The following is a 72089-nucleotide window of genomic DNA, read 5'->3' on the forward strand; positions in this document are numbered from 1 at the left end:
TGTTCTGGCCTCAACTCGAGATGAGGCCCTAGGCCCCTGCAGCGACTGGAGAGGAATCCTGAGAGGCCCCTCACAACTCACATGGAGACTTGACTTTCCTGAGGCAACATGAGCTTTTCCCTGAGATCCCTGTCGCAACTTGAGACGAACCCCAAATTTCCTGCTTCAATTAGAGAAAAACCAGGAGATTCTCCCCTCAACGCAAAATGAAGCCTTTTTCCACTGCAGCATCTTGAGACAAATCATACCTTCCCTCTTGAGCCTCAAAAGGGTCCTTGACACATTTCATGCCACTCAAGAAATTCACTGACATGACCATCTCCACTCAAGAGGAACACCGAGTGTCCTGCCACAACTCAAAAATTGTCCCATTTTCCCCACCTCATCACAACATGAGGGTCCATCCATTCCCATGCTGCGTCGGGAATGGAATCCCGACGTTCCCTTCACAACTCAAGAGGAGGTCAGTCTCACCTTGAAACTCAAGAGGAACTCCAGGGGTAGTGGCACAATTTGAAAAAACCCCGGTGTCCACATCCACGCGAGATAAGGCCTTATTCCCCTGCCACAACTTGAATGGAACACCGAATATCAACTCACAACACGAAGGGGGCACTGAGAGCCCTGTGGCACCTTTAGAAATATCCCTGGATCCCTACCTCAACTCGACAGGAGGCCTGACACCCCTTGGACACCTCGAGAGGGAAGCGGAGTTCCATGCCTCAACACAAGACAATGGCTGACTCCCCAGGGGTATCTCCATAGGAACCCCAAGATCCATCTCAGAACTTGAACTGAGTTTCCCACCTCAACTCAAGATGAGGCCCTAGTCCAGTGCACCCACTCAAGAGGAATCCCAAGAGCCCCCTCACAATTCAAAAGGATTCCTGACTTCCCAAGGACAAGATGAGATGATCCCGCAACTCTCCGTGGCAGCTCCAGTGAACTCAAACTTCCTACCACAACTCGGAAATACCTTGAGATTTACCCTTCCATGTGAAATGAGGCCTGATTCCCCTGTCATGGCTCTAGAGCTATCTTGTGCTCCTCCTCGCTAATCAAATGGAGACTTGACTTCCCTGAGGCAACAGGAGAGGCTCTCTGAGCTCCCCGCCATACCTGGAGAGGAATCCCAAGCCTCCAGCTGCAACTTGAGAAAAACCAGGAGATTCCCCCATCCACGTGACATGAGCCCTTTTGTTTCTGCAGCGCCTAGAGAGCAATCCCAAGTGCCCTCTCCAAATCTCGAGAGGAGGCTTGACTCCCTTCATGCAGCTCAAGGGGGCCCATAGATTCCCGTCACTCCTCAAGTGGAAACCCGAGTTTCCAGCCACAACTCGAGAAGAGCCCTGGGTTTCCCACCTCATCTAGAGATGAGGGCCCATTCCCTGCTTCAACTCAAGACGAATCCCAACTTTCCCTCGCACCACCAGGGGAGGCCTATCTCACCTATTGAATCTCGAGTGGAACCCAGCGGATTCTGGTGTAAGAAAAAAGGACACTGTGTTCCCCCTCAACTCGAGGTAAGTCCTGATTCCCCTGCACTGGCTGCAAGGATCCTTTCACAACATGATGGGAGGCCTGACTCCCCTGCTGATCCTGTTGAAGAAGCCCCGATTCGCCACATGAACTAGACAGGAGGCCTGACACCCCTTCTACACCTCGAGAGGGAAGTGGAGTTTCGTGCCTCAACACAAGTTGAAGGCTGACTCTCCAGGGCAATCTCCATAGGAACCCCAAGATCCATGTCGAACTGTAGAGGAACCCTAAGTTTCCCGCCTCAACTGGAGATGAGGCCCTAAAACCCTGCACCAACTCGAGAGGAATCCTGAGACGCTCCTCACAACTCGAAAGGATTCCTGATTTCCCAGAGACAAGATGAGAGGCTTCCTCAGGTCCCCGTCGCAACTCAGACTGATTTTCACAATAAACTGCTTCTAGGTTTCACATGAAAAATAAGCAAGAGCAGCTAGGAATGCCTGAGGGATTAAAGCCAGGTCCAGTGATGAATTGTGATAAGGCCTACTAGGAGATAAGACTGATTTTATAGCCAATAATATTATGATTGTTTTTTTAAGAATCTAGGACACTACTGTTATAAGTTTCATTATTGTCTCAGATACCACTATTTCAAAGCCTTTTTACTTGTTAGGTGCCTCCCAATTCAGATCTCCGCTCTTATTTTATTTCTGGTTTCTCACTCAGATCATTTATTAACAGTGAAAGTTGTGTTACCCCATTCACGCTTGTGCAACACAAAAAGCCATATACATACGCAGAGTGTTAATACCCTCTGTAGGCAGGTGAGGTGCCCAAGTGGCAGAAGAAAATAAAACTGCAGTTGGTGGACTTTTTTTTATTCCTTTTTTCTTTTATAATTGTGTGTTGTCATGACAATACCTGGTTCTGCCTGAACTTAACTTAATCTCAAATCTTGCGATTATCAAGGCAGTTTTCTCATGGAAATGTCTTCCTTAAACTATGTTAATGTGTCAGAAGACTATGTATTTGCTTGCAAATCTGCCTTTCTTTAAGTTTCTTGTCAATTGTTTTATGGCCAGGCATGACTCACCTTGTTCCATGCTATCTCAAAATGCATGTTGTGGGTGAAGTGCCTGGTGCAACTCTCTCAGCTTTGAGGTGTTTCTTTTCTCTAATTAGCAGCTTGCTAATACGTATATAACTCCTTGTTAGAAGCTAGCAAGGGGCAGACTTTCTGTCCCCTTCTGATGTCTATATCAGACTCTTTCTCTCTTTTATACTTTAATAAAACTATTACATAAAAAGCTCTTAGTGATCAAGCCTCGTCACTGGCCCCAGATCAAATTACTTTCCTCCAGAGACCAAGAATCCTGGCATCTGTCACATATCATCCAGAAACATTTCAATACTGAAGAGATCCTCCAAGAACTAATAGTCTTTGAATAGTACAGAGCCATAGATTTAAAAATGCAAATATATATGACCCCCCTAAATTGTGCAGCTTCACAGGTGCCACTATGTGTGTCAGGAAGATCCCCTGGAGGAGGGCATGGACATCCACTCTGCGGTTTTTGCCTGGAGAATACCATGGACAGAGGAGCCTGGCAGGCTACAGCACATAGGGTCGCACAGAGTGGGACACAAATGAAGTGACTTTGCACTCACGCACTTTAATTTGTCAAGAAATAACTGGAGTAACAGGCAGATTTTGCCTTGGAGTACAGAATGAAACAGGGCAAAGACTAATAAAGTTTTGCCAGGAGAATGCACTGGTCATAACAGACACCTTCTTCCAACAACACAAGAGAAGACTTTACACATGGACATCACCAGATGATCAATACCATAGTCATATAGATTATACTCTTTGCAGCCAAAGATGGAGAAGCTCTATACAGTCAACAAAAACAAGACCAGGAGCTGAGTATGGCTCAGATCATGGACTCCTTATTGTCAAATTCAGACTTAAATTGAAGAAAGTATGGAAAAACACTAGACCATTCAGGTATGACCTAAATTAGATCCCTTATGATTATTTAGTGGAAATGATCAATAGATTCAAGGGAATAGATGTGATAGAGTACCTGAAGAACTATAGATGGGAGTTGGTGACATTATACAAGAAGCGGTAATCAAGACCACCCCCCCCCCAAAAAAAAAAAAGAAAGAAAGAAAGAAAGAAATTCAAAAATCTAAAATGGTTTTCTGAGGAGGCTACACAAATAGCTATGAAAAGAAGAGAAGTGAAAGACAAAGGAGAAAAGGAAAGATATATCCATTTAAATACAGAGTTCCAAAGAATAGCAAGGAGAGATAGGAAAGCCTTCTTCAGCGATCAATGCAAAGAAATAGAGGAAAACAATAGAATGGAAAAGACTAGAGATCTCTCCAAGAAAATTGAAGATACCAAGGGAACTTTTCCTGCAAAAATAAGCACAATAAAGGACAGAAATTGTAGGGACATAACAGAAGCAGAAAATATTAAGAAGAGGTGACAAGAAAACACAGAAGAACTATGCAAAAAAGATCTTCATGACCCAGATAATCATGACGGTGGGATCACTCACACAGAGTGAGACATCCTGGAATGTGAAGTCAGAAGGGCCTTAGGAAACATCACTACGAACAAAACTATTGGATATAATGGAATTCCAGTTAAGCTATTTCAAATCCTAAAAGATGATGCTGTGAAAGTGCTTCACTCCTTATGCTAGCAAATTTGGAAAACTCAGCAGTGGCCAGACGACTGGAAAAGGTCAGTTTTCATTCCAATCCCAAAGAAAGGCAATTGCAAACAATGGTCAAACTACCAAACAATTTCACTCATCTCACATGCTAGTAAAGGAATGCTCAAAATTCTCCAAGGCAGGTTTCAATAGTATGTGAATTGTGAACTTACAGATATTCAAGCTGGATTTAGAAAAGGCAGAGCAACCAGAGATCAAATTGCCAACATCCCTCGGATCATTGAAAAAGCAAGATAGTTCCAGAAAAGCACCTACTTCTGCTTAATTGACTACACCAGAGCCTTTGTCTGTGTGTATCACCACAAACTTGTAAAATTAATTAAGAGATATGAATACCAGACCACCTGATCTACCTCCTGAGAAATCTATATGTAGGTCAAGAAGCAATAGTCCAGTTAGAACTGAACATGGAACAACAGACTGATTTAAAATCGGGAAAGGAGTAAGTCAATGCTATATATTATCATCCTCCTTATTTAATTTATATCCAGAGTACATCATGAGAAATGCTGGACTGGATGAAGCACAAGCTATAATCAGGATTATCAGAAGAAGTATCAATAACCTCAGATATGCAGATGACACCACCCTTATGTCAGAAAGGGATGAGGACCTTGATGAAGAGCCTCTTGATGAAGGGGGAAAAGGGTGAAAAAGCTGTAAGAATTGCCTCTAAAGCACTGTTTATATATTTTTCAGAATTCTCTCCTATGGGATGTTGAAAATGTGAAAAAGCAATTAGAAGAAATGCAAAAGAACAAGATACTTAAATCTCTAAATCGTTTAGAAATTTGTTAAGAGTTGAATTGAGCAATGTTCATTGTTACAGTCACTACAGATGCTTATTTGAAGTCGAGTTACATTTTCTTTATGGCTAATCCACTACTATAACACGTATAGCATTTCTGGTTCTGAACATTGAATATGTTTGCATTATAGGTGGAATTAGAATGCAGCTGTTGTGTGTGGCTCAGAATTCTGAGTAGTTCTTTCTGGGTTCACCTGAAACCTGAGACAAAGCATGAACCTTTCATGTGGAGAGTGCTGTCCATCAGAAAGATAATATGAGCCACATACGCAATCTAAATTTTCCTAAAAGCCAACAAGCTACTTGACGTCCTTTTTTCACCATGAGTCTTGAAATCTTCTGTGTGATTTCCACATCGAGCTTTGCACCGGCCTGTCTCACTTGCTCAGAGGCTGCATGAGGCAAGTGACTGCCATGGCCAACAGCACAGAGCTGACAGGTTGAGTTGACTGACTCAGAAACTTGGCCTGTTTGACTTGATTTACCCCGTGAGGAAGTGAAGTGGGCTGTAGAGGAATGAATGTGAGGAATGTCCAGGAATGCAGGTGAGCTTCATGGAGACAGTTTAAAGCAATGAGAGGAGCAAGGGCAATAGAATGAGTTCTGCCCTGCCTCCCTCCCACCCGAATCCCAACCCCAAGTCCAGCTTCTCTCTACAGACTTCATCATTGTTAATGACTTGCCATGTTTCCTCCAGAAGCTTTTCTACACTTAATATGGAATTTTTATTCATTATGGTTTATTCGGTTTAATATTGTTCCGAGTGTTTATATTTGCTATGGGACTCTTAGAGAACATTTTCTCAGAATTAAAATGTTCAGAGTTGATAACTACTAACATAACCTGTTATGCACATTTTGGTGCAAGTCATTTTACATCCAGAAAGCAAGCAGTGCAGGCTGTGTCATTTGCTGTTTGGTAGGACCAGCTGATTTTAAACCTGGAAGCCCTGAGATCAGAACTGGCCCACATGAGGCTGCGAGGGGCTCGCTCCCCTCAACCATCATTAGGTCACTCCCCCAGGCAGCTCCCCTCAGTGCTGTCGAGCGTGGCAAGAGCCTGTCTGATGTGTGGACAGTATGATTGGGTGCCGCTCATGGTCGCACCTCAAGGGGCCTCTATCTTCGTGACCAGTGAGAGGGAAGAGACAAGCATTTCTTAGGGTCGAACTTGGTACCAGGGAGAGTGGTGGTCACATTATTGACAAAACTCAAAACCATAGGCAGAGGTTTGAAAGTGAGGGGCTGACCAGTTGATATTTGGGTGTATTCATTTGAGGGGCCTGACAGACTGTGACACTGATGTTTCTGAAGGGTCGCAGAAGTTTAATGATCTGTAGTCTTTTTTACATGAATGGAGACTGAGACATGACTTGCCATTGACTTCGGTGGGAGGAAACACTTGGCTTGTGAGTGAGGCTAGCTGGTTACTGGGCATTTTGATTCTTCTCTTGCTCGTTGGTGTAGTGACAGCAATTCTTATTAAGTATTTAAATGTTTCTCTGGCTTCTTCATGGAAAATGGTCACAAATGAGAGATAAACTTTAGCAAAAGTTTTTAAAGTGCTTAACTGATGACATTCATACATCTATAGGAAATCGACTGCTGCTTAAATCCTGACTTAGGAGACAGTTTGGAGCCCATATGCATATTTCTGTGTTTGTGTGCTTAGGGGATCCTCATGGTTCAGGGTCCCTGCCCAGCCTTCTTCTAGAATGAGGGAATATCACTTGAGACAAAGGCAGAGCCAGAAACTTGCCCTGTGTCTGAAACCACGGTGGGTGGAATTCAAGAAGAGCACAGGCCCTGCAGAAAGAATAGGGGGCATGGCCCGATTTGCTGGCAGAGCTCCTCCAGGATGAGGGGCTGGTGTGGCCAGAGGTGGAGACACCTTACTACCGGGATGACGAGTTAAGTGTGAGGAAGACAGTGTAGACAGTGGAGGGAGAGGAGGTGGATATGGGCTCCCGCTCCTGGGGGGTTTGGGTAAGGAGGGAAGCACTGGTGCCTGGACCCAAAGGCCTGGCACCGTTGGGGTGTTCAGATGGAGAAGGCTGGGGCCTGGTGACCAGTCCCCTGTGTTTCAGTAAGAGTGAGAGATGAGAAGAGAAAGCAGCCACAGGGCAGGAGGGGCCACAGTGCTCTGAAGACAGTGGTTCACAGTGGCTGGTGTGAGGGAGGGGTTTCTCCAGGAGGCAGCTCTCAAGAGCAGCACAGGTGGGGCCTCAGAGCAGGGCTTGCAGGCAGTGTGGGTTGGGTGGGGGGCACTATGCTGGCTCAAGAGGGAGAGAGTGGGGACGGAAAATCTGCCTCACAGGCAGGTCAGGCTCAGTGTATTTAGCAGGACATCCCAGAGGAATTGGTCACCTTGTCTCTGAAAACTTCTTTCTGAGGAAATATCCTTGGGTGAGGAGCGAGAGAGAGATGGAGGGGGAGAGAGATGGAGGCTGCACTCGGCTATGGGACTGGAAGGTGATAGCTGTGGGGAAACCAACCCAGATGCCTCAGTGGCCCTCAAAAGACCCGCAAGGTTCAGCAGTCCACAGTGGGACTGTGTTGTACCCCCCACCCAATTCCCATGTGTGCTCTGGCCTCAGGCCTTTGGGTAGAAGTGTAGCAGAGAAAAGAGTGGTTCTGTCCAGAGGGACAGAAGACAGGAGGGAAGACAGGTGTAGTTCGGGGTGATTCCAGACTTCCATCTCCTGTGAAGCACAGTTTTCCTTGCAAAACCGTTGAGCAGAGCAGCGTGTGAACCCAAGCAGGCTGAGCTGGTGGTTGGCAATGGCCGCTCTGCAGACGTATGGGGTGTCCTGTCTTAGGAGGAGAGCTCTGTGTCCTGGGTTTAGGGACTCCTGTACTTGAAGGTTCCACCTTCTTCCCAGAGACAAGACTGAGCAGAGCCTGGGCCGTCCTGAAGTGCAGGCGGCTCACAGTCAATGTGGGGCACCCTCCCTCTCAGCAGGCCTCTCCTGAGTGAGCTCCTGGAGCCAGCAGGCCCAGGCTTTAGTGCTCAGGGCCTGAGCATCTGTGCTGAGCTCCAGAATTCAGTCCAGAGTCTGGTGACACACTCGTCTCTGCATTTGATGGGTGACACCAACGTGGCTCAGCTCCGAGCTGTGGGTCCAAGGGCTTTCTGCTGCGAATTGTCTTAGGCACTGTTAGAGGCGCTGAGAACGATGCAGACAGTGTTCCAGGCAGAAGGGTGATTGTGATCCATGGACTTCACGTGTTAGTGGGACGTCAAAGCAGGAGTGGGTGGGAGGGGAGCTGTGGGTGCCAAGAAGAAAGCAGAGCAGGTGCAGGTAAGAATAAAAAATTATTCAATTATGTTAGATTTTAAATAAAATGGCATCTTTCTATCTCTCCAAACCCCACAGAATTTCATACTTTGGAAATTCTGCTGAGAACAAATCACTTAATTCTGAAAACTGAATTTCCATGGAGAGTCTCCTCTGACTGTGTCCAACATAAGATCAGGGTGGATCAGAATCAGTTCTCAACATCTGCTTGATAATCTCTAAGGGAGACAAGAATACTCAGACTGTGTTCTAGAGGATTTTATTGTTTGTTTGTTTGTTTTGACTAAAAGATTTTTTTAATTTTTATTTTTACTTTATTTTACTTTACAATACTGTATTGGTTTTGCCTACATTGACATGAATCCACCACGAATGTACATGAGTTCCCAAACATGAAACCCCCCTCCCACCTCCCACCCCATATCATCTCTCTGGATCATCCCTGTGCACCAGCCCCAAGCATCCTGTATCCTGCATCGAACATAGACTGGCGATTCATTTCTTACCTGATAGTATACATGTTTCAATGCCATTCTCCCAAATCATCCCACACTCTCCCTCTCCCTCAGAGTCCAAAAGTCCACTCTACACATCTGCATCTCTTTTGCTGTCTCGCATACAGGATCATCATTACCATCTTTCTAAATTCCATATGTTGTGGAGAAAAGGGAACCCTCTTGCACTGTTGGTGGGAATTCAAACTAGTACAGCCACTATGGAGAACAGTGTGAAGATTCCTTAAAAAATTGCAAATAGAACTGCCTTATGACTCAGCAATCCCACTGCTAGGCATACACACTGAGGAAACCAGAACTGAAAGAGACACATGTACCCCAATGTTCATTGCAGCACTGTTTATAATAGCCAGGACATGGAAACAACCTAGATGTCCATCAGCAGATGAATGGATAAGAAAGCTGTGGTACATATACACAATGGAGTGTTACTCAGCCATGAAAAAGAACACATTTGAATCAGTTCTAATGAGATGGATGAAACTGGAGCCAATTATACAGAGTGAAGTAAGCCAGAAAGTAAAACACCAGTACAGTATACTAACACATATATATGGAATTTAGAAAGATGGTAATGATGACCCTGTATGCGAGACAGCAGAAGAGACGCAGTTGTGTAGAGCAGACTTTTGTATTTTATTGTTAAAAAAGCAATTAAATATCTGCTACGGCAAAAACAATTACTCTGCAGTGTCTGAGTTTATCCTCTTGTGACTCACAGATAATCCAGAACTTCAATCCATTCTCTTTGGTGTAGTTCTAATAATCTATTTAGCAAGTGTCCTGGGTAATCTTGGTTTGATTCTCTAATGCATGTCAACCTACAGCTTCACATATCCATTTTTTTTTTCCCTCAGCCATCTGGCTTTTGATTTTTCTTATACTTTGTCTGTCACCCCAAACACCTTGGTGAATTTTCTGTGTGAAGTTAAAAGTATAACATTTTATGCACGTGCCTTTCAGCTGTGCTGCTTCATCACATTTGTAGTTTGTGAGCAGTGTTCACTCTCAGTCATGGTCTATGACAGGTATGTTGCCATTTGCAACCCTTTACTGTATGCCACCGTCATGCCTAAAAACTCTTCAATCAGATCATTGCTTGCACATATATTTATGGATTCATTGTGGGTTTTGCACAGACAGTCGCAACATTCCTCTTGTCTTTCTGTGGCTCCAATAGGGTCAACCACTTCTACTGTGATGACGTTCCCTTGGTCACACTGGCTTGCTCTGACACATCAAAGAGCTGATGCTGTTAATCATTGCTGGGTTCAACACCCTTTGCTCTCTACTGATCATGATCATTTTTATGTCTTCATGTTCTTTGCCATTCTGAGGCTCCGCTCTGCTGAAGGAAGGCAAAAAGCCTTTTCTACCTGTGTTTCCCATCTCACCTTCATCACCATAGTTTATGCAACAGTCATTTTTATGTAGCTCTTGTCAAATTCAAGCCATTCTCTGAACATACGTAAATTTGCTTTAGTATTCTGTGTGGTAGTGATTCCCGTGTTAAACCCATTGATCTATAGCTAGGGGGAATCAGGAAGTAAAGAATGCCCTGAAGAGAATTAAAGAAAAGTTCCATTTTGCTTTCAAATAACTGAAAAAAAATCAAGGGCAGGGAGGAATCAGAGTACTTGGAATTATGGCTTATCTAGAGTCCATGGTGGAGAAGGAAATGCCAACCCACTCCAGTGTTTTTGCCTGGAGAATCCCAGGGATGGGGGAGTCCGATGGGCTGCCTTCTATGGGGTCACACAGAGTCGGACATGATTGAAGAGACTTAGCAGCAGCAGAAGAAGCAGAATCCATGGGGTCACTAAGAGTCGGACATGACTGAGCAACTTCACTTTCACTTTTCACTTTCATGCACTGGAGAAGGAAATGGCAACCTACTCCAGTGTTCCTGCCTTGAGAATCCCAGGGATGGGGGAGCCTGATGGGCTGCCGTCTTTGGGGTCGCACAGAGTCGGACACGACTGAAGTGATTCAACCGCAGCAACAGAGTCAAAATGCTGGTAAATGATAGTGTCAAATTCCTCACTTCCAGTGTTCACATTTATTCAGTATGTCTTACCCACTGTTTCATTCTTGGTGATTTACACATGAAAGGCATTTTTTTTTCAATTTGGAGGTGTTCAATTTTAAAAGGAGAAACAGACAGACAAACAAGGAAAGACAGAGAGAGAATTAGAGATACCTTAACCTGTTTGAACAGACATCTTTAAATTAAAGAAATGGAACATCAGGCATAATGACTTTAAATTCTGTATCATATGGGTCATACTAAGATAGATCAGCATTTGGTATCTTATATTTGAAGTTTGTGGCATAGATAATCTGGAAAATAAGGCAAAGTTTAATAGCAAGATTTTTTTAACAGTCTGAATAATCTTCCTAACATTCCTCTTGCATTCAGCTCAAAGAGTAGCACCAGCAGAACATCCTTGACATTGAACCCTTGATGACAACTGATACTGACACTGTATCAGTTTAGTTCCCTGGAGCTCTTTCCTGCCATTATCATTCCTTGCCTTTTCTATATCAGTTGTGATTAGAAAGATAGACTCTTCCTTCACACAGTTTAGCTAACAATTTTAGTCTTCCCAAGTAATAGTTGTTATCTTGGGTAAATTATTATATTCCACATCTCTTTTCCTTGGTTTCCTCATCTACAATGGTAATAGTTCCTTTGTCTTGGACTGATTGTGAAGATTAAATAAGATGATGACTATGAACGGCTTATATAATTCATAGTACGTGCCAAGTGCTTCATGAGCGTTGACTATTACACCTAATTAGTAAAATTATTTTCAGCATTGTTATAGCATGCAGAGCCTTTTTAGAAAGAGTTGGCAACATGATATGCTTTATTTTAAAATCAACAGAATAAAAACATAAAAGCTAACAAATTATTGTATTGTCATCATTAAAGCAATTTCATTCCTCTTCATTTTTGTTTCAAATGATTTTTTAAAAGTGTACATATTTAATGTACTCAATTTGATAAGGTTTGAAACATCACCACAGTGTAAATGCTGAATGAGTTTGTCCCTTTCCCCAAGGTTCCTCCTCCACTGACCCTGGGCAACCACCAGTCTGGTTCCTGTCACTAGGGATTGCTTTGTGATTCTTACGTGCATGCTGTGTGTTAAGTTGCTTCAGTCGTATCTGATTGCTTATTTCCTACAGTTTTATATAAATGGAATTATCAATATGAACTCTTTAAGAGAGAGAAATTGTATATCTCAGAATTGCAAACAGCTTCATGTTCAACATTTGGCATAATTATTATCTAAAAGTGCATTGTCCACACCACTGAGTTATTCTAAGGCCATTCTACCTCCCATGCATGAGTGCATGCTGTCACTTCAGTCATGTCTTTGTGACCCCATGGACTGTAGCCTACCAAACTCCTCTGTCCATAGGATTCTCCAGGAAACAATACTGGAGTGGGGTGCCTTGCTCTCCTCCAGGGGATCTTCCTGATCCAGGGATGGAAAAGTGACCCTGGCTTCTCCTGCATTGGTAGGCAGGTTGTTTACAACCAGCACAAACTGGGAAGCCTATCCTACCTCCCTCTGCCCTAAATTTCATCACAATTGCTTTTATTAATTTTGTTGGGGTATAGTTACTTTACAATATTGCATTAGTTTCCTGCCATCAGTTCAGTTCAGTCGCTCAGTCATGTCCGACTCTGCAACCCCATGAATCACAGCACGCCAGGCCTCTGTGTCCGTCACCAACTCCCGGAGTTCATTCAAACTCATGTCCATTGAGTTGATGATGCCATCCAGCCATCTCATACTCTATCGTCCCCTTCTCCTCCTGCTCCCAATCCCTCCGAGTATCAGAGTCTTTTCCGATGAGAACTCTTCGCATGACGTGGCAAAAGTTTTGGAGTTTCAGCTTTAGCATCAGTCCTTCCAAAGAACACCCAGGACTGATCACCTTTGGAATGGACTGGTTGGATCTCCTTGCAGTCCAAGGGACTCTCAAAAGTCTTCTCCAACATGACAGTTCAAAAGCATCAATTCTTCAGCGTTCAGCTTTCTTCACAGTCCAACTCTCACATCCATACATAACCGCTGGAAAAACCATAGCCTTGGCTAGATGGACATTTGTTGGCAAAATAATGTCTCTGCTTTTTAATATGCTATCTAGGTTGGTCATAACTTCCCTTCCAAGGAGTAAGCATCTTTTAATATCATGGCTGCAGTCACCATCTGCAATGATTTTTGAGCCCCCCAAAATAAAGTATGACATTGTTTCCACTGTTTCCCCATCTATTTGCCTTGAAGTGATGGGATCGGACACCATGATCTTCGTTTTCTGAATGTTGAGCTTTAAGCCAACTTTTTCACTCTCCTCTTTCACTTTCGTCAAGAGGTTTTTAGTTCCTCTTCACTTTCTGCAATAAGGGTGGAGTCATCTGCATATCTGGGGTTATTGATATTTCTCCCATCAATCTTATTCCAGCTTGTGCTTCTTCCAGCCTAGCGTTTCTCATGGTGTACTCTGCATATAAGTTAAATAAGCAGGGTGACAATATACAGCTTTGCCGTACTCCTTTTCCTATTTGGAACCAGTCTGTTGTTCCATGTCCAGTTCTAACTGTTGCTTCCTGACTTGCATATAGATTTCTCAAGATCAGGCCAGGTGGTCTGTTATTCCCATCTCTTTCAGAATTTTCCAGTTTATTGTGATCCACACAGTCAAAGGCTTTGGCATAGTCAATTGGGAGAGGGTGGGATGATTTGGGAGAATGACATTCTAACATTTATACTATCATGTAAGAATTGAATCGCCAGTCTATGTCTGACGCAGGATGCAGCATGCTTGGGGCTGGTGCATGGGGATGACCCAGAGAGATGTTATGGGGAGGGAGATGGGAGGGGGGTTCATGTTTGGGAACGCATGTAAGAATTAAAGATATTAAAATTTAAAAAAATAAAAAAACTAAAAAAAATATAAAAAAATAAAGCAGAAATAGATGTTTTTCTGGAATTTTCTTGCTTTTTCGATGATCCAGCGGATTTTGGCAATTGGATCTCTGGTTCATCTCTCTTTTTTTAGAATCAGCTTGAACATCTGGAAGTTCACAGTTCACGTATCGCTGAAGCCTGACTTGGAGAATTTTGAGCATTACTTTACTAGCATGTGAGATGAGTGCAAAGTGAATTAGTTATTCATATACATATATCCACTGTTTTTTAGATTCACTTCCCATTTAGGTCACTACAGAGCACTGAATAAAGATCCCTGTGCTATACAGCAGGTTCTCATCAGTTATCTGTTTTATACATAACAGTGTATATATGTCAATCCCAATCTCCCAATTCACTCATCTGTCTTTCCCCCCTTGGCAATCCTAAATTTCTTTTCTATATCTGTAATTCTATTTCTATTTTGCAAACAAGTTTATCTGTACCATTTTTGTAGATTCCAGATAAGGGAGATAATATATTTGCCTTTCTCTTTCTGATTTACTTGACTCACTTTAACAGTTTCTAGGTCCATCCCTGTTGGTGTTAATAACATTGTTTCATTCTTTTTTTATGGCTGAGTAATAATCCATTGTACATATGTACCACATCTTCTTTATCCTCTTTTGATGGACATTTAAATTGCTTCCATGCCCAGAATATTGCAAATTGTGCCGCAATGCACATTGGGGTGCATGTATTCTTAGAAATTATGGTTTTTTTCAGTCCAGGTGGGCTTCCCCAGTAACTCTGCTGGAAAAGTTGCCCAGCAGGTCTGGTTTTGATCCCTAGGTGGGGAAGATCCCTCGAAAGAGGGCATGACAACCCACCCAGGTATACTTGACTGGAGAATCCCCATGGACACAGGAGCCTGTGGGTGACATACCATAGGATTGAAAAGAATCAGACATGAATGAGCAACTAAGTACACACACGGCAGCTGTAGTTTTATTTATTTTAAGGAACTTCCATAATGTTCTCCAAAGCGATAATACCAATCTACATCATCACCAACAGTATAGGAGGGCTCATTTTTCCCCATACCCTCTCTAGCATGGATTGTCTGTAGATATTTTGAAGATGGACAGACATTTCCCTGAAGAAGACATACAGATAGTTAAAAAAAATTAAAATATGCTCAATATCACTAATTCTTAGTGAAATGCAAACCAAAACTACAGTTGGGTAGCAATGACAACCCACTCAAGTATGCTTGCCTGGAGAATTCCATGGACAGAGGAGTCTGGTAGGTTACAGTCCATGTGGTCTCAAAGAGTTGGACATGACTGAGCGGCTGTCACTCACCCACCCACTTAACCTAATTGGCCATTTTAAATTTATTTTTTTCTGTGTTTGTGATTATATTTGAAACTGAATTTTTTTTTTTGGTTCTTCCATTCCTGCTATTAAAATAAGCATATATTTTCTTGAAACAAAATTTAAGCTCTTTTTGTTTCATTTAGTAAGAATTGCATTAATAAAATGTTAATTATTTTGTTCCAAACTTTTCAAAGTAAAACTGGAGATAAAATCAGTTGAATCTTATTCTGTGTGCCTGGTGCTGGATAAAACTCTTTAAATGGATGGTATCCACTAATTTTTATAATACTCTACTGAGACGGGTATTTAAAAAATAAAGTAATCCAAAACAATTTGTGTAGATCTTTAATAAGCATGTAGCTAATAACTAAAGAAAAAATGAGTTTAATTTTGTTAAAACAGATTTTTAGTGACTATTTTAAATATTTTTAACTATGGCATCAGAGAAGACTCTTAAGAGTCCCTTGGACTGCAGGGCAATCAAGACAGTCAATCCGAAAGGACATACCAGTCCTTCCATATCATTGGAAGGACTGGTGCTGAAGATGAAGTTCCAATACTTTGTCTACCTAATGCAAAGAGACGACTCATTGGAAAAGACCCTGATGCCAGGAAATTTGAGGGCAGGAGGAGAAGCGGATGAGAGAGGATTAGATGGTTGGATGGCATCACTGACTTGATAGCCATGAGTTTGAGTAAGCTCCAGGAGTTGGTGATGGGCAGGGAAGCCTGACATGCTGCAGTCCATGGGGTCATAAAGTGTTGGACACGACTGAGTGACTGAACTGGTTTTTAACACTGATACAAATTCATTTAAAAACTAAATTTAAATTATGTGTTTAATTAAAAAAATAATTTGAAATATAGATGAGCCTTAATCTGGCACAATGAATGAATCTTTCCTGGGGTTCACATATTCTGGAAAAGAAAATGAAGGGAAAATTCACCACACTTGGGGAAAAGCTATTCGGGAAAAGCTATTCAGGAGAAATGAACTCTAATGGTCCTCAGCCTGGGTTATTACTTATATAATAAAATATCAACATTTATGCTTATTAATTATCTAAAAACTAAATTAAGTAACAAAAAGAAGGTCTGAGGGGAAAAATATCTGTCTATAAATATATAACGACTAGTGGTTTTTCTTAACACTGCACTGTTACTATGAAGCAGTCAAACTATATTAAAATATGTACTTCTCTGAACTAATATGTAAATAAGAAATATAATTGAGGGAATATGAGGTACTTATATGTAAGCAACAAAAAAGTAAACTCAGCAGAATATTTACATTCTAAGCATATTCTTGAAAATCTAGTATTTCTACAATTTATTTTGTTAAATTAAAAGTCGTACTTTCAAGAAAATTTAATTCTTTTAAAGACTATTTTAGATACATTATATAAGTGGAATAATGAGCATTTTATCCAACTCTAACTGGTTTATTTTACTTATAATGTCCTCCAGGCTCATTTATGTTGTCACATATGGCAGAATTTCTTTCTTTGTAAGTCTGATATTCCTATGTATATATATGCTACATTTTCTTTTTAATTTTTTTATTAAAGGATAGTTGACATTTCTGCAAAGTGATTCATATCTCTGTGTATACATATATATCTTATTGTTATATTGTATTTATTATTAATAATATTGTATATTATTATATATTATATAAAATTTATTATGGCATATATTGTATATAATTATACTATATTATAATATGCTTATACATTTTATATAATTTTTATATATTATATATTAATTTATATATAATACAATATATTATATTATATAACCCACTTCAGTATTCTTGCCTGAAGAATCCCAGGGACAGGGAAGCCTGGTAGACTGCCATCTATGGGATCGCACAGAGTCAGACATGACTGAAGCGACTTAGCAGTAGCAGCAGCATTATATTACATTATAATATAATATATCAATATAATATTTCTAATATTTAATAATTATAATCATGATTTTAATATAATGATAATAATATTTTTAAAAAATGGGCTTCCCTGGTGGCTCAGAGGTTAAGCATTTGCCTAGAACGTGGGAGATCCGTGTTTAATCCCTGGGTCAGGAAGATCCCCTGGAGAAGGAAATGGCAACCCACTCCAGTACTCTTGCCAGGAAAATCCCATGGAGGGAGAATCCCTTGGAGGGAGGAGCCTGGTAGGCTGCAGTCCATGGGGTCAGAAAGAATCGGACACGACTGAGCAAGTTCACTTCACTTCAAAATATAAAATACTATTAATATGATAATTAATATTATAATAAATAATATGTAATATTAATCTATAATTTAATACATAATACATAATATATAATATATATGTATAATATATCCCTATTATATGTGTATATAATTATATTATGTGTATATTATATAGATAATATATATGTATAATATATAATATAATATATATTATAATTATAGATTAATTATGTATAATTATAATATAAAATATGCAAAATATATACAAATATATTAACATATACTATTATATAGTATATTATAATTAATAATATATTAATATATAAAATTATTATATTTTATATTATTGCGTTTTATATTATATTTTAAAATATTATATATATATATATATATATATATATATATATATATATATATATATATATATATACTGTGCCTATAAGCCTCAGTCCATGGGGTGCAATGAGTTGGATGTGACTGAGTGACTGAGCATGAATTTTACATATATACATATATATTATTCATTTTCATTTCTATTATGGTTTATCATAGAATATTGAATATAGTTCCTTGTGCTCTACAGTGGGACCTTGTTATTTATCCATCCTATATGTCCTTACAATTAAAATACATACAATAAAATACTACTACTGATCCATAAAGAAAAAACTAAATAATGTCATTGGCAGCAACATGAATGGACCTAGAAGTAAACTGAGCCACTGAACAACAAGAGGTATGGATGGAACATATCTGACAATTAACAGACATTTTAAAGCTGGCAGGTTTTATGGAGGAAATTATTGTATCAAATCTTGTAATTTTTCATGTTTGAATATGTCCATAGTAAAAATCCTGATTACATGATAATTATTTTTTTAGTAAAAAGATAAAAATAGTCGAAAGTCTGTATGTAGTTGTTTCAGCTTGTCATTTGAAATACTAATATATCTTTATTAAAACTATTATCATACATGTCAGCAAATCTTTACACTAGGGAAAAAAATACATATATACCTTCAAAGTGTCCTTTATAGTTGCTACCTCTGAATGTGATATAAAAACGGAATTCAAAATGTCAAAAAAAATATGTTATAAATGAAGTGTGTGTACTTCAAAAACAAGAGAATTTAGAGATTCACTTTCATAGTTTATTGCTCTTTGGTTTATGTTGGTATGATAAGGGGTTCTATAGTGGGATTCTTATTTGAGGAAAGAAAAATAACTTATTTGGTTGAGATATTTAAAACAATTTAATGAGATACATATGTATATATGTATGTATGTAAGTATTTGTCTATTTATCATCTATCTATTATACTACTACTACAAATGACAAAAGTATCCAAGAATTGTGTTAGACATTCTGAAAGGGACACAATTACAGTACTTTCTTGAGAATTTTAGATTGCATTAATTTTGAAATATATAGCCCTTCTGCAGTTAGAACTTGACTCTTGATACCAGCTAATGATTTAATCAGCTGTGACTTGAGACACACTAGTTAAATTATCTGAATTTCTCTTATATTAAAGATGGGAGTATTTTTCCTGGACTATTGTGTTTTGTAAGGAGTAACAATATAAAGTATGTAGATCTTTTTAGTACCTTGCTTGACAAGTAATTCAGGTCAGTTTAGTTAGATCGCTCAGTTTTGGCCAACTCTTTGTGACCCCGTGAATCGCAGCATGCCAGGCCTCCCTGTCCATCACCAACTCCCAGACTTCACCCAAATCCCTGTGCATTGAGTCGGTGATGCCATCCGGGCATTTTATCCTCTGTCGTCCCCTTCTCCTCCTGCCCCCAATCCCTCCCAGCATCAGAGTCTTTGCCAATGAGTTAACTCTTCACATGAGGTGGCCAAATTATTGGAGTTTCAGCTTTAGCATCAGTCCTGCTAAAGAACACTCAGGATTGATCTCTTTAGAATGGACTGGTTGGATCTCCTTGCAGTCCAAGGGACTCTCAAGAGTCTTCTCTAACACCACAGTTCAAACGCATCAATTCTTTGGGGCTCAGCTTTCTTCACAGTCCAACTCTCACATCCATACATGACCACTGGAAAAACCATAGCCTTGACTAGATGGACCTTTGTTGGCAATGTAATGTCTCTGCTTTTGCATATGTTATGTAGGTTGGCCATAACTTTTCCTTCCAAGGAGTAAGAGTCTTTCAATTTCATGGCTGAAATTACCATCTGCAGTGATTTTGGAGCCCCCTTCCCAAAATAAAGTCTGGCACTGTTTCCACTGTTTCCCCCTCTATTTCCCATGAAGTGATAGGACCAGATGCCAAGATCTTAGTTTTCTTAGGACATAATAAATCTTAGTCTCAGTAATCACCACTACTATCATTCTACTTGGAATTATTATAGCAGCATCAATTTGCAGTTTGCAAATTCACTTACTGTCCATTAAAGGTTTAGTCATCAAAAATGCCTGGTGTTATAAGCAGCATTTTTCTTTCTTGACTGGGACTCAGAGTTTATGACTTTCCCAACTGTGTGTGGGGAGGTAATTGATGAGCTTGAGTCAAACCTACATCCTGCTTCAAAACCTCTAATCTTCCCACTACAGTCTGCAGTTTGATCTCCCAAAAGATGATGCTTCAGGGCTGAGGACAGAGTCATCCTGAGGAATCAGATGATTACTTCAACACACTCCAACTGCATCCCACATTCATTAATCCTGAGTTTAAACTGTTTGCTGAAATTGGTTTCTAGTAATACATCCCCACAGAGAAGGCAATGGCACTCCACTCCAGTACTCTTGCCTGGAAAATCCCATGGATGGAGGAGCCTGGTGGGCTGCAGTCCATGGGGGTCACTAACAGTCGGACACTACTAAGCGACTTCACTTTCACTTTTCACTTTCATGCATTTGAGAAAGAAATGGTAACCCACTCCAGTTTTCTTGCCTGGAGAATCCCAGGGATGGGGGAGCCTGGCGGGCTGCCGTCTATGGGGTCGCACAGAGTCGGACATGACTGAAATGACTTAGCAGCAGCAGCAGCAATACATCCCCAAGAAAAAGCTGAGAAACATCATTTTAATAAGTCTCCTTGAAACTGATTAAAAGGTAAATCTACCCTTAGCAATTACAGTAAGGAATTCTGTTTGCAGGGAAGAGTTTTGTAATAAAACCCAGAGAGAGAGTTTCATTACTGACACTTAAGCACACTCTGACTTCAGTTTCTCTTTACTTAATGAACAGCAATTATTCAATTATAATAGACAAGTAAAGAATGGTAGCTACAAAATATATATATATTTTCTTAGTTTTCCCAGATATTCTGAATTTTTGCAACCTGACTAGAAATGGAAATATTAATCTAATTTATTTCATGTTATATATTATGAGCAAGCAATAAGCACTTGGGAACTTTTAAATTTTCTGAAGAGATACTTCATATTCACTAACACAAAATAATTTAATAATAGAATCACTGATTAATTGTTTCAGATTCAATGCTGCTACTATTTTTTTCCATAATTCAGATTTTTAACATATGAAGGAAGGTATTGCTAGAATGCATTAAAGGATACCAATGGGTTTAATACTTCCCTGAATTAAAAAAAATCCTAAAGAGTCAGCTAGGTAAAAGCTAACTCAGATGAAGATAGGATTAAAATAGCTAATGTAAAATATATGTACTACCAATGTGAGATGCCGTATACCATGTGTGCATAATTTGGACTAGGTGATAGTCTGTGAGCTGCAATAATTAGACAAAGTTTTGGCTTTTTCATGACACTAGAATTGAAATTATGAACCTAAATATAATTAAAATGCTCATATTTATGGTTTGATCATTTTCTAGAAATTAGATAGGGAACAAAAATCTCATCATGATGAAAACAAGATAATGAAGGTATCAAATGAAGTCCAGTCAACGCCAGTGCTCAGTGTCCAGTTGTGTCCAACTCTTTGTTACTGCATGAATTGTAACCTGCCATGCTCCTTTGTCCACAGACTTTTCCAAGCAAGAATACTGGAGTAGGTTACCATTTCCTAATCCAGGGAATCATCCCAGCTCAGGGATTGAACCTGTGTTGGTTGCTTCTTCTGCACTGGCAGACAGATTCCTTATCATTACTTGGGAAACCCTCAAATCAACTTACTCTGTGAAAACAAAAAAATTGTTTCAAGGAATAAGTCAGATTTTCAGCTGAAAAATATCAGAGAAACAATTGTGTATGTGTTTGTGTTTAACACCAGGGTCTCCTACACTGCAGGCAGATGCTTTACCATCTAAGCTACCAGGGAAGCCCAAATAAAAGCTAAAAGAATACAAATGAAGGTATATGTAGAGAATTAGTCATGAACAGTCGTATCCTCCTTCGTAGTTAAATAAGACAGATTGAAACTAGGTATATTAGAAATTAAGTACCAAAAACTGTGTAAAGAAAATTTAAAAAGACTTATGTAACTTGATTTAGGAATTAAAAACAAAAACAACCAAAAAGAAAACATAATTAAATGGAGTCATTTTTTAGACACTTTATCTGTAGTTCCTGACACAGCTGGGGACTTAATAAATTATTGTTAAGCAATAAATGAATTTCTCAAAAAGTTTTGGCAGTTTGACTCCCAAAAATACCAATCTCATTATTTTCAGAGGGTGTTTCCTCTTTTATGTTAATTTAGTTAATTATTCAGTCAGTTCAGTTCAGTTCAGTCCCTCAGTTGTGTCTGACTCTTTGCAACCCCATGAATTGCAGCACGCCAGGCCTCCCTGTCCGTCACTAACTCCTGAAGTACACCCAAACTCGTGTCCATTGAGTCGGTGATGCCATCCAGCCATCTCATCCTCTGTTGTCCCCTTCTCCTCCTGCCCTCAATCCTCCCAGCATCAGGGTCTTTTCCAAGAGTCAACTCTTCACATGAGGTGGCCAAATCATTGGAGTTTCAGCCTTAGCATCAGTCCTTCCAATGAACACCCAGGACTGATTTTCTTTAGGATGGACTAGTTGGATCTCCTTGCAGTCCATGGGACTCTTAAGAGTCTTCTCCAACACCACAGTTCAAAAGCCTCAATTCTTTGATGCTCAGCTTTTTTCACAGTCCATCTATCGTATCCATAATTTTACTAATGATTAACATGCAATTCACTGAAGGTTTAATGCTTCCCTGGTGGCTCAGTGATAAAGAATTTGCCTGCCAATGAAGGAGACACGAGTTCAACTCCTGGGTCAGGAAGACCTTCTGTGGAAGGAAATAGCAACCCACTCCATATTCCTATCTGGAAAATCCCATGAACACAGGAGCCTAGTGGGTTATAGTTCTTGGGGTTGCAAAAGAGTTGGAAATGACATAGCAACTAAACAACAACAATGATTTAATAGGCATAAAAGAGAAAATATCATTCTTAAAAAATGAGCTTGGCAAGTGAAAACTATATATATAATTATTAATATTAATGCAGATAAATGTAAACACAACTCTGTTGAGAATCTTTATTGAGTCTCCAGTTTGTGTCAACAAACACATACAAAGAGGCTAATAAGGGACCAAAACTTCTTCCCATATGATAAATAACAGAGAAGACAAAGGAACAAACCAACTAAAAGTTTGGTATAATGATGAATGATATTGGGGGAAAAAAAGTAAGTTAAGGAAGAGAAGCAGTGTACTAGTAATAAATGCTGATGTGGCATTTATAATAGTACAGACATGATTCCAGACCTTTTACACAATTTACATCCTTTATATTTGCATAGTTTACACATATATTTAATCCTCAAAGTCACACCAGAAGCAGTTACTATGTCCATTTTTGTTTCAAAGATGTTGAAAACAAAACACAGGGTGTTATGTGAATAAGTATTGTTATGGCTCATACCAACAAAGCCAGAATTTGGGCCTAGATAATCTAACTCTAGTGAAAGAGGAGAATTTTTCTAGAAAAAAATTCATATATTACTGCATACACACACACACACACACACACATATATATATACATATATATATATATATATATAATCTAGAAAAATGGTGCTGATTAACTTATCTGCAGGACAGGAATAGAGACACAGACATAGAGAAGGGACTTGTGGACACAGGAGGAGAAGGAGTTGTTGATCAGCCCCTAAGCATGTCCGGCTCTTTTCAAACCCATGGACTGCAGCATGTCAGGCTTCCCTGTCTTTCACCATCTCTTGGAGTTTTCTCAAACTCATGTCCATTGAGTCAGTAATGCCGCCAGCCATCTCATCCTCTGTCACCCCTTTCTCTTCCTGCCCTCAATCTTTCCCAGCATCAGGGTCTTTTCCAATGAGTCAGTTCTTCATATCAGGGGGCCAAATCATTGGAGCTTCTTCCTTAGTCCTTCCAATGAATACTCAGTATTGATTTCCTTTAGGATTGGCCAGTTTGATGTTCTTGCAGTCAAAGGGACTCTCAAGAGTCTTCTGCAGCCACCAAATTTGAAGGAATCAATTCTTCAGCACTCAGCCTTCTTTATGGTTCAACTGTCACATCCTTACATGACTACTGAAAAAAAAAATCATAACTTTGATTATACGGACCTTTGTCAGCAGAGTAACATCTCTGATTTTTAAGAAGTTGTCTAGATTTATTCTTTTCTTCCAAGGAGTAAATATAGTTTAATTTTGTGGCTGCAGTCACAGTCTGCAGAAATTTTCGTGCCCAAGAAAATAAAATCTAGCACTGTTTCCACTTTTTCCCCATCTGTTCGCCATGAAGTGATGGGATTGGATGCCATGACCTTAGTTTTTTGAATGTTGAGTATTAAGCCAGCTTTTTCATTCTCCTCTTTCACCTTCATCAGAATGTTCTTTAGTTTCTCTTTGCTTTCTGCCATTAGAACAGTGTCATCTGCATATCTGAGAGATTGGGGCACATTGAGAGTATAGCATTGACATGCATATAACACCACGTGTATAATAGATAGCCGGTGGAAAATTGCTGTAGAGGACAAGGAGCTCATTTGGTGTTCTGTGATGACTTAGACGGATGGAACGGAGTGGGGAACTGGGAGGGAAACTCAAGAGAAGGAGATACATGTCTACCTAAAGCTGATTCACATTTTCTATAGCAGAAATCGACAAAACATTGCAAAGCAATTATATTCCAATTCAAAATAAATTTGAAAAAAAAACATAAAAAAGAATCTGATTTCTATACTAGGTGAAATGGGCAACTATCAGAGGATTCTGTGCCAGGGAATGAGATAACCTAATTTACTCTTTAAACAAATTACTCTGCTTTACAACCAACTGAAGAGAGAAAGGATGGAAACAGGGAACCTAGCTGGAAGGATGATGGATAAAAACATGGAATAGCATTCTAGCTGGCAAAATAAGTTGGATGCCAGATAAGTTGGAAGAAAGTGCCAATCTGAATTCCTTCAGGTCAAGAGTGACTCGAGATATTTGCCTAGAGCAACCACAGGATTCAGAGGAGTTTGAGAGGAACAGACTTGAGAAAAGAAAGGGAATGGTATTACAAACTCAGTTTTGGACGCTAAATCTAAGATGTTTAGTGCACTACCAAGTAAAGACATCAATCTGATATTGAATATGAGAGTTAAAATTCAGAATGTGCTAAGGTGAAGAGTGACATTGGGAACAATTTGCATACGGACTCTGTTAAATGGATTAAGACTGAATGAAATTAACAAGTAAAGGAAAATGTGTAGATATAATCAGATGAAATTGACAAGGACTTGAACTTGTGTCTGTCCAACATTTAGAGGTCAAGGCAATGAAGTGAAACCAGCAACAAAACTGAGGATTAACATTTAGGAAGAAATTCAGGGGGGCATGAAAATTGAAATGTGAGAAAACTCATCATGAAAGGAAAAACTTTGGCAAATATGGTGGTAGATTAAATAGCATGATCTTGTTAAGTGGACTTTATATTGAATAGTGGGAATAAAAGGATGACTGGAATGATTTAATGAGGAGTGGGAGGATATACATTGGAGGCCTCATACAAACACAAACAATTTTGCAAAAAACAGTGCTGCAAAAAAAGATAATTTTTCAGTAAAGTAAGTACAAGGCTATGTTTTTTTTTTTTTTTCTAGTAGTCATGTACAGATGAAATGGTCGGACTATAAAGAAACTGAACATCAAATAATTTATTATTTCAAATTGTAATGCTGGAGAAGATTCTTGAGAGTCCTTGGACTGCAAGAGGATCAAACCAGTTAATCCTAAAGGAAATTAACCCTGAATATTCATTGGAAGAACTGATGCTGCAATACTTTGGCCACCTGATGTGAAGAGCCAACTCATTGGAAAAGACCTTGATGCTGAGAAAGTTTGAGAGCAGGAGAAGGAGGTGACAGAGGATGAGATTGTTGGATGGCATCACTGACTGAATGTTCATGAGCTTGAGCAAAATCTCGGAGATAGTGAAGGACAGAGAAGACTGGCATGCTACTAACCATGGGATTGAAAAGAGTTGGACACAACTTAGTGAGTGAACTACGACAGCAAAAAATGTTAAAGTAGACTTGTTGTCTTACTCAAAATTTCTATTTTTCAGTATTTAATCTTAAAAATGTTGGATCATTTTAGACCAATCTTGAGTAAGATAATTTATTATATGATTAGTATTTTCTAATTTGTTGTTTAGTCACTATGTCATGTCCGACTCTTTTTGTCACAAGTCATGTCCATGGACTGTAGTCAGCTAGCAACCTCTGTCCATGGAATTTTCCAGGCAAGAATACCGGAGTGGGTTGCCATTACCTTCTCCAGTGGATATTCATGCCATTTCCTTCTCCTTGGGATCTATCCCAGGGATAGAACTCGTGTCTCCTGTATTAGCAGGTGGAATATTTACTACTGAGCCACCAGAGAAGCATTTTACTAATTAGAAAAAGTGACAAAATATTGAAATTGGATATGTTACATAGTATTAAAAACATATTTTGGAAATAATTTTACGTAGTATATTAAATCCTGATATTGTAGTAACAGTATTGTTAGTCACTGGTGTCCAACTCTTTGCAACTCTGTGAATTATAGTCTGCCAGGTTACTCTGCCCATGGGATTCTCCAAGCAAGAATACTAGAATGGGTTGCTATTCCTTTCTCCATGGGATCTTTCCGACTCAGGGATTGAACCCAGTCTTCTGCATTACAGGCAGATTCTTTACCATCTGAGCCACCAGGGAAGCCCAGAATCTTTATATATCATTAGGCTTTTATATTTGTGGACCCTGAATTTGGCAATTCATCCAGGAGCCATGGTTGGTGAGTCCACTGATGCAGAACCTCTGAATTGGAGGAACAATTCTGCTTTGCTATGCTGTTTGGTGTAAGGGAATTCATCACCCCTGCATTTGGTGGGGAGGGAAGAGAGGTGTCCTAGAACCATCCCCCCTGCCAGATATTGATGAATTACTGACTTGTTGGGGAAAAAGGCGGGGGTGGGGGACAGTATAAGTAGTAAATCGTCATATACTCTAAGAGCATATTTTAATAAACTTAATAAAATATGAAGGAAAATGAATTGTCTTCAAATTTAAAGAGTAGTTACCTGTAGCGGATGATTTATACTGTATATTTTTCATATTTTCCTGTATATCAAATTGTATTATGACTCCTGAGTAATGTAGGATTAGGGACATAAACTCCACTGGTTGTAGAATTTGCCTTAACTTTGCATTAAATATGCAGTTCTTCATCTGAAGAGTCAACCAACTTTGGATCGAGTAAGACTGCAGTAGTATTTATTGAAAAGAAAATGGCATATGAGTGGATCCATGCAGTTCAAACCCGTGTTGTTCAGGTGTCAGTTCAGTTCAGTTCAGTCACTCAGTCGTGTCTGGCTCTTTGTGATCCCATGAATCGCAGCATGCCAGGCCTCCCTGTCCATCACCAACTCCCAGAGTACACAAACTCATGTCCATCAAGTTGGTGATGCCATCCAGCCATCTCATCTTCTGTTGTCTCTTTCTCCTCCTGCCCCCAATCCCTCTCAGCATCAAAGTCTTTTCTTTTTTTAATTCATTTTTTTAATTTTTACTTTATTTTACTTTACAATACTGTATTCGTTTTGCCATACATTGACATGAATCTGCCACGGGTTTACATGAGTTCCCAAACATGAAACCCCCTCCCACCTTCTACCCCATATCATCTCTCTGGATCATCCCCGTGCACCAGCACGAAGCATCCTGTATCCTGCATCGAACATAGACTGAGTCAACTCTTTGCATGAGGTGGCCAAAGTATTGGAGTTTCAGCTTTAGCATTAGTCCTTCCAAAGAACACCCAGGACTGATCTCTTTAGAATGGACTGGTTGGATCTCCTTGCAGTCCAAGGGACTCTCAAGAGTCTTCTCCAACACCACAGTTCAAAAGCATCAATTCTTCAGCGTTCAGCTTTCTTCACAGGCCAGCTTTTACATCCATACATGACCACTGGGAAAACCATAGCCTTGAAGAGATGGACCTTTGTTGGAAAGTAATGTCTCTGCTTTTCAATACGCTATCTAGGTTGATCATAACTTTCCTTCCAAGGAGTAAGCTTTTTATTTTTTTTTTTAATTTCATGGCTGCAGTCACCATCTGCAGTGATTTTTGAGACCCCCAAAATAAAGTCTGACACTGTTTCCACTGTTTCCCCATCTATTTCCCATGAAGTGATGGGACTGGATGCCATGATCTTCACTTTCTAAATCTTGAGCTTTAAGCCAACTTTTTCACTCTCCTCTTTCACTTTCATTAAAGGGCTTTTGAGTTCCTCTTCACTTTCTGCCATAAGGGTGGTGTCATCTGCATAACTGAGGTTATTGATATTTCTCCCAGCAATCTTGATTCCAGCTTGTGTTTCTTCCAGTCCAGTGTTTCTCATGATGTACTCTGCATATAAGTCAAATAAGCAGGGTGACAATATACAACCTTGACGTACTCCTTTTCCTATTTGGAACCAGTCTGTTGTTCCATGTTCAGTTTTAACTGTTTCTTCCTCACCTACATATAGGTTTCTCAAAAGGCAGGTCAGGTGCTCTGGTATTCCCACCTCTTTCAGAATTTCCCACAGTTTATTGTGATCCACGTAGTCAAAGTCTTTGGCATAGTCAATAAAGCAGAAATAGATGTGTTTTTTATGGAACTCTCTTGCTTTTTTGATGATCCAGCAGACGTTGGCAATTTGGAATCTGCTTTCTCTGCATTTTCTAAAACCAGCTAAACATCTGGAAGTTCACAGTTCATGTATTGCTGAAGACTGGTTTGGAGAATTTTGAGCATTACTTTACTAGCATTCAGGTGTCAACTATGCTTTATTTATGTTCCACACAATTATCTTTCTGTAAAGTAAAGCATATATAAAAATGCCCTATGCCTATCAAGTTTTCTAACACTCTAAACTCATGGATTTCATTGAGTTATTTTAGTAAATGAGGTGATATTTTACTAAAGTCTTGTTAATTATAAATTGGAGAAGGCAATGGCACCCCACTCCAGTACTGTTGCCTGGAAAATTCCGTGGATGGAGGAGCCTGGTAAGCTGCAGTTCACGGAGTCGCTAAGTCGGACATGACTGAACGACTTCACTTTCACCTTTCACTTTCATGCATTGGAGAAGGAAATGGCAACCCATTCCAGTGTTCTTCCTTGGAGGATCCTAGGGACAGGGGAACCTGGTGGGCTGCCATCTATGGGCGTCACACAGAGTCAGACACAACTGAAGTGACTTAGCAACTTAGCAAATTATAAATTAATATGAAAGGGATGGATTATTTAATTAATAATATTAAGGAAAAACAATAGCTTAGATTATTGCTGCAGGTCACACAAAAAATTAATGCTATGTAATTTTTAAAGTTGAACTTTAATGATATATGATGTAGACAGCGGGTATTTATTGTTCTTAGGTCTACATGTAGCAAAGAATAAAGAACATAACTTATGATTTACAACATCTAGGTGAAAAACACAGTTAGTAAATATAAAGCAAATAATTTGAATCAGAATCCTTTCAACTAGGAAGGTCACAGGGAATGGAAGAGACAGATGTAAACAAGTGATGACAATGCATTGGAAACAGTTGGGGTTTTTAAATAGTTTACCACTTTTTTTTTTTTTTTTTTTTGCTTTTGCTTGTTTTGTTTCAAGCAACTGAATTGGACATGCACAATCAAGGATAACCATTTCAGTATGCTTGCCTTTAGAACTGCATAAACAGTATGGAAAGGCAAACGGATAGGACACTGAAAGATTAACTCCCAGGTTAGAAGGTGCTCAATATGCTACTGGAGATTGGTAGAGAAATAACTCCAGAAAGAATGAAAATATGTAGCCAAAGCAAAACAACACCCAATTGTGTATATAACTGGTGATGGAACTAAAGTCCAATTCTGTAGAAAGCAATATTGCATAGGAACCTGGAATGTTAGGTCCATGATTTAAGGCAAATTGGAAGTGGTCAAACAGGAGATAGCAAGAGTGAACATCAACATTTTAGGAATCAGTGAACTAAAATGGACTGGATGGGTAAATTTAACTCAGATGACCGTTATATCTACTACTGTGGGCAAAAATCCCCTAGAAGAAATGGAGTAGGCATCATACTCCACAAGAGTCCAAAATGCAGTATTTGGTGCAATCTCAAAAAATGACAGAATGATCTCTGTTTGTTTCCAAGGCAAATAATTCAATATCACACACACACACACACACACACACACACCCCAAAACAAAAACAAAAACAAAAAAACAAGTCTATGCCCCAACCAGTCATGCTGAAGAAGCTGAAGTTGAATGGCTCTATGAAGGCTTAAAGTTCAACATTCAGAAAACTAAGATCATGGCATCTGGTCCCATTACTTCATGGAAATAGATGGGAAAATAGTGGATGACATTATTTTCCTGGGCTCAAAAATCACTGAAGATGGTGACTGCAGCTATGAAATTAAAAGATGCTTACTCCCTAGAAGGAAAGCTATGACCAACGTAGACAGCATTTTTAAAAGTAGAGACCATTCCTTAAAAAATTGCAAATAGAACTACCTTATGACCCAGCAATCCCACTTCTGGGCATACACACCGATGAAACCAGAATTGAAAGAGACACATGTACCCCAATGTTCATCGCAGCACTGTTTATAATAGCCAGGACATGGAAACAACCTAGATGTCCATCAGCAGATGAATGGATAAGAAAGCTGTGGTACATATACACAATGGAGTATTACTCAGCCGTAAAAAAGAATTCATTTGAATCAGTTCTGATGAGATGGATGAAACTGGAGCCGATTATACAGAGTGAAGTAAGCCAGAAAGAAAAACACCAATACAGTATACTAACACATATATATGGAATTTAGGAAGATGGCAATGATGACCCTGTATGCAAGACAGGGAAAGAGACACAGATGTGTATAACGGACTTTTGGACTCAGAGGGAGAGGGAGAGGGTGGGATGATTTGGGAGAATGCCATTCTAACATGTATACTATCATGTGAATTGAATCGCCAGTCTATGTCTGACGCAGGATGCAGCATGCTTGGGGCTGGTGCATGGGGATGACCCAGAAAGATGTTATGGGGAGGGAGGTGGGAGGGGGGGTTCATGTTTGGGAATGCATGTAAGAATTAAAGATTTTAAAATTTTAAAAATAAAAAAACTTAAAATTAAAAAAAATAAAAAAAAATAAATAAAAGTAGAGACCTTTGTCAACAAAGGTCAGTCTAGTCAAGGCTATGTTTTTTCGAGTGATCATGTATGAATGTGAGAGTTTGACTGTGAAAAAGCTAAGCACTGAAGAATCAATGTTTTTGAACTATGGTGTTGGAGAAGACTCTTGAGTCCCTTGGATTGCAAGGTGATCAAACCAATCCATCCTAAAGGAGATCAGTCCTGGGTGTTCATTGGAAGGACTGAAACAAACTCCAAATGCTTTGGCCACCTGATGTGAATAACTACCTCATTTGAAAATACCATGATGCTGAGAAAGATTGGGGGCAGGAGTAGAACGCGATGACAGAGGATGAGATGGTTGGATGGTGTCACCGACTCAACGGACTTGGCTTTGGGTGGACCCCAAGAGTTGTTGATGGACAGGGAGGCCTGGTGTGCTGCAGTTCATGGGGTCACAAAGAGCCGGACACCACTGAGTGACTAAACTGAACTGATAAAGACCTACAAGAACTTCTAGAACTAGCACCCAAAAAAGATGTTCTTTTCATTATAGAAGACTGGAATGCAAAAGTAGGAAGTCAACACAATGGAGTATTACTCAGCCATTAAAAAGAATACATTTGAATCAGTTCTAATGAGATGGATGAAACTGGAGCCGATTATACAGAAGGAAGTAAACCAGAAAGAAAAACACCAGTATAGTATACTAACACATATATATGGAATTTAGAAAGATGGTAATGATAACCCTGTATGTGAGACAGCAAAAGAGACACAGATGTATAGAACGGACTTTTGGACTCTGAGGGAGAGGGAGAGGGTGGGATGATTTGGGAGAATGGCACTGAAACATTTATACTATCATGTAAGAAAGGAATCACCAGTCTAGGTTTGATGCAGGATACAGGATGCTTGAGGCTGGTGCACGGGATGATCCAGAGAGATGATATGGGGTGAGAGGTGGGAGGGTGGGTTCAGGATTGGGAACTCATGTACACCCATGGAGGATTCATGTCAATATATGGCAAAATCAATACAATATTGTAAAGTAAAATAAAGTAAAAGTAAAAATTAAAAAAAAAGTAGGAAGTCAAGAGATACCTGGAGTAGCCGGTAAATTTGGCCTTGGACTACAGAATGAAGCTGGGCAAAGGCTAATAGTGTTTTGCCAAGAGAACACACTGGTCATAGCAAACACCCTCTTCCAACTACACAAGAGAAGACTCTACACAAGGACATCACCAGATGGTCAATACCAAAAATCAGATTGATTATATTCTTTGTAGTGGAAGATGGAGAAGCTCTATACAGTCAGCAAAAGAAAAAAAATAAATAAAAAGACTGGGAGCTGAATGAGGCTTAGATCGTGAACTCCTTATTGGCAAATTCAAACTTAAATAGAAGAAAGTAGGGAACCACCAGACCATTCAGGTATGACCTAAGTCAAATCCCTTACAATTATGCAGCGGAAGTGACAAATAGATTCAAGGGATTAGATCTGATAGAGAGAGTGCCTGAAGAACTGTCGGCAGAGGTTCATAACATTGTACAGGAGGCAGTGAACAAGACAACCCACAAAAAACGCAATGCTAAAGAGCAAAATGGCTGTCTGAGGAGGCCATACAAAGAGCTGAGAAAAGAAAAGAAGAGAGGCTAAAGGCAAAGGAGAAATGGAAAGATACATGGCTTTGAATGCAGAGTTCCCAAAGAATAGCAAGAAGAGATAAGAAAGACTTCCTCAGTGATCAGTGCAAAGAAATAGAGGAAAAGATTAGAATGGGAAAGACTAGAGCTCTCTTCAAAAAATTAGAGATGCCAAGGGAATGTTTCATGCAAAGATGGGCTCAATAAAGGACAGAAATGATATGGACCTGACAGAAGCAGAAGATACTAAGAAGAGGAGGCAAGAATACACAGAAGCACTATACCAAAAAAAAAAAAAAATGCTGTTCAAAATCATGGCATGATCACTCACCTAGAGCCAGACATCCTGGAAAGCAAAGTCAAGTGGGCCATAGAAAGTATCACTAAGAACAGAGCTAATGAAAGTGATGGAATCCCAGTTGATCTATTTCAAATCCTAAAAGATGGTGCTGTGAGAGTGCTGCAGTCAATATGCCAGAAAATTTGGAAAAGTCAGCAGTGGCCACAGGACTGGAAAAGGCCAGTTTTCATTCCAGTCCCAAGGAACACGTGCACAACCGTGGCAGATTCATGTTGATGTATGGCAAAACCAATAAACTATTGTAAAGTAAAATAAAGTTAAAGAAAGAAAGAAAGAAAGAAAGAAAGAAAGAAAGAAAGAAAGAAAGAAAGAAAGAAAGAAAGAAAGAAAGAAAGAAAGAAAGAAAGAAAGAAAGGCAATGTCAAAGAATGCTCAAACTACCGCACAATTGTACTCATCTCACACGCTAGTAAAGTAATGATCAAAATTGTCCTAGCAAGGTTTCAAATGTTTGTAAACTGTGAACTTCTAGATGTTCAAACTGGATTTAGAAACAGCAGAGGAACCTGAGATCAAACTGCCAACATCCATTGGATCATGGAAAAAGCAAGAGAGTTACAGAAATATGTGTACTTCTGTTTTGCTGACTATGCCAATGCCTATGACTGTGTGGATCACAGCAAACTGGAAACTCTTAAAGAAATGGAACTACCAGACCACCTAAACTGTGTCCTGAGAAATCTGTATGGTGGGAAATATTGACATGATTTCTTTAATCTGGTTGGATCCTCACCTTCACACAGCAATGTACATTTTTTTCTCAGTAATCTGGCTTTGGAGACTTTTGTTACTGCTCATCAATAGCCCCAGCGTTCCTGGAGAGCCTCCTGACCAAGCAAGGTCCATATCTCTCTATGTATGCATGCACAGCTGGGCTTTTCCTTGAACTTCTTGATTTTGGAGACGTTCCTTCTTGCAGTAATGACTTATGACCTCTATGTGGCCATCTGCAGTCCTCTTCTCTACATGGTGATCATGTCCCAAAAGGTGTGCATGCAACTGGTAGCAGGCCCTTAGCTTATACAGCTTTTCTGTTGCTTTCCTCCACACAGTTGTTACTTTTCGATTGATCTACTGTGGCACCAGTGTTATTAATCACTTCTATTGTGATGATGTCCCTTTGCTGGCTCTTGCCTGCTCAGACACCGGCCTCAAAGAGATCTTGATTTTTATCTTAGCTGGATTCAACATGATCAGCTCTTTGACCATGGTCCTTATTTATTACCTATACATTGTGGCTGCAATCCTGAGAATCCAATCTGCAGAAGGGAGGCACAAAGCATTCTCATCCTGTGGTTCTCATCTGAATGTTGTCACTATATTCTACAGGACTCTGATCTTCATGTATTTGCAGCCCAAATCAATCCATTCCCTCGACACAAAGAAAATGGCCTCTGTCTTCTATGCAATAGTCAATCCTATGTTGAATCCCATGATCTACAGCCTGAGGAACCAAGAGGTAAGAAATGACTTGAGGAAAGCCTTTGAAAAATGTTATTTCCTGTCTCTATTAAACATTAAAATGTAGCTTGTAACACTGACTGTCTTGGAACTATGCCTCATGCAGATATGTTGTTTTTATTATCTTTGATAGATTAATTTTATTTTCATCATTTTTATATGAGCAAAATGACTTTGCACATGTGTTCTATTTTTTACAAAATTTATAAATAAGATGAAAGGTTTTTAAAAAGAAAGATAAAAAAGGTTTTTAACAGTCACAGTAGGGTGTATTAAATATGGTAAAAGTATACATCATATTTGAGCAGGGGCACCTCAGATTGAGTGAAAAGCAAGAAGGAAAAATATCTTCTTAAAATTGATATTGTAATTAAGTTCACACGATAAGAAGTGGATGAGGTTATATTAATTGCTTTTGTCCAACTTGAAAGAAAATATATTTTAAAGTGTTTGTGCTTCACAAGAGGGGGATAATAAAACAAAACATAAAGTTTCTAAAAAAATTAAATGAAAATTATAATGCATATTAAAAAAGTTGCTACTATTTGCATATGTGACATTTGATGGTTTTGACCTGGATAGTTTCTATTTAACTGATAATAGGATTTAGCCACTGCTTTCAAAAATGTTTCTATTTTGTACATTGTGGAGACAGAAAAAGGGAAGTGATTAAGTTTTTTGTCCATCCCCACATCATTCCATGCAGTAGCCATTCCTCAACTGTACCCTGTCTGCTAAAAATCATTCCTCTCTGCTTGTGACCCCCACTAGATTCACTGTTGGTTACTTTCTGTAATTCCATTGTTCTCATGTTGTTCAAATTGATATCATTTTTCACCATGCAGATCTGGGAATCAGGGTCAGCTTTTGGAAAGTCATACAATAGTTTCTGAAGAGATTTAATCATTTTCAGGTAAAAATCATCCTAGTGAGTGATAAGATGCAGAGGTGAAGTGCCAAAGATATGTTTACTGAAAGTATTATAAGAGCAAATATATCATTATAGATAAGTGAACTCCTAAGATGCAGTGACTTAATAAAGTAATTTATTCCTTTCTCATGTAGCAGTATGAGTTAAGAGGTTTGGGAAAGGCAATTAGACCTTCAATATGGGGTTTCCATCTTTGTCTAAAAAGTGATCATTTCAGTGGCAACATTTTCAAGTGGGAAGGAAAAGAAAAAAGTCCGTATCTACTGGCTTTAACATAGAGAAGGTGATCTTTAGGTTTCAGGCACCACTTTCTACTGATGGCTCATTGCCAAGACTTGACAACTTTATGTATCCCACTGACAAGGGGAAATGGGAATGGTGGTTAACAGATGGATGACAAATGTTTTACTTATAAAATAAAATATAAAATAGTGGACACTGAGGAATATGTTTGCCATAAGGATCACAGAAAATTTGATCTTAAAGGTTCAAGTTATAATGATCTCTCTCAATATGATTATTTCTTGAGCAGCCTATTGTTTCATACTTGAAACCAACTTGTTAGAAGCAAACTTGGGTGATTTGGAAAAAAAACAAAAAACAAAAACAAAAAAAAACAAAACCTTTGTTAATGTAGTTTCCAATACTAATCAAATGGTACTCTTTCTTCCTGCTCAGAACCTAAAGTTATGAAAAAGAACTCTCCTCCCACCAGCTGCCTTTTCTCAAAACCAATCTGAGGGAATGTGGCTTGTGGGCAATTAGTAAATTAGACTGAATAACAATACTTTCTGTGCTTAAATGAATCCATCTTTCCAGTGATATTATCACAAGTAAATGTTACTTCTCAGAGTCTTTCTACACATGTTCAGTTGTGCACCCCTTTTAATTGGATTAGCCCTTAAACAAGAATAAACTCATTCATGAGAAATTACTTCTGCTTCTGACTTGTTTTATGCTGATATTATTAGCAAGAGTCAACAAAGACAAAAAATGTATTCCACTTATATTAAGAATGAAGGTTAGATTAAGTGGACACCAATCAACACAAGTTGAATAGTTAACTTGTAATCAGATCCCAATGGATACCAGTTTGAGCTGTGCTGATCACATTTTAACACATGTCGAGTGCAATGGCATTCGGTTTTGCAGAGATTCTTATCTGGTTGATCCACTCTAGTTATTAAAGCTTAACTTAAGCAGCTAAATACATACCTAAGAATGTAATGTTACTGACAAGAATTTGAAATCAAACAATAGCTCCATCACAGCAATCAAATGCTACAGGACGTTATTATGATCAAAAGTTAGATTTTAAATGACAAAAAATGCTTATTGCTTAATCTTTTTAAACTATGAGAAGGATATGATAGGCTTATTTGAAATTTTTAACCTATTAAAATTAATAAAGAGAAAAACAACTAGTCAAATCCAAATCAAAGAGTAGAATTAAGGTGAGTCAACAGATTGCTTGAAACACAAATAGTGTTAATTATAGAGCAATATATACTGAGAATTAACTCTATGATTGATTCATGTCACTAGTTGAAGATTCTGAATACATTTTTGTTTTCAAAAGCCCATGCATATATGAATGTTATTGAAAGCTTTTTTGGTAAATGAGGATCCACCAACTTTTATATTCATGAAAAAGTGATGAAGTCTTAATTTTTTCTCATGAAATTATATGTTACTTATAAAACAAGTGAAGAGCAATTGTATATACAAAATATCTTAAGAAATCATATTCAGCTCTTACAAAGATACCTCCAAATTAACATGTGCTTATCCAAATGTATTTATGAGTTATCCAATGACTACACTTAGCACAATTTTACATACACTGGGGCTAATAGTAATAGGTCAGGGTTAGTATGTTTGCATATGTAGTTAAAGGAGGCTTAGTCCTGAGAATCCATTCATGGGGTAAACCATCACTGTGTTAGACTGGACCTCTGAGTACATTTAAGTGTTGCCTGTATACAGTCTATTTTAAACAGAATTATTTATATACCTGGACATTTATGACAGGAAGTGGCATACACAGAATTATGTACTGCAGGTTTACTGCCTCAAGTTTGCCTTGATAATTACTTTGTTGACTGCCTCTTTCACGTCTTTGTTCCTCAAACTGTAGATCGTGGGATTCAGCATGGGAATCACTGTGGTGTAAAACACAGCCACCATATTCCCCTGCTCCACAGACTCTTCAGTGGGTCTCCTGAGATACATGAAGATGAGAGTCCCATAAAACATGGTAACAGCTGTCAGGTGGGACCCACAGGTGGAGAATGCCTTCCTTCTGTCATCAGCAGAGTGCATGCACAGCACAGCCACTACGATGAGAGTATAGGAAATAAGAACCACAGAGAGGGAATAAGTGAAATTAATCCCAGCAATAACAATCATGGTGTATTCTTTAATGTGGACCCCTCCACAGGCAATCTTGATAAGGGGAGCATCAGCACAATAGAAGTGGTTGATTTTAAAGTTTCCACAGAAGTACAGGCCATATGCTCACAGTGTGCAGATAAGGCTAACAGAGAATCCATGGATGTATGGCACAGAGATGAGACGAACACAGACAGTCCTGGACATTTTACTGCCATAATGGAGAGGGTTGCAGATGGCCATGTAGCAATCAAAGACCATCACAGCCAAGATATATACTTCCACATGGACAAGGGCTATGAAGAAGTAACACTGCACCAAACACCCCACATAGGAAATGGTTTTTGTCTCTGATGGTAAGTTTTCCAGCATCTTCGGAGTGATATTGGAAGAGAACCAGACATCCACAAAAGACAAATGACTCAAGAAAAAGTACATGGGGCTCTGAAGCTGGGGGCTGATGCTGATCAAAATAATCATACCAATGTTCCCTATCAAAGTGATCATGTAAACTACTAGAAACACCACAAAAAATAGAACTTGAAGCTCCTGATGACTGGTCAATCCCAGAAGAATAAATTCTGTCACATTTGTGAAATTTGGCATTGTCTTCACTTAGACCCAGTCTGCATTGCCTATGGACAAATTAAATAAATGAATTGATTTATTTTATTCTTTAAAATTTTGAGTCATGTTTATCAGTATTCTAGTTCAAATAATATAAAAATCAATGTAGATTTTGCACAGTCTAACATGAGACTATATAATAACATGTATTTTCTTTAATAGGCCTTATAGGTAATTATTGCAATATTAATTAATTTCTTAACTCTAAAACAGATGATTACATTCATGTACTACTAGTATCAGACACTTGTTTTTGCTAAATTATTACAATGATGTTAACATCATAGAGTGCTAATAGAAGTAAAGACAGACTGAGAGTCATCAGAGAATGACCAAATCCACTTCAACATATTGTCTTATAGGAAAATACTTGAGACTTATAAATATTCAGCCAAGGTCAGACAATCACTTTGTGCTGAATAGGGAAGTAATAAGAGGGAATCATTGAAATTCCACTGAATACTATTTTTGTGTATAATGGTTGCCTCTCATTGTCAATACTAATAAAAATACATGTAATATTAACTTACTGATTTCCCTATGATTTAGAAGATATCCTTTTTTTAAAATGTATTTGTTTATTTATTTTTGGCTGAGCTTGGGCTCCTCTTGGTTGGGGTGTGTGGGCTTCTCACTGCAGTGGCTTCTCTTATTGTGGAGCACTGACTCTAGGTGAGCAGGCTTAAATAGCTGTGGTTCACAGGTTCTAGAGTGCAGGCTCAGTGGTTGTGGCTCTCAGGCTTAGTTGCTCCATGGCATATGGAATCTTCCTTTAACTAGGGATCTAACTTGTGTCCCCTACATTGTTAGGCATATTCTTATCCACTGAGCCACCAGGGAAGTCCAGAAGATATCTTCTTATACACAATTTTACAGGATGATTGTCTTAAACCTTGGTCTTACAATCTAGTCATTGACATACTTTTCTACACTATGCCAGCATATGATATAAAAAGCTTTCAACTTATGAAAATCCTAGTCATGTTTTATTTTATTTAGCTATATATTACACTTGCTTGATTTCTGCTTCTTGCAGGATGAGGTAAGAGGTATTTAACGAAATAGACTGTATCAATTTAACAGCTATCTCAGAAAAGTAAACTGCAAGTGGTTCAATCACCATATCAAAATTATATCAACATATAAATTGTATTTACATATAAAATTCAGGTGCCATGTTTTTAAAATTGCTCTCTTATTTCAGATTCTACTGCTTTTCAGCAACAATCCATTATATGTCCAATTAATTTTCAAATTCAATGTCATTACAAGGAAAATGTCCACAAGGAATGTTTTTTCCATTTAATACACTTCCCCAGATAAGTCTTCTGAGAAGTAAACTGCTCTGAGTACTTAGGGATGCATCTGTAGGATTAACATCATCTCAGGAATTTAAGATCCTCATAATAATATTGCCTGAAGAGAATATTATGACATTAAATGGGCTGTAGTTATAATTGCTTATAATAATTCATTTACAGACATCAAAACCAATTTTATGTCAAATATATTTGCTATGTTATACTTATTATTTATTACATTATATTTAGAAGTAGCCTAAGTTTTATAATATGAGATTGAACAAGCTAAGTAAGATTCTTGTTTGTATCATAATTGATTATTTTTGAAAATGAGTGAATGAAAAATATACAAATGAGACAATTTAGGGAATGGAACTACTGTGAGACAAAAATGGAGCATGCTGATAAGCAGAGAAATAAGCAGAAGCAGGATGTCCACAGAGTAGTCAAAGATCTCTTTGAGTATTGACTTTTCAGTTATGGGAAAGTAACCAGTTATGTAAACATATTGAGGGAAACGAAAATACAAAAATTTAGAGAGGAACTATTTTTTAAAAAGTATAAACTCTATGATTGTATAATGGCTTCCTCCAATAAGTTCAGTTCAGTTAAGTTCACTCAGTCGTGTCAGACTATTTGTGACCCCATGAACCACAGCGCACCAGGACTCCCTGTCCGTCACCAATCCCGGAGTTTACCCAAACTCATATACATTGAATCTGTGATACCATCCAACCATCTCATCCTCTGTTGTCCCCTTCTCCTCCTGCCTTCAATTATTCCCAAAATCAGGGTCTTTTCAATTGAGTCAGCTCTTTGCATGAGGTGGCCAAAATACCAGAGTTTCAGCTTCAACATCAGTCCTTCCAATGAACACCCACACTAATCTCCTTTAGGATGGACTGGTTGGATCTCCTTGCAGTCCAGGGACTCTCAAGAGTCTTCTCCAACAACATAGTTAAAAATCATCAATTCCTTGGCTCTCAGCTTTCTTCATAGTTCAAGTCTCACATTGATACATGACCACTGGTAAAATCATAGCCTTGACTAGACAGACTTTGGTGGTAAAGTAATGTCTCTGCTTTTTAATATGCTGTCTAGGTTGATCATAACTTTCCTTCCAAATAGTAATTATCTTTTAATTTCGTGGCTGCAATCACCATCTGCAGTGATTTTGGAGCCCCCCAAAATAATGTTATCCACTGTCTCCACTGTTTCCCCATCTATTTTCCCTGAAGTGATGGGACTAGATGTCATGATCTTAGTTTTCTGAATGTTGAGCTTTAAGCCAACGTTTTCACTCACCTCTTTCACTTTCATCAAGAGGCTCTTTAGTTCTTCTTCACTTTCTGCCATAAGGGTGCTGTCATTTGCATATCTGAGGTTATTGATATTTCTTCTGGCAATTTTGAGTCCAGCTTCTTCTTCCTCCAGCTCGGTGTTTCTCATGATATGTACTCTGCATATGAGTTAAATAAGCAGGGTGACAATATACAGCCTTCCCATAATCCTTTTCCTATTTGGAACCAGTCTGTTGTTCCATGTCCAGTTCTAACTGTTGCTTCCTGAACGGCATACAGGTTTCACAAGAGGCAGGTTAGGTGGTCTAGTATTCCCAGATCTTTCAGAATTGTCCACAGTTTACTGTTATCCACACAGTCAAAGGTTCTGGCATAGTCAATAAAGCAGAAATAGATTTTTTTTCTCTGGAATTCCCTTGCTTTTTTAATGATCCAGTGGGTATTGGCAATTAGATATCTGTCTTTTCTAAAACCAGCTTGAACATCTGGAAGTTCACGGTTCACGTATTGCTGACGCCTGGCTTGATGTATTTTGGGCATTACTTTACTAGCGTGTGAGATGAGTGCAATTGTGCGGTAGTTTGAGCAATCTTTGACATTGCCTTTCTTTAGGATTGGAATGAAAACTGACCTTTTCCAGTCTTGTGGCCACTGCTGAGTTTTCCAAATTTGCTGGCATACTTTCACAGCATCATCTTTCAGGATTTGAAATATCTCAACTGAATTTCCATTACTTCCACTAGCTTTGTTCGTAGTGATACTTCTTAAGGCCCACTTGACTTCACATTCCAGGATATCTGGTTCTAGGTGTGTGATCACACCATCATGATTATCTGGGTCATGAAGATTTTTTTTTTTTTTTGGCATAGATTTTCTCTGTATTCTTGCCACCTCTTCTTAATATCTTCTTTTTTTATTAGTTTTTATATTTTTTAAATTTTAATATCTTTAATTCTTACGTGCGTTCCCAAACATGAACCCCCCTCCCACCTCCCTCCCCATAACATCTCTCTGGGTCATCCCCATGCACCCGCCCCAAGCATGCTGCAACCTGCGTCAGACATAGACTGGCGATTCAATTCTTACATGATAGTATACATGTTAGAATGTCATTCTCCCTGCTTCTGTTAGGTCCATACCATTTCTGTCCTTTATTGAGCCCATCTTTGCATGAAATGTTCTTTGATATCTCTAATTTTCTTGAAGAGATCTCTAGTCTTTCCCCAATCTGTTGTTTTCCTCTACTTCTTTACATTGATCACTGAGGAAAGCTTTCTTATCTCTCTTTGCTATTCTTTGGAACTCTGCATTCAAATGGGTATATATTTCCTTTTCTCCCTTGCTTTTCACTTCACTTTTTTTCACAGCTATTTGTAAGGCCTCCTCAGACAGCCATTTTGCTTTTTTGCATTCCTTTTCTTGTGGATAGTCTTGATCCCTGTCTCCTTTACAATGTCACAAACCTCCATCCATAGTTCATCAGACACTCTGTCTATTAGATCTAGTCCTTTAAATCTATTTCTCACTTCCACTGTATAATAAAGGATATGATTTAGGTCATACCTGAATGGTGTAGTGGTTTTCCCCACTTTCTTCAATTTACATCTGAATTTGGCAATAAGGATTTCATGTTTTGAGCCACAGTCAGCTCCTAGTCTTGTCTTTGCTGACTTTATAGAGCTTCTCCATCTTTGGCTGCAAAGAATATAATCAATCGGATTTCATTGTTGACCATCTGGCGATGTCCATGTGTAGAGTCTTCTCTTGTGTTGTTAGAAAAGTGTAGCAACTCACAATTTTTAGTTTGATTAATATCTGTGAACTATTTTCCTACCCCTGAAATCATTCATATGGGTATCAAATGCACCATAGAGAAAATGACTTAGGCACATAACATAGGCACTCATATTTCAGTTCTGGTCTGGGTTCAACTGTACCCTATATTTTTATGATTGTAGATCTTCTGGCTGCTAAGTGTGGATATACTAAGCCAGATTTAAGTTGATGATTTTGACTGGGAGACAGAGCTAAGACCAATAATTTTCATATATAAAAAAATCTTGACTCTTCTTGATAAAGCCATAATTAGCTAATTAACACAGGTTAATTTGGATTATTGGTACTACTAACTATAAAGGATGAGATGGTTAGATAGCATCATCAACTCAATGGACATGAGCCTTAGCAAACTCTGGGACATAGTGAAGGACAGAGGAGCCTGGTGTGCTGCAGTCCATGGAGTCTCAAATAGCCGAATATAACTTAGTGACTGAACAACAACAACAACTAAATATAAAAAATATAAAAAATCATCAAGGCACCTAAGAAACATAAAGTAATACTACTTCTCCAATTTCCCTTCCTGTGTGATATGTGGGGTTTCTTCCACTTGTCATAATCATCAGCTCTGTAATAGTATAGTTTGTCTCATTCATTTTAAAACACTTCAAACTGACTACATTAGTTGTTATATATTTTAAACATTCATGGATATTCACACATGATTTTTAAGCATCCTGATCTCCAGATCAACTTCATAGAATGCATAACTGTGTTCATAACTAATAAAATGTCTATTAAAAATTGTTCTAATGGCAGCAGTCTCAGCTTTAAGGTAAGATAATAGCTAACTTTTGTTGAATCCTTACATTTTTTTTTATAAGTAAAGGTCCTATGAGAGAGGTTCTAATTAGTGTATCTTTCTAAACAACGAGAAAACTGAAGCACTGACAGATTAAGAGGCTTTCCTTGGATCAGACATCTGCAAATTGTCCAGCTGGAAATTCAAACCAATTAATTGGACTCTAGGGGGACACTCTTAATAACTTTATATTGCTGCTACCTCTTTGATAACTTTTTCTAATATTCTATTTCCCTACATTTAAAATTCAGTTTGATTATCCTCCAAAAAGGGGAAAAGTTATCCTTTTGATAATTAATGCTTGATGAACCAGAAGAGCTTGGCATTTCCCTAGAGCCTATAAACCAGAGTTCTTGGACCACCATTATCTATGCCTCTCAAGGTTAGGTGATCCCATAGTCCTAGGGCCAGATGACTGAAGTAACTTCTTATAGAGAGCCACTTTGTTAAATAACTATGAATCATCTTTAAAGCAATTAAGCTTATAGAATGTATATTTACAAATTTTAAAAATCACTTTCATTAACTTTTCCAGAACTTTATACACACACACACACACACACACACACACACACACACACACACAATACAGCAAAGGTATAATTTTGTCCAATATAGTGAAAGATAGGGAAGCATGGCATGCTACCGTCCATGGGATGACAAAGAGTAGGACACAACTTAGTGACTGAACAATAACAATCATTCCCAATGATGCAATACCTTCAATTCCACGCAGATACATTTTTAAACACAATGTAAAATCACTGGTCTTTGTAGAGAAGACATAAAAGTCAAAACCTGAAGAGCAAAAATTATTTTAAGTCCCTATGGTAGCAAGATATTCTTATGAATTTTTATATCAACTATTAATATAAATAGTAATATTCCCCAAGTATATAATTCCAGACAATAAAACACTGTGATAACAAATATGTCTGCAAGTAAGGTCTTAGTCTCCTCTTCAAAAAGAGTAAAAAGAAAAGTGACTGCATTTATCTCTATTGCAGAGTATAAAATTTGCAGACCTACCTTCAGCAGCAACAGCAACAAAAAAAAATAATTCCTCACTATTTATAATAGAATCTTGAACACTGAACGCATTGAGAGCATCTCCCCAAGGAACTATCCAGATAATGATGAAACAAATTATAATTAAAATTATAGAAACATCTCAGGAGTAAAGGGAGTTAAGGAGGGTTAATCAGAAGAATGTCTTCTGATAATATTAGTGACAAATATCCTTAATATGGTATAATCTCTCCCATCTTCACATGGTATAATATCTGCCTCAGGAAAACACCTTGAACCTCAGGAAAGCATTCTTGGTTTGCATTATACAATGTTGCTCAGTCACTTTCTTTTCTATTGTGCTTTAGTTCTAGTAATCATTATCTTTCAGGCCAAACACAGCAATGCACACCTTATGCATCTCATGGCTGTTGAAGAGATCCCAGGTGCCTCAAAAGTACAGATCACAGGGAAACATCTAGGAAGAATGAGTACAAATAGAGGTCATTGGTGGAGAAGTTGATTGTTGTAGAACAATTTATCAGTGAACTGAGGCTCTTCTTGGAGTCAGTAGAGTATCAACTTCAATGTCAGTTAGATCAGAAATAAAATCTTCAGTCTGCACCATAGTCAACTACTTGTCTTTGGAAAAGTAAGGATTCTCAGTTTCAAAGCTCATCTGTAGAAAAAGGAAACTGCTGACTCACAGTGAGGTGTGGAGATCACAGATAACATTGGGAAATTCTTAGCACAACACCTGTCTCTGATGAAGCAGTCAAAAAATTGAAATGACATATGTAGTTTCACCTATTAACAGTTGACAAGTATGATCTCGCCACCTATTTGTGATTGTGATCAGTATTATCTCTGGGTTGAAGGTTAAAAAAATATGTAAAATAATTCTGAGGTTCAGTTTTTCCACAAAGTATAAATAGAGGGGCTTTCCTTGTGGCTCACATGGAAAAGAGTCTTCCTACAATGCAGGAGACACATGTTTGATCCCTGGGTCCTGAAGACCCTCTGGAGAAAGGAAAGGCTATCCACTCCAGTATTGTTGATGCTTCCCTAGTGGCTCAGACATTAAAGATAGCTATCAGATTAAATAATCTGAATGGAAACCAAAATTGTTCATAAATTCTGATTTGTACTACCTCAACTTTGCTGGAAAATCATGGACAGAATAATACACAGGCAAAGCTTTCCTCTGTATCCTTAAGTGCCCAAGGACCTCAAACTCCTTAGTTCTTTCTCACCTTTTATGGAGAAACTTCATCAGGCAAATTCATTGGCCCACATTTATATAACTTAACCTGCACTCCCTAGAGAAAAAAAAAGAAATTTAAAACAAGAAAGCATTGTGTGTATGAGTGTATATGGCGTGTGTTAAAGCAGGAGAGAGCAAGGAAGAGAGTGAAGGTTAAATACATTTGATACTAGAGATGCTTAACTATAACACTGTTGATAGATATATAAATACATGTAAGAATGAGATCCATTTTTTTATTTTTATTTTTACTCTATTTTACTTTACAATACTGTATTGGTTTTGCCATACAACAACATGAATCCACCACGGGTGTACATGTGCTCCCAAACATGAACCCCCCTCCCACCTCCCTCCCCATAACATCTCTCTGGGTCATCCCTGTGCACCAGCCCCAAGCATCCTGTATCCTGCATTGGACATAGACTGGCAATTCGTTTCTTACATGATAGTATACATGTTTCAATGCCATTCTCCCAAATTATCCCACCCTCTCCCTCTCCCTCAGAGTCCAAAAGTCCGCTCTACACATCTGTGTCTCTTTTGCTGTCTTGCGTACAGGGTCATCATTGCCATCTTTCTAAATTCCATATATGTGTGTTAGTATATTGTATTGGTGTTATTCTTTCTGGCTTACTTCACTCTGTATAATTGGCTCGACTTTCATCCATCTTTTTTTAAAAGTACGTTACAAAACCATCCTGAATTTCCTGTAAATGGAAAAATTGTTTGAAATTCACTGGAAGATCCCAGATTTGGGGAAATTATGAACCAGAAGTGATCTTGGAGATCAGATACTACATCCTAAAACTAGATGAATGACACAAAAGGAGTGGTTCAAGGTCACACACAAATTAGTTTGAATATTGGAAGCTAAAACCAGGAACATGACTTAACCAATGACCTTGACATTATCATCCTTCACACAACACTGAAACAACTCTGAAAAGAGTAGAGAAAGTAGTTCACTTTTGAAAAAAAAAGGAAAAAAGAGGTAACATAGATTATCCAAATCCATTTGCCAAATTCACTTGCTAAATTCAGACTTAAATTGAAGAAGCAAAACCACTAGACTATTTAGGTATGACCTAAGTCAAATCCCTTACAATCGTACAGGGGAAATGACATATACAGTCAAGGGATTAGATATGATAGACACAGTGCCTGAAGAACTATAGACAGAGGTTCATGGCATAGTGCAGGAGACAGGGATCAAGAAGATACCCAAGGACATGGAAGAAACCTAGATGTCCATTAGCAGATGAATGGATAAGAAAGCTGTGGTATATATACACAATGGAGTATTACTCAGCCATTAAAAAGAATACATTTGAATCAGTTCTAATGAGGTGGATGAAACTGGAGCCTATTATACAGAAGGAAGTAAGCCAGAAAGAAAAAAACAGCAATACAGTATACTAACGCATATATATGGAATTTAGAAAGATGGTAACGGTAACCCTGTATGCGAGACAGCAAAAGAAACACAAATGTATAGAACAGTCTTTTGGACTCTGTGGGAGAGGGAGAGGGTGGGATGATTTGGGAGAATGTCATTGAAACATGTAAAATATCATAAATGAAACGAATCGCTAGTCCAGGTTTGATGCATGATACTGGATGCTTGGGGCTGGTGCACTAAGACGATCCAGAAGGATGGTATGGAGAGGGAGGAGGGAGGGGGTTCAGGATGGGGAACATGTGTATACCTGTGGAAGATTCATGTTGTTGTATGACAAAACCAATACAATATTGTAAAGTAATTAGCCTCCAATTAAAATAAATAAATTTATATTAAAAAAATAAAAACCATGTAAATGGTAAAACAACAACAAAAAAATAAGATACCCAAGAAAAAGAAGTGTAAGTAGGCAAAATGTTTGTCTGGCAAGGCCTTACAAATAGCTTAGAAAAGAAGAGAAACAAAAAGGCAAAAGAGAAAAGGAAAGACATGCCCATTTGATGCAGAGTTCCAAGGAATAGCAAGGAGAGGTAAGAAAGTCTTCCTCAGTGATCACTGCAAATAAATAGAGAAAAACAATAGAATGGGATGGACTAGAGATCTCTTCAAGAAAATCAGAGATACCAAGGGAACATTTCATGCAAAGATGGGCTCAATAAAGGACATAAATGATATGGACTTAACAGAAGCAGAAGATATTAAGAAGAGGTGGCAAGAATAAACCGAAGAACTATGCCAAAAAGGTTTTCATGACTCAGATAATCACGATGGTGTGATCACTCACCTAGAGCCAGACTTCCTGGAATGCAAAGGCAAGTGGGCCTTAGGAAGCATCACTATGAACAAAGCTAGTAGAGGCAATGGAATTCTGGTTGAGCTACTTCAAATCTTCAAATATGATGCTGTGAAAGTGCTGCACTCGATATACTAGCAAATTTTGAAAAGTCAGCAGTAGCCACAGGACTGGAAAAGTCAGTTTCATTCCAGTCCCAAAGAAAGGCAATGCCAAAGAATGTTCAAACTACCACACAATTGCACTCCTCTCACACACTAGCAAAGTAATGCTCAAAATCCTCCAAGCCAGGATTTAATAGTATGTGAATCTTGTGCTTTCACATCTTCAACCTGGATTTAGAAAAGGCAGAGGATCATGAGATCAAAATGCCAACATCCACTGGATCATCAAAAAAGCAAGAGAGTTCCAGAAAAACATCTACTCCTGCTTTCTTGACTACGCCAATGCCTTTGATTGTGTGGATGACAAACTGTGGACAATTCTTAAAGAGATGGGAATACCAGACCACCTGACCTTCCTCTTGAGAAATCTGTATGCAGGTCAGAAAGAAACAATTAGAACTGAACATGGAACAATAGACTGGTTCCAAATAGGAAAAGGAGTATGTCAAGGCTGTACATTGTCACCCTGCTTATTTAACTTCTATGCAGAGTACATCATGAGAAACGCTGGGCTGGATGAAGCACAAGCTGCAATCAAGATTGTTCTGAGAATATCAATAACCTCAGATATGCAGTACACACCACCCTTATGGAAGAAAGTGAAAAAGAACTAAAGAGCCTCTTAATGAAACTGAAAGAGAGAGTGAAAAAGTTGGCTTAAAGCTCAACATTCCGAAAACTAAGATCATGGTATCTGGTCCCATCACTTCATGACAAATAGATTGGGAAACAATGGCTGACTTTACCATGGAAGTCAAAAAGAGTCAGACATGACTGAGTGACTGAACAGCAAAAACATAGTATCCATTACATGACTGTACCTAAACTTATGTATTCTTCCTATTTTTGAAAAATGTCTAGAGTGCTTCCTGATGTGGCTATTACAGAATACATTCTTGCTCTTGTCTCTATATGAATATATACGTGCACTTCTCTTGATAAAATTTTGGGTAGAATTGCTGGTTTGCAGATTAGGTATATAGTCTGCTTAAACTGGCAAATAGTTTCACAAACTGGTTATATGAATTACATTCCCATTAGCACTATTTAAGTAGTTTTGTTCCATAGTTTCACCAATATTAATATTATAAGGTGTTTATAAATTTTTTTGTATGCTAGGTTTGTGTGTAGGTACAAATATTTTATAGTTCTAATTTTCATTTCCTTAATTACCATTGAATTTGAAGATATGTGACGTTACTTAGTTTTTTGAATATATCTGTTGAAAACATTTTCATGATTTTCTTTTTTTAATTCATTTTCATGAATTAATTGGGTAATATTCTAACATTCTATAATGAATTAGACTTAAATCACATTAATATTTCCAGCTCTGCCACTTAATACCTGTAATCTGTGGTAGTCATTTAATGGCTCTTTGTTTCATGTTCTCCCAAGTACAAATCTGAGACAGTAACATCACCTGTCTCAGCTGTTCCTATGGCCATTGACATAATATCTGTAAATATCTGGGGGAAAAGACCTGTAAAATATGTGCTGATTATTGTTTTGCATATAAACAACGCTACACATGGACTGTCTATTAATCTGCCTTCTAATGTTTTTGCAAACTATACTCTATGTTTGGTCTTTCACCAGTATCTCTTGTTATTCTAACATCCACACTAAGCTTAACAAATTCTGAAGTTATCCAGTGTTTTTTCTTCAGATTTAAAAATGCAGAATAAAAACTTTTTAGCTACCATCTCTTCCTCTCTCTTTATAATTTGTTTATTTTCAGTATGTTAGTTCTGTCTTTTGAACTACCCAAATTTATACTGTTGTTCTATATGATCTGTATTTATTTATATTTAGTCACAAGTTTGTTCTAATTGATGGATTTTATTTTCTTTGTGTTAACTGTTAATCTCTCAGTCATATTTGACTCTTTGTGACCCTATGGACTGTAGCTTCCCAGGCTCTTCTCTCCATGGAATTCTCCAGGAAAGAATACTGGAGTGGGTTGCCACTTCTTCTCCAGGGGATTTTCCCAACCCAGGGCTTGAACTTGAGTCTCCTACATTATAAGCAGATTCTTTACCTTCTGAGTTACCAGGGAAGCTCTTGTTTTCCTTATACTCCATCCTAACTGGAAAGTTTCTTCACAGGTTCTAGTTGTCCACTTTATTTTTTATATTCCCATGGCCTCAATGTTAACCTTTATTTCTTTCAAGTGCTAAACATATAATTTTCATAATATAAATTCAATATCTGAAGTTAACAGTATCCTTCCTTTTTTCTTCCTATTTCTCTGGAAATTTTCATGAATAAGGACTTTATCTATGTAAGTTCCTTCATGTGTGAATGGTTGATAGTTCATTTCTGTATTTATGGTTTTCCAGTCCCACAAAGCTTATTTTAAAGTAGGAACACCTTAAATTCATTTTAAATGAATTTGACAGCTCATTAAAGCACTGTAAATCTAAACCGAAAATTACGAAAAAAAAATTGACATTATCTTTTGGATTTTCAATAAAAATTATTTTTAACTTGTCCATTCATCAAAACCTAAGTAAAGTGCTTTGATTTTGTTGTTGGTGCTGTTATCATTGACTCTATACCTCTGTAGAAGTTATAGGACTACAACAATCTTAATTTCATGAGAGACATCTATTCTAGCTCCTTGCTTTTTGTGAGCCTTATCACTGGCCTCTCATATTCCATCAAATGATTATACTTAAAGACTGAGTTACCTTTAGATGACCTGTTGGTCTCAGCATGTATAAAACACAGGTATACATGATTAGAAGAGGTGGTGCTGGATTGGACTATCTCTCATCACTTTGAGATTTGAATTGCAGTATCTGTGTCTCTAAACAGGAAAAACAATTTCAGTTCCACGGGGTTTCCATTGAAAATAAGTATTTTCTACCCTTAATATTTTTTTGAAATAAAGTGAGATGAGGTAAAGGACTGTGTGGTTTGCAAATTGCTATTCAAATGTGAAGTATCACTATTATTATATTATATATAGTATATCATGAAATTATTTTATATTATTATAGCTGTGTTTTAAGCAATATGGGTTGACATAATAGTTTCAGACACATGTATTATCAAGAAAGCTGAGCACTGAAGAACTGATGCTTTTGAACTGTTGTGTTGGAGAAGATGCTTGAGAATCCCTTGCACTGCAAGGATATCAAGCTAGTTAATCCTAGAGGAAATCAGTCCTGAATATTCATTGGAAGGACTGATGTTGAAGTGGAAACTCCAATAATTTGGCCACCTGATGAGAAGAACTAACTCACTGGAAAAAACCTTGATTCTGGGAAGACTGAAGGCAGGAAGGGGAGGGAATGACAGAGAATGAGATGGTTGGATGGCATTACCTACTCCATGGACATGAGTTGTTTGTGCAAGCTCCTGGAGTTAGTGATTGACAGGGAAGCCTGCCGTGCTGAAGTCCATGGAGTTGCAAAGAGTCAGAAATGACTGAGTGACTGAACTGAACTCATTATCAAGTCACTTTTTATCTCTTTGTATGTTTGTGTTAGTTGCTGAGTTGTGTCCGACTCCTTGTGACCCCATAGACTGTATCTCAAAAGGGTCCTGTCTGTGAAATTCTCCAGGAAAAATACTGGAGTGGCTTTCCATTTTATTATCCAGGGCTACTGTAGGAGAAAATAGAATTAGATGCTTTAAGTCCAAGGGAACTGTGTATATCTATGTATATTTCTTTACATAGATCTTTAGGTATCACTGAACTTGACCAATTAATCTTGCCCCCAACCCCCGACAAAAGTCTTAAGGTTAAAAAAAAAAAAAAAAAAGCCAGAGGTTGATCCTGGGAGAAAATTGTGATCTGCTGAGGACCATGACTCTTATGCTTCAGGCTAAAGAGAGTGCTAATGGAAGCAGGGCATAGAACTGAGCTGATGGGTAAGTGTAAAGGAGTGAGACATACTGTTGAATGATTTCATGAAGGCTCAGGAAAGGTCACAGCAAGATAAACTGCGATGGCTTGTTGCTTATTTCAATTAAGTTTACTTGAGAAACACCTTTCAAAAAATAATAAAAACACATTCTAGCCCTTTACTTTTCCTCAAAGGTGGAAAATAAATCTCACCTGTGAGGGTATCCTCTGAACACCAGGAAGATAGAAATCATCCTTATCACCAGAGTTAAAGAATTCAAGTTAAGAAAACTGTAAACCAAAGGCAAATTTTTCATTAGATCATGAGCCCAAGCACTAGCCCCTTTATTTTGTAAAATATTCACAAATTATTGTCTTTGTCTGGAACTGACACCTAAACAACTTGCTTTTGTAAATGTGGGTGTCTCTTTCTATGAGACTTCTGCACATATGTTTTTTTTTTCTCTCTCTCCTCTTTATGTATCTGGGTAAATTTAATTATAGACCGGTCAAAAGAACTCAAGCAAGGTAAGGAAGAATATTTCCCCTCTTTGAAAGTTCAACTGTTTGTTTTCAGTTGTAAGGAAGGCATGCTTATTTAGTAACTTCAGCTCAGTTCAGTTGAGTCTCTCAGTTGTGTCCGACTCTGCGACCCTATTAATCACAGCATGCCAGGGCTCCCTGTCCATCACCAACTCCTGGAGTTCACACAGACTCATGTCCATCGAGTCGATGATGCCATCCAGCCATCTCATCCTGTGTCATCCCCTTTCCTCCTTATCCCAATCCCTCCTAGCATCAGAGTCTTTCCCAATGAGTCAACTCTTCGCATGAGGTGGCCAAAGTATTGGAGTCTCAGCTTTAGCATCGGTCCTTCCAATGAACACTAAGACTGATCTCCTTTAGAATGGACTGGTTGGATCTCCTTGCAGTCTAAGGGACTCTCAAGAGTCTTCTCCAACACCACAGTGCAAAAGCATTAATTTTTAGGTTCTCAGCTTTCTTCACAGTCCAACTCTCACATCCATACATGACCACTGGAAAATCATAGCCTTCGTTAGCCAGATCTTTGTTGGCAAAGTAATGTCTCCGCTTTTCAATATGCTGTCTAGGTTGGTCATAATGTTCTTAACAAGGAGTAAGCGTCTTTTAATTTCATGGCTGCAATCACCATCTGCAGTGATTTTGGAGCCGCCAAAGATAAAGTCTGACACTGTTTCCCCATCTATTTCCCATGAAGTGATGGGACCGGATGCCATGATCTTTGTTTTCTGAATGTTGAGCTTTAAGCCAGCTTTTTCACTCTCCTCTTTCACTTTCCTCAAGAGGCTTTTTAGTTCCTCTTCACTTTCTTTCCATAAGGGTGTTGTCATCTGCATATCTGAGGTTACTGATATTTCTCCTGGCAATCTTGATTTCAGCGTGTGCTTCTTCCAGCCCAGCGTTTCTCATGATGTACTCGGCATATAAGTTAAATAAGCAATATACAGCCTTGATGTACACCTTTTCCTATTTGGAACCAGTCTGTTGTTCCATTTCCAGTTCTAACTGTTGCTTCCTGACCTGCACACAGATTTCTCAAGAAGCAGGCCAGGTGGTCTGGTAGTCCCATCTCTTTCAGAATTTTCCACAGTTTATTGTGATCCACACAGTCAAACGCTTTGGCATAGTCAATAAAGCAGAAATAGATGTTTTTTCTGGAACTCTCTTGATTTTGTGATGATTCAGCAGATGTTGGCAATTTGATCACTGGTTCCTCTGCATTTTCTAAAACCAGCTTGAACATCTGGAAATTCACAGTTCATGTACTGCTGAAGCCTGGCTTGCAGAATTTCGAGCATTACTTTACTAATGTGTGAGGTGCGTTCAATTGTGAGGTAGTTTAAGCATTCTTTGGCATTGCCTTTCTTTGGGATTGGAATGAAAACTGACCTTTTCCAGTCCTGTGGCCACTGCTGAATTTTCTGAAGCTGCTGGCATATTGAGTGGAGCATTTTCACAGCATCATCTTTCAGGATTTGAAATAGCTCAACTGGAATTCCATCATCTCCACTACTTTGTTCGTAGTGATGCTTTCTAAAGCCCACTGGACTTCACTTTCCAGGATGTCTGGCTCTAGGTGAGTGATCACACCATCGTGATTATCTTGGTCATGAATATCTTTTTTGCACAGTTCTTCTGTATATTCTTGCAACCTCTTAATATCTTCTGCTTCTGTTAGGTCCATACCATACAATTTTTTTGAAAGTTATCAGCTACATTTTATGGCAAATCACCCCATTAAGAGACAGTCTAAAACAATGACCAATTCCTTCTTAAAAAAAAAAAAACCACTATTCCAGCATTAACAATTTGTATTCTCCAAGATATAAATTAGCTTTTTGACTGACATTGATTCCTCAATGTATAAGTTCTTAATTTTGGGTCTGGGCTAGCAAAGTCTTAGAGAACTCAAAATTCCTGTCTATTGACATGGAACATCAAATACACTTTAGTAAGATTTTTCTCCATGGAAATTTCCCCCATCTCTTTAAGAAAAGGATATGTATTTGGACAAATTACTGAACTAAGCAATAGGAGGAAGTTATTGACTATAGAAAATAAAAATTCTTAAGAACAGTAACACTGAATATATCTATTAATAGAAAGCAGTTTCCTCCTGAACAATTTTTTGATCAAAGCTTCTTTCACATCCTTGTTCCTCAGACTGTAGATCACGGGGTTTAACATGAGGATCACTGTGGTATAAAACACAGCCACCATTTCCCCTGTTGCACAGACTCTTCTGAAGGGGATCTAAGATACATGAAGAAAAGAGTTGTGTAGCAGAGGGTGACAGCTCTCAGATGGGAGCCACAGGTAGAGAAGCTTTGCTCCTGCCTTCTGTGGAATGAATTCTCAATGTGGCAGGAAAAATGTAGATGTAAGAAATGAGGATGATGTAGAGAGAACAAGTGCAGTTAAAACCAGCCACAACAAACATGGACAACTCTTTATTATAGGTGTTGAAACAAGCCAGCTTAATCAGCGGTGGGTCAGCATAGTAGAAGTGATTAATTTCATTGCTATCACAGAAGTCTAGGTTGTAGGTCCACGTGGTTTCCATAAGGACAGTGAGCGCTCCATATACATAAGGCACCATAATGAGGGACATGCACACACTCTTAGACATCCTGCTCCCGGAAAGCAGGGGGTTGCAAATGGCCATGTACTGATTAAAGGCCATGACATCTAGGATTGAGATCCCTACATGGACTAAGGCAATAAAAAAGCAACACTGAAACATGCAAGCTGTATAAGAAACGGTTTTCCGCTCTGATAGGAAAATTCCCAACATCGTTGGAGTCACATTGGAAGAGAAACACAGATCCAAAAAGGGTAAGTGGCTCAGGAAAAAAGTACATAGGGGTGTGGAGGCAGGCATTGACCCTGATGAGGACAATTATGCCAAGATTTCCTGCCACTGTGACCATATAAACGGTGAAAAACAGCACAAAGAAGAGAATCTGCAATTCCTGGGTACCAGATAGTCCAAGGAAAATGAACTCAGTCACTAATGTGAAGTTCTTCTCATAATTTCCTCCATGAGATATTGACCTTTACATTTATATTAGATTACCATAAAGTGGAAATTGATATTACTATGTCACTAATGACTTTCTCACCAATTCCTTTTTTTCTCTTTCTTTTTTATTACTCTATTTCAACTCTTGTTCATTCTCAGTAAGCACAATCTCAACCTGTCAATGAAATCTTGTGGTATTCAAAGCATCTCTTTCATTTTTGACATGGCTTCCCCCTTTTTTTAATTTCCCTATTTTTCGTTTCCCTTCTAATTGTGCTTCTCTTACTTTTTTTTTTTTTAATCTTCTTTCTCCTTTTCTTTCTCTGCCTTGGTCTCTTTGTTTGAAAAATATGCATTATGGACATCCGCTCAGTTCAGTTCGGTCTCTCAGTCATGTCCGACTCTTTGCGACCCCATGAATCACAGCACACCAGGCCTCCCTGCCCATTACCAACTCCTGGAGTTCACTCAGACTCACGTCCATCGAGTCCGTGATGCCATCCAGCCATCTCATCCTCGGTCATCCCCTTCTCCTCCTACCCCGAATCCCTCCAAGCATCAGAGTATTTTCCAATGAGTCAACTTTTCACATGAGGTGGCCAAAGTACTGGAGTTTCAGCTTTAGCATCATTCCTTCCAAAGAAATCCCAGGGTTGATCTCCTTCAGAATGGACTGGTGGGATCTCCTTGCAGTCGAAGGGACTCTCAAAAGTCTTCTCCAACACCACAGTTCAAAAGCATCAATTCTTCTGCACTCAGCTTTCTTCACAGTCCAACTCTCACATCCATACAGGACCACAGGAAAAACCATAACCTTGACTAGACGGACCTTAGTTGGCAAAGTAATGTCTTTGCTTTTGAATATGCTATCTAGGTTGGTCATAACTTTTCTTCCAAGGAGTAAACGTCTTTTAATTTCATGGCTGCAGTCACCACCTGCAGTGATTTTGAACCTCCCCAAAATAAAGTCTGACACTGTTTCCACTGTTTCCCCATCTATTTCCCATGAAGTGATGGGACTGGATGTCATGATCTTCGTTTTCTGAATGTTGAGCTTTAGGCCAATTTTTTCACTCTCCTCTTTCACTTTCATCAAGAGGCTTTTTAGTTCATCTTCCTCAAATATCACAGTCAGGTTTGTTTATAGTTATATCTAATTATATAAACAGATGAGAAAGAGTTTAGAAAGAGAAAAGTGTATGATATCAAAGAACAATATTTTCCCAAATAACTTAATTCATTTTGGATAATTTTCACCTAATCAATTACTTACTGGAGAACACAAAATAATTAAATTGGGAAGTTTTATGCTTTGCAACTTTTTCAGACTCAAGAGAATAAGGATTTTTTAGGTGAATAACTTAAAATTTCCTTCACTTTTTCAAACATAAATATATAATTATATTCTGGCAGTTGACCAGCTTTTAAATTATCCATCCATTAATCTTCCATTAGGTTATTTTATAGAGAATTTCCCACAGTATGGAGTTGGCAGTGATAAAAACCCTCAGTTCCTGGCCTTATTTCTGGTTTCACTGTTAAATCTGAGGGCCAAAATTCTTTGTTCAAAGAGGAATATGCAAAAATCAAATGCTCATCCCTGGATATCTTACATGAGTCAGTTAGTGATTTAAGGTGGTCGCCTTAATGTAACATACATTTCCATTAAATAAATTTCAGTGTGTTTTAAAGGCCAGACTGATCCTTCAAAGGAAGACTAACTCTATGAAGTCTGAGCTGACAGGTGTCCAGATTTCTTGGATTTTTCCTTAATGCTTGGCTTTCTAGCTACATATTGATCACAACACTACATATGTTTTCAAAACCATTTATTTTTGCTTGAGAAAGCTAGAGTTGACTTCTGTTTTGGCAAGAAATAAAAATAAATAGATAAATACTCAAACTAATAATAACTAAAATATCAGTTTGCTTTTCTATGTAGACTTCATCTATATTCACTAGATGTCTGAACTTTTATGTTCATTGACATTTATTTTTTTTCATATAGTTATTTATAAACCATAGGTCTAATTTTGGTGTCATACATGATTGCACAAATAAGAAGGCTTTTTTTTTAGCTTTTTATTTTTTAAATTTTAATATCTTTAATTCTTACATGCATTCCCAAACATGAACCCCCCTCCCACCTCCCTCCCCATAACATCTCTCTGGGTCATCCCCATGCACCAGCCCCAAGCATGCTGCATCCTGCGTCAGACATAGACTGGCGATTCAATTCTTACATGATAGTATACATTTTGGAATGTCATTCTCCCAAATCATCCCACCCTCTCCCTCTCCCTCTGAGTCCAAAGGTCCATTATACACATCTGTGTCCCTTTCCCTGTCTTGCATACAGGGTCGTCATTGCCATCTTCCTAAATTCCATATATATGTGTTAGTATACTGTATTGGTGTTTTTCTTTCTGGCTTACTTCACTCTGTATAATCGGCTCCAGTTTCATCCATCTCATCAGAACTGATTCAAATGAATTCTTTTTAACGGCTGAGTAATACTCCATTGTGTATATGTACCACAGCTTTCTTATCCATTCATCTGCTGATGGACATCTAGGTTGTTTCCATGTCCTGGCTATTATAAACAGTGCTGCGATGAACATTGGGGTACATGTGTCTCTTTCAATTCTGGATTCCTCGGTGTGTATGCCCAGCAGTGGGATTGCTGGGTCATAAGGTAGTTCTATTTGCAATTGGCTTTTGATAGTTATAAATACTTGTAGAATAAAGAAATCTACCTATGGGGGAAGAGCTATCTTAAGAAAATATCAGTGGCTCTTCTGAGGAATGAAGAAGGCAGAATTTATATCATTTGTAGGTTGATACCGTTTTCCTAAGAGATTGCACAAACAAGTGAGGGTGAAATCATTACTTTTTAAGATAATTATTCTTCAATACATGAGTTCTCTGGAGAAATAACAATTGGGCACAATTTCAGATTTACCATGCGATCCAACCTTCAGTCTCTCTCTCTCTCTCTCTCTCTCTCTCTCTCTCTCTCTATATATATATATATATATATATATATATATATATATATATATATATATACATATATATATATATATATATTTTCCTTACATTGGGAAGTCTACACCATAGTATTGATGTCTAACATGGATGCTCATGCTACATTATATTTGCCATAATAGCTTAATGCAATTTCTTCCACCCCGTTATCATAACTTTGTGTCACAATGTGTTACCACCTTACTTAGTCTTATGGGTTGAGTTGTGTTGCTTTAAATGGTAATCCACTCCAGTATTCTTGCTTTGTGAATCCTATGGACAGAGGAGTCCATGTGGCCACAACGAGTCGGACACGACTGAGTGACTAACACACACACACACACACACACACACTCCATATCAGACATCCTTTGTGGCTCAGGCAGTAAAGAATCCACTTGTAGTGTGTGAGACATGGGTTCAACCCCTGGGTTGGGAAGATCCCCTGGAGAAATGAAAGGCTACCCACTCCAGTATTCTGGCCTGTAGAAATCCATGGACTGTATAGTCCATTGAATGGACTGAGCGACTTTCATTTCACTTCATAATCCACATATCAAAATCTCTGCTTTCTGTACTTCAGAATATGAATGAATCTGGAGATAGTGCCTTTAAAGAGGAAATTAAAGTTTCATGAGTTCATATGAGTTGGTCTAAACCAAAGATAACTGCTGTTTTTATTATTGTTAAGAAAAAATAGGAGATCAGTACACAAACTCACAGAGGCTAGAGTACTTACAGACACAGGGAAATGACAGTCATCTAAAAGGCAGAGAGAGGCTTCAAAATGAAACCAACTCTCCTGACATTTTGACCTTGAATTCGTAACCTCCAAACTGGGAGGAAATCCATCTTTCTGGTTTAAGCCAACCAGTGTATGGTACTTGGTTATGTCAGTTCTAACAAATCGATATGCTCTGTGTTCTACAGACAAATAGAATGTTTTGATATTGGATTGAAGCTTTTTTATTTTCTTTGAAGACTAGTATCAGTTTTATATATTTTACTATTTATAGTGAAGGTTAATACACACATACAAAAATGTGAACAACACAAACATGTACAGCTTAATGAATTTTTAACACAGTAAACAAGCTTATAAAAGACCCAAGTTCTAAAGCAAGGAGATTAACACTACTTCAGATCTACGTCTCACCTCCTTTCTCAGTTACTGTCCCTCAAGTCAGCTGCATCTTCACTTTTATTGGGGTCCCCTGGTCATTCAGTGTGTCTGCCCTCTGATACCCTCTTGCAACACCTACCATCTTACTTGGGTTTCTCTTACCTTGAACGTGGGGGGTATCTCTTCACAGCTGCTTCACAGTGCAGGAGACAGGGATCAAGAACATCCCCACGGAAAAGAAATGCAAAATAAGCAAAATGGCTGTCTGGGGAGGCCTCAAAAATAGTTGTGAAGAGAAGAGAGGCAAAAAGCAAAGGAGAAAAGGAAAGATATATGCATCTAAGTGCAGAGTTCCAAAGAATAGCAAGAAGAGATAAGAAAGCCTTCTTCAGCGATCAGTGCAAAGAAATAGAGGAAAACAACAGATTGGGAAAGACTAGAGCTCTCTTTAAGAAAATGAGAGATACCAAGGGAACATTTCATGCAAAGATGGGCTCGATAAAGGACAGAAATGGTATGGACCTAACAGAAGCAGAAGTTATTAAAAAGAGGTGGCAAGAATGCACAGAAGAACAGTACAAAAAAGATCTTCACCACCCAGATAGTCATGATGATGTGATCACTAATCTAGAACCAGACATCTTGGAATGTGAAGTCAAGTGGGCCTTAGAAAGCATCACTACGAACAAAGCCAGTGGAGGTGATGGAATATCAATTGAGCTGTTTCAAATCCTGAAAGATGATGCTGTGAAAATGCTGCACTCAATATGCCAGCAAATTTGGAAAACTCAGCAGTGGCCACAGGACTGGAAAAGGTCAGTTTTCATTCCAATTCCAAACAAAGGCAATGCCAAAGAATGTTCAAACTACCACACAATTACACTCATCTCACATGCTAGTAAAGTAATGCTCAAAATTCTCCAAGCCAGGGCTCAGCAATGCGTGAACTATGAACTCCCTGACATTCAAGCTGGTTTTAGAAAAGGCAGAGGAACCAGAGATCAAATTGCCAACATCCGCTGGATCATGGAAAAAACAAGAGAGTTCCAGAAAAACATCTATTTCTGCTTTATTGACTATGCCAAAACCTTTGACTGTGTGGATCACAATACACTGTGAAAAAATCTGAAAGAGATGGGAATACCAGATCACCTAACCTGCCTCTTAAGAAATCTGTATGCAGGTCAGGAAGCAACAGTTAAAACTGGACATGGAACAACAGACTGGTTCCAAATGGGAAAAGGAGGATGTCAAGGCTGTATATTGTCACCCTGCTTATTTAAATTATATGCAGAGTACATCATGGGAAACGCTGGACTGGAAGAAATACAAGCTGGAATCAAGATTGATGGGAGAAATATCAATCACCTCAGATATGCAGATGACACCACCCTTATGGCAGAAAGTGAAGAGGAGCTAAAAAGCATCTTGATGAAAGTGAAAGAGGAGAGTGAAAAAGTTGGCCTAAAGCTCAACATTCAGAAAATGAAGATCATGGCATCCAGTCCCATCACTTCATGGGAAATAGATGGGGAAACAATGGAAACAGTGTCAGACTTTATTTTTGGGGGCTCCAGAGTCACTGCAGGTGGTGACTGCAGCCATGAAATTAAAAGACACTTACTCCTTGGAAGAAAAGTTATGATCAATCTAGATAACATATTCAAAAGCAGAGACATTACTTTGCCAACTAAGGTCGGTCTAGTCAAGGTTATGGTTTTTCCTGTGGTCATGTATGGATGTGAGAGTTGGACTGTAAAGGAGGCTGAGCACCGAAGAATTGATGCTTTTGAACTGTGGTGTTGGAGAAGACTCTTGAGCATCCCTTGGACTTCAAGGTGATCCAACCAGTCCATTCTGAAGGAGATCAACCCTGGGATTTCTTTGGAAGGAATGATGTTAAAGCTGAAACTCCAGTAATTTGGCAACCTCATGAGAAGTGTTGACTCACTGGAAAAATCTCTGCTGCTGGGAGGGATTGGGGGCAGGAGTAGAAGGGGATAACCGAGGATGAGATGGCTGGATGGCATCACGGACTCGATGGACGTGAGTCTGAGTGAACTCCGGGAGTTGGTAATGAACAGGGAGGCCTGGCGTGCTGCAATTCATGGGGTCGCAAAGAGTCGGACATGACTGAGCGACTGAACTGAACTGAACTTGTCATTCAGACGGTAAAGAATCTGCCTGCAATGTGGGAGACCCGGGTTCAATCCCTGAGTCAGAAGATCCCCTGGAGAAGGAATTGGCAATCCACTCCAGCATTCTTGCATGGAGGATTCACGGACAGAAGAGCCTAGCTGGCTACAGTCCAGAAAATCAGACATGATTGATGAGACTTAGCATGCACACATGCAAATAACCAATTCATATGTGTTTTTGTAAAGTGTTTCCCTAGATGAAGGCAAAAAACTACACATCTTGGTGAGAAATAAAAAAGGTCTGGGAAGGAGACTGTCATTTACCAGACTAACAATGACAGCCACTCCTGTAGTCACTCTCTACCTTGGTTAAAAGAAAACTTTGTTCTTCACAGAGTTCTTGTCTCTCAGAAACATAACAAATAATGACAAAGTCTTAAATCCTTCTTGTCACTACTCAGGTTTGACAGTATATATGGTTCCTATCTATAACAAATTAATCCTACATATGTTAGCAAAACATTCCCATCCCACCTCATGTGTTCTTGTGTATTATTTCTCAATTTTTTATCCATGATCGGTGCCCCAGGCATGATCAAGTTATTCTCCTTCCATCAATTGCCTCTTATTGCCTCTTTCTTTAGAAAATGCCCTTGCATCCATCTTCTACCTTTTTAAATCCTACTCAGTTTCCAAAGCCTAGCTCTATCCTGAAAATCTTGGTCAGAATTAATTTTTTTTCTTTCTCATCACAAAAAAATTTTATAACAAAAATTAATCAACTGTTTCCCTTATCCTAGAAAGTTGTATGGCAAATAAATGTGAATTTTCTTTATAGATAAACATGGCAGTGGGTGTATATTTAATCATTTTTAAAACCTATGTTTTCCACCTTTAACAAAAGTTAATAACTTGTGTTGAGCTAAGTTAACACATGACCATGAATATATTTTATCAGATATGTTATCATATAATTTATTTTAAAAATCTCTATCACTTGAGGTGTGAAATAAGAGGAAATTTTCCCTCAACATAGTCTTGTTTAGCTAAAGTAAACTGCCATTAAGGTTATCAAATAAAGAAAGTCTTCTAGGAAAAATCCATTTTATTATAATAGAGTTCTCAACCCAAAATCATCAAAATAAACAATAATTTAAAATATACTGGAATATTTCTGATTACAGTTTCAATCTCCATGCTTGTCATGGGTCTGTTAAGATTTTCTATTTCTTCCTGGTTCAGTTTTGGAAAGTTGTACTTTTATAAGAATTTGTCCATTTCTTCCATGTTGTCTATTTTATTGGCATATAATTGCTGATTTCTGTGTTCTCTGTTGTGATCTCTCCATTTTTATTTCTAATTTTATTGATTTGATTTTTCTCTCTTTGTTTCTTGATGAGTCTGGCTAATGGTTTGTTAATTTGATTTATCCTTTCAAAGAACCAGCTTTTGGCTTTGTTGACTTTTGCTACAGTCTCCTTTGTTTCTTTTGCATTTATTTCTGCCCTAGTTTTTAAGATTTCTTTCCTTCTGCTAACTCTGGGGTTCTCCATTTCTTCCTTTTCTAGTTGCATTAGGTGTAGAGTTCGGTTATTTATTTGACTTTTTTGTTGTTTCATGAGGTATGCCTGTATTGCTGTGAACTTTCCTCTTAGCACTGCTTTTATAGTGTCCCACAGGTTTTCGGTTATTATGTTCTCATTTGTTTCTATGCATATTTTCATTTCTTTGTTTATTTCTTCTGTGCTTTGTTGGTCATTCAGCAGCATGTTGTTCAGCCTCCATATGTTGGAATTTTTAATAGTTTTTCTCCTGTAATTGAGATCTAATCTTAATGCATTATTGTCAGAAAAGATGCTTGGAATGATTTTGATTTTTTTTGAATTTATTAAGGTTAGATTTATGGCCCAGGATGTGATCTATCCTGGAAAAGGTTCCTTGCGCACTTGAGAAAAAGGTGAATTTCATTGTTTTGGGGTGAAATGTCCTATATATACCAATTAGGTCTAACTGGTCTGTTGTATCATTTAAACTTTGCATTTCTTTGTTAATTTTCTGTTTAGTTGATCTGTCCATAGGTGTGAGTGGGTTATTAAAGTCTCCCACTAATATTGTGTTACTGTTAATTTCCTCTTTCATACTTGTTAGCATTTGTCTTGCATATTGTTGTGCTCCTATGTTGGGTGCATATATATTTATAATTGTTATATCTTCTTCTTAGATTGATCTTTTGATCATTATGTAGTGATCTTCTTTGTCTCTTTTCACAGCCTTAGTTTTAAAGGCTATTTTATCTGATATGAGTATTGCTATTCCTGCTTTCTTTTGGTCTCTATTTGCGTGGAATATCTTTTTCCAGCCCTTCACTTTCAGTCTGTATGTGTCCCTTGTTTTGAGGTGGGTCTCTTGTAGGCAGCATATACAGGGATCTTGTTTTTGTATCCATTCATGCAGTCTTTGCCTTTTGGTTGGGGCATTCAACCCATTTACGTTTAAGGTAATTATTGATAAGCATGATCCCATTACCATTTACTTTGGCTACCGCAATCAGAGCAGAAAAACAAGTAAAAGGAATCCAAATTGGAAAAGAAGAAGTAAAACTCTCACTGTTTGCAGATGACATGATCCTCTACATAGAAAACCCTAAAGACTCCACCAGAAAGAACTAGAGCTAATCAATGTATATAGTAAAGTTGAAGATATAAAATCAACACACAGAAATCCCTTGCATTCCTATACACTAATAATGTGAAACTAGAAAGAGAAATTAAGGAAACAATTCCATTCACATTGCAACAAAAAAATAAAATACCTAGGAATATCTCTACCTAAAGAAACTAAAGACCTATATATAGAAAACTACAAAACACTGATGAAAGAAATCAAAGAGGACACTAATAGATGGAGAAATATACCATGTTCATGGATCAAAAGAATCAATATAGTGAAAATGAATATACTATACAAAGAAATCTACAGATTCAATGCAATCCCTATCAAGCTACCAACGGTATTTTTCACAGAGCTAGAACAAATAATTTCAAGATTTGTATGGAAATACAAAGAAACCTCGAATAGCCAAAGCAATCTTGAGAAAGAAGAATGGAACTGGAGGAATCAACTTGCCTGACTTCAGGCTCTACTACAAAGCCACAGTCATCAAGACACTATGGTAGTGGCACAAAGACAGAAATACAGATCAATGGAACAAAATAGAAAGCCCAGAAAAATATCCACACACCTATGGACACCTTATCTTCGACAAAGGAGGCAAGAATATACAATGGAGTAAAGACAATCTCTTTAATAAGTGGTGCTGGGAAAACTGGTCAACCGCTTGTAAAAGAATGAAACTAGATCACTTTCTAACACCCCCACAAAAATAAACTCAAAATGGATTAAAGATATAAACGTAAGACTGGAAACTATAAAACTCCTAGAGGAGAACATAGGCAAAACACTCTCTGACATAAATCACTGCAGGATCCTCTATGATCCACCTCCCAGAATACTAGAAAGAAAAGCAAAAATAAACAAATGGGATCTAATTAAAATTAAAAGCTTCTGCACAACAAAGGAAACTATAAGCAAGGTGAAAAGACAGCCTTCTGAATGGGAGAAAATAACAGCAAATGAAGCAACTGACAAACAACTAATCTCAAAAATATACAAGCAACTTGTGCAGCTCAATTCCAGAAAAATAAACGATCCAATCAAAAAATTTGCAAAAGAACTAAATAGACATTTCTCCACAGAAGACATACGGATGGCTAACAAATACATGAAAAGATGCTCAACATCACTCATTATCAGAGAAATGCAAATCAAAACCACAATGTGGTACCATTTCACACCAGTCAGAATGGCTGCAATCCAAAAGTCTGGAAGCAATAAATGCTGGAGAGGGTGTGGATAAAAGGGAACCCTCTTACACTGTTGGTGGGAATGCAAACTAGTACAGCCACTATGGAGAACAGTGTGGAGATTCCTTAAAATTTGCAAATAGAACTGCCTTATGACCCAGCAATCCCACTGCTGGGCATACACACCGAGGAAACCAGAACTGAAAAACATGTACCCCAATGTTCATCACAGCACTCTTTATAATAGCCAGGCAATGGAAACAACCTAAATGTCCATCAGCAGATGAATGGATAAGAAAGCTGTGCTACATGTACACAATGGAGTATTACTCAGCCATTAAAAAGAATACATGTGAATCAGTTCTAATGAGATGGATTAAACTGGAGCCAATTATACAGAGTGAAGTAAGCCAGAAAGAAAAAACACCAATACAGTATAGTAACACATATATATGGAATTTAGAAAGATGGTAATGATAACCCTGTATGTGAGACAGCAAAAGAGACACAGATGTATAGAATGGACTTTTGGACTCTGAGTGAGAGGGAGAGGGTGGGATGATTTGGGAGAATGGCACTGAAACATGTATACTCTCATGTAAGAAACTAATCCCCAATCTATGTTACAGGATACATGATGCTTGGGGCTGGTGCATGGGGATGATTCAGAGAGATGACACGGGTGGGAGGTGGGAGGGGGGTTCAGGATTGGGAACTCATGTTCACCCGTGGTGGATTCATGTCAATGTATGGGAAAACCAATACAGTATTGTAATGTAAAATAAAGTAAATATAAAAGTTTTTAAAAAATTAAAAAAATAAAATAAAAATATAAAAACAAATACTGTAATTTCCAAATCAATGACTACTTTTACATGCATTCTGATTTTCTAAGTTCAATAATGCATATCATATTATTTATTTAAAACTCAGAAAAATTTATTCAACAATTAAATTTCCATTAAACATCTACTTGTAGAATGTGAGATAGATGAGTTTTATTTATTTCTTTATTTTTGATGATGGGTTTTAAAGTAAGGAATCAAGGATTCAGAGCAAAGGATTTTAAGTAAGTCACTGATATAAATATTACTTGACTCTAGATTGAATATTCGTTAAGAATATAATATTTACTCTATTATTCAAATAAAACAAAAAAATCATGTTTACAATATCCCATAGTAAAAGATAACCAAATATGACCCGTTCAAATTTTTCAAGTAGTGATTCTTCATCTTTATGGATAAAGAATAATATATAGTAATTCAAATGTGGTATTCTTTATATTCTTTCTTTCTATTTATTTGGCAGTTCAAATGAAGAATCACAAACATGTAGGAGAGACACTACTTCAATTTTGCTTTCATTCTTCCAAGGAAGTACCATATTCATAAGACGATTACAAAGCAGTTTCTTACTTGATAGTATACATGTTTCAGTGCCATTCTCCCAAATCATCCCACCCTCTCCCTCTCCCTCAGAGTCCAAAAGTCCATTCTATACATCTGTGTCTCTTTTGCTGTCTCACATACAGGGTTATCATTACCATCTTTCTAAAATTCTGGCTTGCAAAGATTACATGTACCCCAATGTTCATCGCAGCACTGTTTATAATAGCCAGGACATGGAAACAACCTAGATGTCCATCAGCAGATGAATGGATAAGAAAGCTGTGGTACATATACACAATGGAGTATTACTCAGCCGTTAAAAAGAATTCATTTGAATCAGTTCTGATGAGATGGATGAAACTGGAGCCGATTATACAGAGTGAAGTAAGCCAGAAAGAAAAACACCAATACAGTATACTAACACATATATATGGAATTTAGGAAGATGGCAATGATGACCCTGTATGCAAGACAGGGAAAGAGACACAGATGTGTATAATGGACTTTTGGACTCAGAGGGAGAGGGAGAGGGTGGGATGATTTGGGAGAATGCCATTCTAACATGTATACTATCATGTGAATTGAATCGCCAGTCTATGTCTGACGCAGGATGCTGCATGCTTGGGGCTGGTGCATGGGGATGACCCAGAAAGATGTTCTGGGGAGGGAGGTGGGAGGGGGGTTCATGTTTGGGAATGCATGTAAGAATTAAAGATTTTAAAATTTAAAAAATAAAAAACTAAAAATTAAAAAAAAAAAAGTTGGAAAATTCATTTGTAAAAATGTAAATTTTTAAGATTACCATATATCCTTAATCATATTTTGGATTTCCAATATGATCTATGATAAATAACAATTTAACTTGATCATAGTAGTTGCAAAGTGGCAAAACACCATAGTGTTGCACCATATCACCGGCTCTGCAGAAAACCACTGTGATGTTGTATACAAATCTAAGTGAAACCTCATTTATAGGCAAAGGTAGCCACATAACTGTACATTTTGGACTTAATGACATGAAGAGTACATGAAACTACATGAAAAGTAGGTAATCATATGAATGTAATGGTCACAGAGAGCAGCAGGAATGAAACCTTGAGTTACCGGGAATGTAATCATATTATACTCTTCAAATAAGTTGGACAAGAAAATGACTTTTTTAAACAAAATGTTAACCAGAATGTGAGAGATTGGCAGATTGGCAAAGTGGCAGTATGAGGGTGTGAATCTCAAAGTTAGGTCTAAGTTTTCAACAAGAAAGAGAATACGGGGAAATAGGAATAAGATGAAGAAGACAAGTTGCAAAACTGAACAACTGGTCAGTTTCAGGAGGCTAAAATCCTTCTTTCTTGTCTGATTTATTCTGAACTTTTCCAGTTGAATTATTCTGTTTAAGGAAACAAAGGCAGATTTATTACACGTGAATAAAGTATACACATTTATGATACCATCAGTATGTTGACATGGTGTCTAATTCTCTTCACATTATAAGACTTAAATTGTAATTTCCACTTTGTAAAAGTTGTCTATACATCTATCCATCTATCTATCTATCTTCTATCTATCACATGTCTACGTTTTAGGGCACACTATGTACCAGGATAAGTAATAGAGAAATAATTGCTTTAAAATGTAATATCTGGCCTTAAGATGTGGTTCAGCTGGTAAAGATGTTTATTTAAAAGGATTTCTTGGTAGCTTAAATGGTAAGGAGTCTGCCTGCAATGTGGGAGACCCGGGTTTGATTCCTGGGTTAGGAAGATCCCCTGGAGAAGGAAACGGCCACCTACTAAAGTACTCTTGCCTGAAAAATTCCATGGACAGAGGAGCCTGGCAGGCTACAGTCCATGGGGTTGCAAAAAGTCAGAAACAACTGAGCGATTCCACTTCTCAATTTTTTTTTAAGGCGATTATAGTATCATGAGAAACGTTGGTTTAAATTAAATAGCCAAACCTATAAGGGTATTATATTTAAACAGTAATAAATGTAATAATGGAAAAATAACACTATGAGGAGGAAGAGTCTCAAACAACTGAGTAATTTTCTATTTAATAATAAAGTAAGTTAATTTTATTGAATGAAAAATATGTAACAAGCACTGTGCTAAATATTTTAGGTAATAATCCATTTCCTCTACACAGCTTCCATATGAGAAAGCACCATATATTAATCTCACAGACAAGAAAACTGGGGCAGGGAGAGGTTGAGTAATCTGCTCAGTGGGTCTGATTTCAGAATGTGTACTTTCAACTCTTAATTTAGTTGACAAATGATGGAGTCAGTATCTGATTATAAGTATTACTTTATTAAACATGTTGAATTTATTATAGATAATAAGATAGGACGTCTTCTCATAGTGGCTTATATCATTCAGTGTCCAGCAACAGTTAAATACCTGGTCAATGGCATTATTGGAGGACAGAAAATTATAGCTTTATTCATTGTGTGGTTTTTGTCATCAACGAACTATAGTGACAAAAAGGAAGGTGTAGTTTTTTAAAAAAAGGCAATAAACTTGGAAGTCAAACATATTTGGGGTTCCCTCATAGTTCAGTTGGTAAAGAATCTGTCTGCAATGCAAGAGACCCCGGTTCAATTCCTGGGTCAGGAAGATCCACTGAAGAAGGCATAGGCTACCCACTCTAGTATTCCTGGGCTTCCCTTGTGGCTCAGCTGGTACAGAATCCACCTGCAATGTGAGAGACCTGGGTTTGATCCCTGCGTTGGGAAGATCCCCTGGAGGAAGGAAAGGCTACCCACTCCAGTATTCTGGCCTGGAGAATTCCATGGATACAGACCTTAGGGTCACAAAGAGTCTGACACAACTGAGCCACTTTCACTTTTCACTTTCTAAGTTATGTGATTTTATGTTAGTAATCTGTAGTCTCTGTATGTTCATCTCTAAAACGGGGACTATAATACTGAAATAATAGTATTGGTGATAACATTAAGTAAAACAACAGTAGGCCAGAAAGATTTGTTTGGGTGTTCTGCAAGATCTGATGGAAGAAGTCAAAAGAATATTTTGGCCAACTCAATATTAAAACAGTGCCAGATCTTTGAAAATTATTATTATTTCTTTTTCTCTCCTCCATATGTACATGTGTGAGTGTGAAAGTCTAAATATTCTTCAAATATCCACTACTCCAAAGAAAACATGTATGAATAAAAATATTAGACTTACAGCATCATTGTTTCCTGAAATACTCAACTATTTGTTTCAATACACTAGGATCGATTTTCACTAAAAAAAAAAAAAAGAAAAAGAAACTACGACTTAGAGCTGATGATCTTTCAGATAGGTGGAAAGGAAAATGCAGCTCTGTTACTGCTCCTTAGGAAAGTGAATCAGACACGAAGATAATATCACTCAAATGCCAGAAAGTAAAGAGGAACTAAAGAACCAGTTGATGAGAGTGAAAGAGGAGAATGAAAAAGCTGGTTTGAAACTCAACATTCGAAGAACTAAGATCATGGTATCTGGTCCCATCACTTTGTGGCAAATAGAAGTTGAAAAGAAGTGACAGACTTTATATTTTTGGGATCCAAAACCACTGTGGGTGGTAACTGCATCCTTGAAATTAAACCACATTTGCTCCTTAGAAGGAAGGTTATGTCCAAACTAGACAGCATATTAAAAAGCAAAGACATCACTTTGCTGATGAAGGTCAGTCTAGTCAAAGCTATGGCTTTTCCAGTTGTCATGTATGGGTGGGAGAGCTGGATCATAGAGAAGGCTGCACGTTGAAGAATTGATGCTTTTGAATTGTGACACTGGAGGAGATTCTTGAGAGTCCCTTGGACTGCAACGAGATCCAATCAGTCAATCCTAAAGGAAATCAGTCCTGAATATTCATTGGAAGGACTGATGCTGAAGCTGAAGCTCCAAAAATTTGGCTACCTGATGCAAAAAGCAGACTCATAGGAAAAGACCCTGATGCTGGGAAAAACTGAAGGCAGAAGGAGAAAAGGGTGGCAGAGGATGAGATGATCAGATAGCACAACTGACTCAATGGACATGAGACAGTGGAGAAGAGGGAATCCTGGTACGCTGTAGTCCATGGAGTCACAAAGAGCTGGACATAGTGACTGAACAACAAACAACAACAGGGAAAGTTCATTAAATATTCTCTATTTTCTCATGGAAGTCATCACATTTATGAATTTGTTCAGTAACTGTAGGATCTGTCAGATTTAACTTTAAAAGGAGAAGAACAGTGATTTAAGAGGCTATTCTAACATTTTTTCAAGAGAGATTTTATCATTAATAAAGTGATTCCCTAATTTTTAGGTAAAAATCCAAGGTACTCTGTTCATGGGATTCTCCAGGCAAAAATACTGCAGTGGGTTTCCATATCCTTCTCCAGGGGATATTCCCAACCCAGGGACTGAACCTGGGTCTCCCGCATTGCAGGCAGATTCTTTACCATCTGAGTTACCAGTGAAACCCAGGGTCAACTGAAGTACTTCACTACTTCAAAAAGCATTTCATGAGCACATACTTACTCTATGGCCAACACAGTGTTCAATAGAAACTGAAAAAAAAAATCAGGTTATCTGAGGCCAATTAGTCAATTGATGAAAGTAGTGGGTGAAATCCTCTTATATCTCAAACTTGTGTGCATGAGTACATAACTATGAGCACCATATTCCTAATGTCAGTTATAAACATCAGTGACAGCGTGGGTCACCTGAGTTTCTGAACAGTACTGTTGCCTTAAAAATAATGCTTCGTCAGAGTCACTCAGTCCTTCCAGAAATTGTCTTATACTTGCA

The 72089-nt window shown here is 38.1% G+C and overlaps 1 protein-coding gene and 3 pseudogenes across 1 annotated transcript; 2 read left to right on the top strand and 2 right to left on the bottom strand.

Moving 5' to 3' along the window:
- The window catches only part of LOC138421036 (olfactory receptor 5AL1-like), a 17941-nt pseudogene extending 7491 nt beyond the window's left edge, over window positions 1–10450 (top strand).
- Window positions 10451–33863: 23413 nt separating this feature from the next.
- On the top strand, window positions 33864–34533 carry LOC138421037 (olfactory receptor 8U3-like; annotated as a pseudogene).
- A 2928-nt stretch (window positions 34534–37461) lies between these two features.
- On the bottom strand, window positions 37462–38394 carry LOC138421240 (olfactory receptor 5M9-like). The gene is given in 1 exon segment (XM_069555243.1): window positions 37462–38394. A coding segment is annotated over 1 exon segment (933 nt).
- A 16421-nt stretch (window positions 38395–54815) lies between these two features.
- LOC138421038 (olfactory receptor 5M8-like) lies at window positions 54816–58916 on the bottom strand (annotated as a pseudogene).
- Between the last annotated feature and the right edge of the window lie 13173 nt (window positions 58917–72089).

The sequence above is a fragment of the Ovis canadensis genome, chromosome 15 (genome assembly GCF_042477335.2).
Source record: "Ovis canadensis isolate MfBH-ARS-UI-01 breed Bighorn chromosome 15, ARS-UI_OviCan_v2, whole genome shotgun sequence".
In the NCBI taxonomy this organism is placed as follows: Eukaryota; Metazoa; Chordata; class Mammalia; order Artiodactyla; family Bovidae; genus Ovis; species Ovis canadensis.